Raw genomic sequence first — 72,089 nt, 5'->3', positions numbered from 1 at the left:
CTCAGACTGAAGACACATCTCTGACCAGTGAGACTGATCTTTTAATATCAATATATATCTAATATACAGTGGGTAAGGAAAGTATTCAGGCCCCCTTAAAATTTTCACTCATTGTTATATTGCAGCCATTTGATAAAATCATTTAAGTTCATTGTTTCCTCATTAATGTACACACAGCACTCCAGACTGACAGAAAAACACAGAATTGTTGACATTTTTGCAGATTTATTAAAAAAAGAAAAACTGAAATATCACATGGTCCTAAATATTCAGACCTTTTACTCAGTATTTAGTAGAAGCACCCTTTTGATCTAATACGGCCATGAGTCTCTTTGGGAAAGATGCAACAAGTTTTTCACACCTGCATTTGGGGATCCTCTGCTATTCCTCCTTGCAGATGCTCTCCAGTTCTGTCAGGTTGGATAATAAACATTGGGTGACAGCCATTTTTAAGTCTCTCCAGAGATGCTCAATTGGGAACATACATACATATTGTTCTTAGGGTCATTGTCTTGTTGGAAGTTAAACCTTCGGCCCAGTCTGATGTCCTGAGCACTTGGGAGAAGGTTTTCGTCCAGGATATCCCTGTACTTGGCCACATTCATCTTTTCCTCAATTGCAACCAGTCGTCCTGTCCCTGCAGCTGAAAAACACCCCCACAGCATGATGCTGCCACCACCATGCTTCACTGTTGGGACTGTATTGGGCAGGTGGTGAGCAGTGCCTGGTTTTCTCCACACATACGACTTAGAATTAAGGCCAAAAAGTCATCTTGGTCTCATCAGACCAGAGAATCTTATTTCTCACCATCTTGGAGTCCTTCAGGTGTTTTTTTTAGCAAACTCCATGAGGGCTTTCATGTGTCTTGCACTGAGGAGAGGCAAAGAGTGAAAAATTTAAGTGGGTCTGAATACTTTCCATACCCACTGTACACTACCTTATTATTTAATAGCGTTTCTTTATTTTCATGAAAATTGTAGATTCTTCTGAAGGCATCAAAACTATGAACACATATGGAATTATGTAGTAAACAAAAAAAGTGTGAAATAACTCAAAACATGTTTTATATTATAGATTCTTCAAAATAGCCACCTTTTCCTTTGATTACTACTTTGCGCACTCTTGGCATTCTCTCAATGAGCTTCATGAGGTCGTCACCTGAAATGTTTTTCCAGCAGTCTTGAAGGAGTTCCCAGAGATGCTCAGCACTTGTTGGCCTTTTTGTCTTCGCTCTGTGGTCCATCTCATCCCAAACCATCTCGACTGGGTTTCGGTCAGACGACTGTGCACTCCATCACTCTACTTCTTGGTCAAATAGGCCTCACACAGCCTGGAGATGTGTTTGGGGTCATTGTCCTGTTGAAAAATAAATGATGGTCCAACTAAATACCAACTGGATAGGATGGCATGCTCATTTAGTTTGCCTTCAATTTTGAATAAATCCCCAACAGTGTCACCAGGAGAGCACCCCCACACCATCACACCTCCTCCTCCATGATTCACAGTAGGAACTATACATGTAGAGACCATCCGTTCACCTTTTCTGCCTTGCACAAAGACGCAGCGGGTGCAAACAAAGATCTCAGATTTGGACTCATCAGACCAAAGCACAGATTTCCACTGGTCTAATGTCCACTCCTTGTGTTTCTTGGCCCAAACAAATCTCTTCTGATTGTTGCTTTTCCTTAGTGGTGGTTTTTTAGCAGCTATTTGACCATAAAGGCCTGATTCACACAGTCTCCTCTGAACAGTTGATGTAGAGATGTGTCTGCTACTGGAACTCTGTGTGGCATTTATCTGGGCTCTGATCAGAGGTGCTGTTAACTTGCGATTTCTGAGGGTGACTCGGATGAATTTATCCTCATCAGCAGAGGTGACTCTTGGTCTTCCTTTCCTGGGGCGGTCCTCATGTGAGCCAGTTTCGTCGTAGTGCTTGATGGTTTTTGTGACACATTCAAAGTTTTAGCAATATTCTGACTGACTGACCTTCAGTTATTAAAGCAATGATAGACTGTCTCTTTACTTAGCTCATTGGTTCTTGCCATAATATCAATTCTAACAGTTGTCAAATAGGCCTGTCAGCTGGGTACCAGCCTTCTGCAAAACACAACTGATGGTCCCAACGATAATTAAGAAGACAGGAAATTCCACAAATGAACCCTGACAAGTCACACCTGTGAGGTGAAAACCATTTCAGGTGACTACATCATGAAGCTCATTGAGAGAAGACCAAGGGTTTGTAACGCTGTCAACAAAGCAAAGGGAGGCTACTTTGAGGAATCTAAAATATAAGACATTATTTTTAGAGTTATTTATCATTTTTTCTTTGCTGCATAATTCCATATATCTTGCTTCATATATTTGATGTTTTCAGTAAGTATCTACAATGTAGAAAATAGTAAAAATAAAGAGAAAACATTAAACGAGAAGGTGTGTACAAACTTTTAGTAGTTTTTTGGTAGTGTATACTGTACATTATGTTTTGTATAAAGAGCAACTGCAGCAGTTAAATATAATGAAGTGGAATAAATAGTATAAGTATATTAGCATATGGTGAAAGTGAAGTATAGTATAGTGTACTAGAGACAGTAATTTGATACTTTCCTTTTTTTTTTTTTTTTTTTTTTTGCAATTAGACGGCATTTTAATGAACACATGTGGAGTCCGAACACTGTGCAGATTTCAGCGTCGAACTACCTTACAATAGTCAGAACAAAGACTTTATAGGGTTGGCAGTCTGCCTGTTGCCAGGCAGACTCAAACAAAGCATACGTCACTCCAAAACCACAAACGTTCAGTTAACTTTGAACACAGTTTTAAAAAAGAACATTGTCTTCGGCACGAACCCAGGTGCTTCCTGTCACCATCCTGCCCAGGCTTATCTTCTGGAACATCAGGTCCACGTTCTGCACAAACTGTCACTCATGCAGGCAGTTTTGCAGTCGCAAGCAAAACATAATTAAACTCTTTTTTTTTTTTTTTTTTAACCTGTCCCGTTTGGTTCTTTTGCCATCAGAATTAGTAATTTGATACTTTCCACTCTCCATGAATATGTGCTTCCATAGGTGTACTTCAGTGTGGACACAAGGGGCATGCTCAGTCTTTATGTGATAGTCATATTGCCTTTGACCTTTATTATGTATTATTTATTAATTTTAGTCCCCCTCAGTAACATATTTAAGATGAACATGATTCTTAAATCATCACAGTTTGATCACTGATGTGAGCAGGTGACATGAGCACATTTAATCAGGTAACTTCTGCAAACAAAGGAGGAGCCTGATGTCAGACACAACTGTTAACTCGCTACTCTGACTCACATCTGGATCCAGAAACCACCATACTTATATGTGCATCATATGACCTAGAGGGGATAACATTAAATGAGAAAATTTAGTAAAAACTCCAGAAAGCCTCAGAGGCTGACTGTACACAGTTCAGCAGAGATTAAAGGAATTGTCTGACTGTCAAAACAATTCATGTGTGCATCAGTGAATATTCTCTTTTAAATTACAAATGGTTGATTTTGCTAATATATTGTGTTCTGTTTCTTCTTCAATAATCACACAGATGGGCCTGAGCTAAAGGAGCCACCAAATCCAGATGTGATCACAATCACAGAAGGAGACACTCTACACCTGAACTGCTCCTCTGTGGGAAACCCCAGCCCCTCATACACCTGGACACTTCCAACAAATAGTCCTTCCTACAGTGGCAGCGTTCTCACTATTAAATCTGTCGGCTTTGAGCATGAAGGACAGTATATCTGCACTGTGAGCAACACAGTAGGGACTGTCACCAAGGAGTTTAACATTGATGTACAAGGTGAGTGTTGTCAGATACTTCCTGGAAAACGAGTCACTGAAGATCAATCATGACATTTCTTGTAGAAATGACACAGCAGTTGAGAATAATCCAATCTTTAATCCAAGAATTTAATTTATTGTGATTGTTTTGGTGTTTTTAATTTGCCTCGTGTATATTATTCTACTTTTCTTTTTTACAGTCAGCTCCGTCCCATACACATACATAATATGTGGAACCTTACTGGGAGCTCTGGTCCTTGTCGGTCTGTCACTGGGATGCTACTGTAAACGCAACCAAATCGGAAACTACAAACTCAGTAAAATTATTGTTACTGACAGCTGAAGAAATGACTGAATGGTTAACACCTGCTTTTGATACTGATTCTGATGAGCAGCTTGTAACTGTCTATCCTCTATGAACAAACTTCCTGTTTAGCACAAATGCAAGGCAAGCTTTCACATTTCTGATCATTTATGATCAACAGTTGATTTCTTTGTTTAAATGTTACAGATGTTTATACAGCTGTTGATGAGCAGTAGTCCCTCACCCTCTGTTTAGCCAAACTAAATTTATGGTTCTCTTCCATCCATCCATCCATTCGCTTCCGCTTATCCTTTCCAGGGTCGCGGGGGGCGCTGGAGCCTATCCCAGCTGTCATAGGGCGAGAGGCGGGGTACACCCTGGACAGGTCGCCAGTCTGTCGCAGTGGTTCTCTTCCAATTTTCTTAAACTCAATAGTAACAAATCAGAGCTTCTCCTGGTAGGCACTAAACCAACACTATCCAGAACTAATAGCTTTTCTATTACAATCAATAACTCGCCAGTCTCTGTTTCTCCATGTGTGAAAAGTTTGGGTGTCATCCTCGATAGTACTCTTTTAACTCACACATCAATAAAGTTACTCGGTCTGCATATTTCCATTTGTGTAACATTAATCGTCTCCGTCCTTTTCTCTCCCCATGCCGCTGCTGTTCTTGTTCATAGCCCGGTCACTTCCCGGATCGATCACTGCAACTCTCTTCTTTTTGGTCTTAGTCAAAAATCTCTCCATAAGTTTCAACGTGTCCAGAACTCTGCTGCTCGTATTATCACCAGGACCCCTTCTATGCACCACATCACCCCTGCTCTGCAGCAGCTTCATTGGCTTCCAGTCAAATACCGCATCAATTTCAAGATACTTTTGTATACATTTAAGGCTATTCATCATCTCTCCCCTTCATACCTCTCTGATCTGGTTCAGATCACCACTCCTTCTCGGTGTCTCAGATCCTCTTCCTCTCTTTCTCTCTCTGTCCCTTCCCCTCGGTTAGCCACCAGGGAGCGCAGGGCTTTCTCTGCTCCTCGACTTTGGGACTCCCTTCCTCCTGATATAAGAAATATCACTTCCTTCTCTCTTTTTAAGTCTAGACTCAAAACTCACCTGTTCACAATAGCCTATTCCACATAAGCTTTTCCATTCTGCTATTTTACATTTACTCTACATTTTATCTTTATAACTTTGTAAATTGTTATGCTTGTTGTTGTCATTGCTTGTCTCTATTCTGCTGTGTACAGTGTCCCTGAGTGTTTTGAAAGGCGCTTTTTAAAATAAAATGTGTTATTATTATTATTATTATCAATTTTATTATTAGTCTCAAAGCAGGGCCATAGGGTCTGCAAAATAATTTACTATCAGTTAAACAAATTTCTTTGTTATATCACAAAAACATCTGGGTGTCATTTTGTCTACAAAACAAACACATGGTGTCCTCTTCCCACCCTCGTACTATCAGTGGGACAAAGGTCCCTGTCAAAGATCACTGAGTGTGTGCAGGTGACCAGTATGTGTGGATATTTACTGGATATTTATTGCAATGTTATTATTCTTTGCATACTTCGGGCAACATCTTAATTGTCTTATTTTCCTTGATTGAAAGTCTTATATGATGTTAGCGATGTCTCATTGTTGCTTTTAGTTTGTTTTTGTTGTTCAGCTTAAGTACAGATTTCAGAGTTATGGTTGAATTATTATTTCATGTTAGATCCTTGTTTTCTTATGTTTAAGCAACAGCTGCCACTGTGTAATTATCTAACAACCTGCATTTATAATGACATTTATTTATTTGTTACAGAACCACAGACACAAAGATTAACGGAATATCATGTTAATAAGCTGTAACTGATGCCCCCTGGTGGTCACATCTTTTAAGAAACAAACGTCATTGTCCTTCAAATTTGCTGCAACAGGGTCTTCAGATCAGCGGCGCCTCCAGAATTTTTTCATTGGTGTGGCCATATTTCCATTTTTATTATGCTGTTGTCAAATATAGGTGAGTTAATATCACTGAAAACAGATACAAACATACAGACTTTTAACTTCATACAAAGTGCTGTCACTATTATGCTTGCAGTTTAATTAAATCACCCACAGTTTTTATTTCCTTTTTTAAATTTTTTTAGTTCAGTGAGAGAAGTGAATAATGTTTGGGTCTTGAACAAGTACGTTTACGGATCTGTGTTTGTATTTGTTAAAGTCTTTGTTTGTCCCATTTCATCCTCAGCTCATCCAAGTGCAGTTATGTGAACAAATCACTCAAATCCCTCCCTGTCATAGTCTCTGTCTGTCTGTCTGACTTCTGTAAGTGAACTTGCTGTAAAGCAAAGCACATCTGCAAGGGAAGGTTCATTGTTTATAATAATCATCAGTTTCATCTCTGATTTAATGTTACATTTGTGCTCTGCCAGCTGTTGATGAGCAGCGGATTTCAAAGTGGGGTTCAAGATCCTAAAACTTTATTTAATGTTTTTTTTAAACAAATAATTGCATCTAAGAGCACAAATGGTGTCAAGATTATAATAGATAAATATTCTCCCCTGTGAGGGGGTCGCTGGGCCCAAAAAGTTTGACTCTCTCGTGAGCTCCTCCTGAGGACCTTTAACAATGTAATACTTGTGTTTTACCACTAGAAGACGCTAGACATTAATCTTAGATACTGGAGGCAGTTGTAGAAACACGCTGAGCTGGTACTTTCCAATACTTCCAATGAATGAGAGGAGAATCGATTCATGTGAAAAATGAAAAATAAATAAAGACTGTAAGTGGGACTGCTTTTCCTGTTCATTCATCATACGTGAATGTGTCAAAGCTGAGTTTATTTACTGCTCATATTATCTTCATGTACAACAGTTAATATGAAAAAGCTGATGATCTGCATGAATCTGAACTTTTCAGTCAGGATCACAGTCAGAGCTACTATGGTAGTGACATAATTCTCCAGCCTATTTCCTGTTATTTAAAGGTTGAGCTATTCCCATGTCAGACAATCATAACATGTAATGAAATAACAATGACCTTTCTTTTCTCACATAATAACACCACACACACACATCAAACCTGGATTATTTATATGAATATTACCTGATTAGGACATTTTCACAAAGTTATGTAGTTTATACGTATCTCACTTTGACTCTGAATATAAATAACTGTGAATGGAGGGTTATTAGTGGGGAATCTATTGTTAATTGCCCCTTGGGGATAAATAAAGTCTGACTGACTCTGACTCTTCAGTGAGAAAATATGAACATGAGTTATTGCTGAAACAAACAGGAACTGAAACCATGCAGCATCAGTATGTTTTAATATTAGATGAGCCTAATGTGTTTGGACAGGCTGTAACCAGCACAAGCCTCACACACTTCTCACCTGACCAGCTGTCTTAAGAGGACAGTGTGCTACAGGCGAGGAGCGGGGAAAAGAAACAAAACAGAAAAATGGGAAACACTTAATATAATTAAATTCAGTAGATTAACTATAACAATAAAAACATATAAAAAAAAACTAGTATGAGTGTACACATAAAAACAAATAAGCTAATGAGGTCAAACAAAGGCGTAAAAGCATGAAAACCCTGACAGCAGAGTTTAATTTGATGACCAGGCCTACCAGTAAGTTAAACTTTAGAATAAATCAAACTAGAGTCGATCATGTCAAGCTGTCATTCCTGTTTTTTTTTTTGTTTGTAAAAGCTTTCAGTCTCTGTAAGAGGTATCAGTCATCACTCAGAGAGCTGTGACTTTTGCCTCCAGCGTGTGTGTTTTCTCCCCTCTGTGTGTTTGTGTGCATGTTTCATGTTTAAAAGTGTCAGGAGGACAGGTTAAGCGGAGGCAGACGGTTAAAACTGCAAAATGCAAATCTTTATGTCAGAGCTTGACTCAGATATGTGGAAGCAGTCAGATAATCAAAACAAACCAGAAGAGGAACAGGCAGAGGGCGAAGTCCAGAAATGACTTACCTCTGTCCCAAACTAGACAACTTTTAAGGTTCTTAAGCTACTTTAAAGCATTGTAACATTCTCATTTAATCTCCATAACTGAGGAATCTCTGTATGTATGTGTATGTGTGTGTATCATCTTTGTGGGGACCAAAAATTGGTAGTTTACTATACTTGTGGGGACCAACAGCCCTTATGGGGACAAAATCCTTATCTCTACGAGTTGAAGGCATTTTGATGGTTGGGGTTAGAGTAAGAGGTCAGAGAAAGTATTATGTCAATTAGATGTCCCCACAAAGATATGAAAACACAACTGTGTTTGTGTGTGTGTGTGTGTGTGTGTGTGTGTGTGTGTGTGTGTGTGTGTGTGTGTGTGTGTGTGTGTTTGTTTGTTTGTTTGTTTGTTTGTTTGTTTGTTTGTTTGTTGCATTTCTTGGGAACTGCCAGGTGTCTATTTTGAGGATATTTGTATAAGAGTGCTCTCATTTTGGGATGGTTTGTTTTCTGTTGGTATTTTGTAACTTCATGAATGAACATCAGAGATTAGCTCGAGTTATAAGGACAACCTTTCACTTAGCCTGAATAAAAATCAGTGGAAAAGCTAAAAATAAAAACTAGGCATTTTTCTTCTTCTTCTGTTCACTGGAGGCTGACAAACAAACTAGTGAAACTAAAGTAACTAAAGTATCACTCCCACCATTCCCACGGTTTTTGCCACCTTTACTTTCCATCCATCCATTCGCTTCCGCTTATCCTTTCCAGGGTCGTGGGGGGCGCTGGAGCCTATCCCAGCTGTCATAGGGCGAGAGGCGGGGTACACCCTGGACAGGTCGCCAGTCTGTCGCAGGGCCAACACACAGGGACAGACAACCATTCACGCTTACATTCACTCACACATTCACACCTAGTGACAATTTGGATTATCCAATTAACCTATCCCCTCAAACTGCATGTCTTTGGACGGTGGGAGGAAGCCGGAGTACCCGGAGGGAACCCACGCAAACACGGGGAGAACATGCAAACTCCACACAGAAAGACCCCGGCCTGACCCCAGGACCTTCGTGCTGTGCGGCAACAGTGCTAACCACCATGCCACCGTGCTGCCACCTTTACTTTCATTTCTTCTTTAACAATGGGAAACTCTGAAACAATGAATGCTACTCTGATTTGATTCATTATACTGTTCATGTGTTATGAATTTAAACAGAAACACGTATATGTTAAAAAAAAAAAAACAGCCACATCCATATGGCAAATCAAACTTTAAAACCAGTTATAAAAACTCACAAACACACACACACAAAATCAAGATGAAGCACAAACCTCCACTAATGCAGCTCAGTCTCTGAGCAGTGTTTACTTTTAGGGAATAGTATTGTCTTTTATACACATACACGATGTAGGAGCAGGTAATGGACAAGGTATTGATTTGTAAATAACTGGATGTGAATAACTTGAGCTTATTATATAATATTATACTACAGTATATTTCTAACTAACAAGTCATTGTCGTTCTCATTTTTAAAGATGTAACAAACTTTGGATTCAACTTGGAAGAAAGGCAGATGTAAAATATAAAATCAGGTCAGATATTAACTGTGAGATGATATTTGACTGTAAACTATAATGTCCTATTTAAGATCTCCAGTATCATTTTATAAATGTTGCTAATATAAAGAAAGGCTCTAAATTTTAACCACAGTTTTAAAGATAAAAGACATTTTATGAAAATTTAACCTTATTTGACCTCAAAGAAGCCGTCAGAGGTCCAAAGGAATCGTCAGGGCCTGGATCTGTGACCCAGTGTTTTAAGTTTATTTTGTATTTTTGTTTTTCTTATTGCATCAATGTTAAGTTCTTGTGTTATTTAGTTATGGTTTAGTTGAGTGATTTATTCTAGTTTATGTTTCATCCATGTCTCCGTATTTCTGAGCCTTTTCCTGTCTTCGATGTAAGTCGGTCTTAGTTATGCTTTCGTCTCCCTTATCTGTTCCCGTGTGTCTCTCCCTGTGTTCTCGAGCTTGTGTTGGCATGTCCACGTTTCATCATGTTTCACAAACACTGTGTAGCAGCAGGACCTCAGTGGACTCTAGACAAATTTCCATGACTCCACTCTACAAAATTTCATATTTTTTTTTTTTTTCGAAATGTCCTGTTTACCAACAGAATGACATCCAAACGCTACCAAAAACATAACTTCCTTGTATTTACTGAAAGAGCCCTGCTAGTAACATACAGACTTACAGTGACTCTACTTCAGACTATGGTTATCTGATAACCAATGTTTAATAGATCTGGAGAAAGGAGATGTTGAGCAGATGTTACACTCCTTAATTCTGTGGGTATAGTATTCTAGGAATGTGCTCAGTAAGATTCAAGATTCAAGAAGTTTGTCATATACACCACAAAACACAAGTTGTCATGCAAAGCAATGAAATTCTCACTTTGCGAGTTCCCTTCACTCAACTAAATAAACAACTAACTAAAATAAAGAATAAACTTAACTTTGAGCATAAGAGAAGTTAGAGAAATGTATTTTACAGCCCGTTTAATCATTTTTTCCCAGTTTAATTAGCCTTATTTCGCACAATAATGACGTGAATTTGAGTTTTTATCTCATGTTTTCAGATCCTGCTTATAGATTCTTTCTACTGATGTAGATGTGATCCAACTTGTCTGGTAGTTTATATGAGACAGAATCATGGCATGATGTACATTTTGGGGGCCTCAGTGGTTAAATCGTTCATTCAGCCATTATGAGACAGTTAATATTTCCTGTAGTTAGCTGAATCTTAACCTAGTGTGAGATCGATTGCTGATTCTGTTGTTGTAATTCTGATTCTAAAAATCTAATAATAATCCAGTGTCTCTGATATGTGGATTGTGAACTGCAACTATTTAGCTGTTGAATTTACATCTCTACATCCCTAAAATCTCTGACCACACTGAGCAGCACAGAGAAGCAGAGAGATAAGGTCAAACCGGAAAGCTCACACAGTCCAGTTTAACTTTATCTGGAGGTTTTGTCTGAAGCTCCAGTTAAACAGAATATAAACTCCTTCACCATTAGATGTTTAACAGTCCTCGTTCTCTCTTTCCTTCACTGCCCTGATTGGTCCCTTTAAGGCTTTCCAAGTCTTCATGCCCAGAAGCACCTCCCCTGTCACTTTAGTCCTGAAAAACCTTTTACTTCCTGACTCACTAACAAACTTGCATCATCGTGGTTGATTCTCCCGCTTACTTTCTTTCTCCTGCTAGAAACTGGAGTCCAGCCATCAAAATCCATGACATCACTGTAACTAACCTGAGACACCATCCTGGTCCAGTCAAACCATTAACCATCCATTTTGAATCACCATTGTCACTTGGATTTTTTTTTTTTTTTTTTTTTTTTTTTTTTGTAAGGGCGGCTGGAAAGCTGCACTCACAATCACAGGAAGTTCAGACTGGAATGTGCCAAGTGTCCTCAGACCATGAGGTGATGACAGCAGTGGTCTCTTTTAAGCATATACAGTGGCTTGCAAAAGTATTCGGCCCCCTTGAACTTTTCCACATTTTGTCACATTACAGCCACAAACATGAATCAATTTTATTCGAATTCCACGTGAAAGACCAATACAAAGTGGTGTACACGTGAGAAGTGGAACGAAAATCATACATGATTCCAAACATTTTTTACAAATAAATAACTGCAAAGTGGGGTGTGAGTAATTATTCAGCCCCCTGAGTCAATACTTTGTAGAACCACCTTTTGCTGCAATTACAGCTGCCAGTCTTTTAGGGTATGTCTCTACCAGCTTTGCACATCTACAGACTGAAATCCTTGCCCATTCTTCTTTGCAAAACAGCTCCACAACTGCCCTGTGACGGCCTCAGAGGTTGTCTCAGAGAATATTGAGAACACCATGAAGTCCAAAGAACACACCAGACAGGTCAGGGATAAAGTTATTGAGAAATTTAAACCAGGCTTAGGCTCCAAAAAGATTTCCCAAGCCTTGAGCATCCCACGGAGCACTGTTCAAGCGATCATTCAGAAATGGAAGGAGTATGGCACAACTGTAAACCTACCAAGACAAGGCCGTCCACCTAAACTCACAGGCCGAACAAGGAGAGCGCTGATCAGAAATGCAGCCAAGAGGCCCATGGTGACTCTGGACGAGCTGCAGAGATCTACAGCTCAGGTGGGGGAATCTGTCCATAGGACAACTATTAGTCATGCACTGCACAAAGTTGGCCTTTTTGGAAGAGTGGCAAGAAGAAAGCCATTGTTAACAGAAAACCATAAGAAGTCCCGTTTGCAGTTTGCCACAAGCCATGTGGGGGACACAGCAAACATGTGGAAGAAGGTGCTCTGGTCAGATGAGACCAAAATGGAACTTTTTGGCCAAAATGCAAAACGCTATGTGTGGCAGAAAACTAACACTGCACATCACTCTGAACACACCATCCCCACTGTCAAATATGGTGGTGGCAGCATCATGCTCTGGAGGTGCTTCTCTTCAGCAGGGACAGGGAAGCTGGTCAGAGTTGATGGGAAGATGGATGGAGCCAAATACAGGGCAATCTTGGAAGAAAACCTCTTGGAGTCTGCAAAAGACTTGAGACTGGGGCGGAGGTTCACCTTCCAGCAGGACAAGGACCCTAAACATAAAGCCAGGGCAACAATGCAATGGTTTAAAACAAAACATATCCATGTGTTAGAATGGCCCAGTCAAAGTCCAGATCTAAATCCAATCGAGAATCTGTGGCAAGATCTGAAAACTGCTGTTCACAAACGCTGTCCATCTAATCTGACTGAGCTGGAGCTGTTTTGCAAAGAAGAATGGGCAAGGATTTCAGTCTGTAGATGTGCAAAGCTGGTAGAGACAGACCCTAAAAGACTGGCAGCTGTAATTGCAGCAAAAGGTGGTTCTACAAAGTATTGACTCAGGGGGCTGAATAATTACGCACACCCCACTTTTCAGTTATTTATTTGTAAAAAATGTTTGGAATCATGTATGATTTTCGTTCCACTTCTCACGTGTACACCACTTTGTATTGGTCTTTCACATGGAATTCCAATAAAATTGATTCATATTTGTGGCTGTAATGTGACAAGTAAAGTAAGTAAGTAAAGTTTATTTATTAAGCGCTTTTCATAGACAGGTAGTCACAAAGCGCTGCACACAGAGATTAAAATAAACAGTACAATAAATAGCAAAATGCACAATATACACAATATATAATTTAAATGTAAATTAAAAAATATAAAAATGTAAAAAGCATTGGTCAACAGAAAGCTTGTTTAAACAGTAAAGTTTTTAACTGTTTTTTAAAGGATTCCACAGAGTCAACCAAACGTAGTTGTAGAGGTAGACTGTTCCACAGCCTTGGCGCCACAGCCTGAAAGGCTCTGTCCCCTTTTGTCTTCAGACGTGTTCTGGGAGCAACCAACAAACTCTGAGTCTGTGAGCGGAGACGGCGAGCAGTAGTGTATTTTGTGAGAAGCTTGGATAAATAATCTGGGGCTTGGCCATTTAGTGCTCTGTACGTTAAAACAATCATTTTAAAACGAATTCTAAAATCTATTGGGAGCCAATGTAAAGAACATAAAATAGGAGTGATGTGAGCTCGCTTGCTAGAGCGAGTTAGCAGTCTGGCTGCTGCGTTTTGTATAGCTTGGAGGCGAGAAAGAGATGATTTATCCAAGCTGGTAAACAGGGAATTACAATAATCTAAACGCGATGACACAAATGCATGGACAATTTTTTCCAGTTCAGCTAAGGAGACCATATGTCGCAGTTTGGAAATATTCCTTAAATGAAAGAAACAGGAACGAGACAGAGATTTTACGTGTGAGTCAAGGCCCAAAGAAGAGTCAAATATTACTCCAAGATTTCGAATATTTGGCTTAGCAGAAGAACAGAAAGGGGCAAGAACCTGACTGATTTTAGAATATAGATCAGGAGGAGCTATGATCATGGTCTCTGTCTTGTTCATGTTTAAAACAAGGTAATTGTTAGAAAGCCAATCAGAGATTTGAGTTAAAGCCTGGACTAGGGTGGACAGCCTATCCAGCTGATGAGGCTTAAAGGACATATACAGCTGAATGTCATCGGCATAGAAATGATAAGAAAGGTCACTAAAAGACTGAATAATGCCAGCTAAAGGAAGCATATAAAAAGAAAATAATAATGGACCCAAAACTGAACCCTGTGGAACCCTGCAGGTTAGGGCAGCAGTGTTGGAGGAGAACCTATCAGTCCTAACAGAAAAGGTCCTGTCTGATAAGTAGGAAGAAAACCAGTCTAAGGCGGTGCCAGATATACCAGCCAGAACCTTCAGCCTGTTGAGTAGGATTTTGTGGTCGATGGTATCGAAGGCTTGCGCTAAGATCTAGCAAAATGATCACGGAACAATTTCCTGCATCAGATGCCATTAGTAGATCATTATGGACCCTTAAGAGAGCGGTCTCTGTAGAGTGCTGCTTTTGAAAGCCAGACTGAAAAGGGTCAAAAATCTGCAATCGGCATAGTAAGGACCTGAACTGATTTTCTACAATTTTTTCTAGTAATTTACTTATAAATGGCAATCTTGAAATAGGACGATAACTACTAGGGGAGGTAGGATCTAGATTCTGTTTTTTTAACAGAGGGGTTACCTCAGCGTGTTTAAAATAGGACGGAACGCAGCCTTGCCTCAGTGAATTGTTGATGATGGATAGTAGTGTGGGACCAATGCTGGTGAGAGTCCCAGACAGAACAGAGGGAGGTAATATATCTAAGGAGCATGATGAGGATTTCATTTTACCTATTACTGCAATTAAGTCATTGAGTGTGATTGGAGAAAAAGAAGTAAATGACCCGGGACAACAAGGGGCATCTTCATAAGGGGAGGCACTTGAGGAGATTTTGGATCTCAAGTCCATCACCTTATTTACAAAGTAATTAAGGAAAGTGCTACAGTCTTCATCAGAAAGTAACACAGCATGCTGAGTTGGAGGAGAAACAATACTGTTGATGGTATCAAATAGAATTCTTGGGTTATTTTTATGACGATTTATGAGATTATTGAAGTAAGAGGCTCTGGCCTCTTTAACTGACTCATTAAATAAGTGAAGAAGTTCTTTAAAGTGTTCCCGATGGACAACCAGCCCAGTGGACTTCCAGAGACGCTCTGCTTTTCGACAGGAGCGTCGAAGACCACAGGTTTGATTATTTAACCATGGTGTGCAGGAACTAACAGTGCAATGACTAGTTTTGAAAGGAGCAACCTGATTAAGAATGGCAAGACAGTGTTCATTAAAAGAATTAATAAGGATGTCAACCTCATCAGAAGAAGGTTTAAAATTAAAAAGAGAAGAAAACTTTAAAATGACAGAGTCATCAATGAAGCGGCTGCGCTTAATAAAACTTTGGGGAAGAGACTCTGAATTGAACAATACATTAAAAAAGACTGACTTATGGTCACTAAAAGAAACATCATTTAAATTCATGTGGTCAAGGGAAACACCACAGGTGAAGACCAAGTCCAGAGTGTGCCCAGCCGTGTGAGTAGGACCTGATACATGTTGAACAAAATTGAAAGAGTCCATAATGCTCAGGAACTCCTTAGTGGTACTATTTGATGAGTCCTCTGCATGAATGTTGAAGTCACCAACAATGATGACCTTGCCCAGTTTAATCGTGGAAGTTAAAAATTCTTGTAGGTCTGACAGAAAAGATGCAGCAGATCCAGGTGGACGATAAATTAAAATGCCGTATATGGGCTGTTCTCGTCCAATTTTTATCATAATCATCTCAAAAGAGTCGTAACAGCTAGAGGAGATCATCTGGCATAAGAATGTCTTTTTGAAAATTACCGCTGTTCCACCTCCTCGTCGAGATATCCGAGGTGCACAGAGAAATGAACAGTCAGCGGGACAAAGCTCTAAAAGATGTGAGAAATCATTCTCACGCTGCCACGTCTCAGAGATAAACATAAAATCAAGCTTCTCCGTACAGAACAAGTCATTTAAGATATAAGACTTGTTGGCAATTGAGCGGGCATTAATTAACATCCATTTAACGCTGTGACTCACCGGGACAGGGGTAGGGTTTCCAGCAACAGAGTTCGTACTATGCGGTACGCTGCGCAGCAAAACAGGGTTCCTGCCGCGATGAGGCATTGCTTTCCATGCTTTTAGGTGCAGGCCTGGGTGGTAAACACAGTGGGTTGTGGGGATTAATCCAGCTCCGACAAGTCTCAGGCGGATCTTACCGCTAGCAGCCCAGGAATAAAGCCCACGAAGATCTGCCTCTTTCCGAAGACGACGGAGCAGGACAAGAAAGCCGGCTCTCTTCCCCCGCTTCCTCCGACGAGGCCTCTGAAGCAAAATTGAGCTGACCGGCAAGAGTGGAGGTAAACCGGGTGCTGCGTCGCGCTCAAGCGGTGGTGGGAAAACAACGTCGTATCGTTGACTCTGAAAGTTATCCATGGCAGATTTGATCGCCAGTAACGCATGGCGATCATAAATCCGAAGGGAGATGACACCGGACAAAACTGTAGCAAGAACACTTGCATAACATATAAAGTAAACAAACACACGGACGGAGGCAGCGGCACAGCCAAACACAGGCGCCATCTTGCTCGCCAAAATGTGGAAAGGTTCAAGGGGGCCGAATACTTTTGCAAGCCACTGTAGTTGATCTCATTTGACATTTAAATCCAGTATTTAGTTATGTTGGAAGTGATTAATGCAAAGTAAAAGTGGTTTAGTTTCTTTGTATTCAGATCATTTCTTAGTGTTTGCTTGTTTTTCCTTTTGACCTCTGTTTGTTAGGTCACTTTTTGCCACTTCAGTTTTGTCCAAACTTAATTTGTAGGTTTTGTGGAAGCTGTTGGTTTGTTGTGTTTTGTTGCTTTTTTGTTACTATGTGATTCAGCCTGAGTTTACTTCCATTAATGGCTCAAAACTATGATTTTCTCTTTCTAAAACTATTTTGATTCTTTTTTGATGATCAAATAAAACCCACGCGTTTCACAACCAACCAACCAGTGTTCAGTTCATTTCCATTCTATTTAAATAACGCATTTTACATTCAATAGCAAACATCATGAAGATAACTCTAAAATGAAGCTAAGCAACTGGAATCTGGGATGACAGCCTTACAACAGCAAACTCCATCATTAGCCACCATTTTTTTTTTGCATTGAGAGCTTCTGTGTTACTACTTTAAGTTCATTTGTCTACTTCTACTTAATGTTTTTTTTACTTGAGTAACATATTACATGCCTTAGTTTCTGTAGCACAAACCTTTTACAGATTCATATCAGTGCTTTTACTTAGATTAATAATAAAAACGATGTTTGGTGTGAATAACAAATTGTAGCTCATAGCATACCAACAGTATGACTTGAAAACATTTTATAAATGACTAACACGTTCAGAATTTCCTTATTTAATGTTGCCATGGTTTCAGTGGTTGGCTCACAACCAACATTTTTGTATCTGCCTCAAAAACTGAAAACCAAAGCATTAAAATGAGTCCTAAAAGCAAAGGGAGGCAAGATTTTAGTAAACACAGAAGCATTCTAAGCCTTCTAAGCAGTTCTAAGGGAATGTTTGGGCTCCTGTATGTCACATTTAACCCTTCTTGATGATACCCAACAAGTTTGAAGCAGAAATATTGCTTCAGTGACAAGTTATAGGCGGCAATCACTTTTTGACAGGCTGAAAATAGCATTTTATCAGTTTTATTGTTCAAGAGAACAATAAAAGAGAAGGTTATCTAGCAATTCTAAGGGATTGTTTGAGATATAATATGTCACATATATCCTTTCTGAATGACTTCCAGCAAGTTTGAAGCAGAAATATTGTTTCAGTGACAAGTTAGAGACCACAATCACTTTTTGGTAGGCTGAAAATGGCATATTATCGATGTTAATGTTCCTTTAAAAGTTATTCAGCATTTCTTAGAGACTGTGTGGGATATAATATATCACATTTAACACTTCTGAATGAAATCCTGCAAGTTTGAAATAGAAATATTGTTTCAGTGACAAGTTATAGTCCAATCACTTTTTGGCAGGTTGGAAATTGCATATTATCAGTTTTATTGTTCCCTTAAAGGTTATTCAGCAGTTGTAAGGGACTGTTTGAGATATACTATTTGACATATGACCCTTCTGAATGACATCCGCCAAGTTTGAAGCAGAAATAGTATTTCAGTGACAAGTTATAGACCACAATCACTTTTTGGCAGGTTGGAAATTGCATATTGTCAGTTTTATTGTTCCTGTACAAGTTATTCAGCAGTTCTTGGAGAGCTTTTGGGATATAATATATCACATGTAACCTTTCTGGAATATATCCAACAAGTTTGAAACCGAAATATTGTTTCAGTGACAAGTTATAGGCCACAATCACTTTTTGGTAGCGCTAAAATGCCATGTTCTCAGTGGTTATTCTGAACAAACAAGAAAGAGTCATGGTGATACCGGCACAATAGGTCTTTATTGTTTTAACTACTATTCGACAGTCTTATAACAAATATGAACAACGAGAGAAGAGATACTAAACCTGTAGGCATTAATTATTCCATCGTGATGCGTGTAGTCATTCGTGACTGCGCTACACACTGAAAGCAACCTTCTGATAAGCGTCATAATTCTGTTACAAGAAACGTTAAAGTTCCATAAATGCATACCTTTGCCTAATAACAAAGGCATAAATGTCTTTGGGTTTTTTTCCCCACGTTATATCAGTTGCACGGAAGTAGCTGGCAACGCAAGTAATCCGGGCGCTGCAGCTTTAAGCAGCTGCGCGCGCTCCCGCGGACGGCAATCACTTTCTGCCAGACAATCACTTTTGGTGTTGTGCCAAAAACTGATTGTCTGCCAAAAACTGATTGCTCGTATTTAAACTGCTATAAGTAACTTGTTGGGCTATAATATGTGAAACATATGTCAAATGCATCCCTTATGGATGACATAAAGTCATCTTGAGCCAAAAACAACATTCGTGTAACAAGGTAGAAGCCACAATCAGTTTTTGGCAGTGACTTTTATATAACCTTTATTTATGCAGTTAAAAAAAATCTCATTAACATTAAAAATGTTTTTTGTAAGAGTAAGCTGGCAAAGAACTATTGCCAGAAGAAATGGCAATAGTTCAGTAAAAATATTTTAAGTGGGGATAAAGGACCGGATTGGTTATAATGTAAGTACAATAACACAGAGTTGTAAAGATACTTGAAAAACAGATAATTTTTTAATTCTATATATAACCCCTTTGTAAACCCTGTTCACCGAAGTCTATTTACGAAGATACGTAAAGATATTACACATAAAAAATACACAGAAACATTGGAAATCAGTTTTTGGCAGGCAATCACTTTTGGGCACAACACGGGTAGTGACAAGCGGCAATAAAGAAAATGGTGGCTCACGAAGCAGATTAAGAATACGTTATTCATAAGCTTGAGAACAGAATATTACATTTTCGATTTCACTTTCCCAAAGAGAAGACCAGCCCGCTGATCCCCGCCCACAGCTTATAAAAGAGACTGGGCCTCCATGTTGCTATCTTTTCTGCTCTCAGTTCATTACAGACACCATCTGGCAAACAAACTTTGGGCTCGGAGATTTTTTATTAACAAACATTTTTTTCGTTTTCTCAACGAAACTATCCGGACACGATGCTTTCCTGTTACCTTTTCCTCATTATTTCTTTGATGATCTCCTTCCGAGACGTCCGTGTGTCCACCTTTGGTAAGTGTCCCGTTATCTGTTTGCTCACAGATTTTTCCCGTAGTTTTTTGGGGGGTGGGGGTTGCTTTGGGTAGAGTGTTGCTGCTTCAAAGTAATACAACAGTTTGACCCTTCGTGTTTTTATTATGAGACTTAGACATTTAATTATTTCATTATGTCTCATGTTATTAAATAAATGGGGGGGGGGGATTAAAGAAATCAACATAAAGTTTTACTAGCAAAGCTTAAGTGCTTCTCAGAATCGACCTCCAAAGACCCCTCTACCGATGGAAAAGCATTCTTCCTAAAGCTGTTCCTTCATTTGGTGTTTTGGTGGTGGCTGAGAAACCAGACAGTGTATAAACTAGAGCGATAAAAACGTATTACAAAGTGGCTCCATGGCGCAGTGATTTACGAGTTCTCCGCTTTGATCCATTTGGGACTGTGTCCGGATGGCATCGGACCTAAAAATCTGCCACATCAAACTTCATCAAGCTTCCCGCTGTGCTGATCTGTTGTTGGGAGCAGCCGAAAGTAGCTTTCCTATAAAGACTGTCAGACAGTTTCCATTTGTGATGAATGTATTTGCTTAGCAGGAGAGTTAGGAAAACTTCATTCAAATAAACTATAGTAGCCTGTAACCTCCACAGTTACAGTTACTCTTTTTCAAACATCTAGATCTGGTCACGCTAACCCACACTGACTTTTCATCTCCACTTCACGGTATCATACTGGCGTCACAGTTGCCAGCGTCACACCGTGACGCCGTGTTACGGTAGCTTACCGTTCTGCAGGATGATACCGTTTTTTGCTGTTGTGGTATAATACTCTTGGACAAATTATGGTAACGCACCGTAGCCTTTTTTACGGTATCCCATGGCGCCAGTGACGCCAGGGAGATATGTCGTTATGTCGTAAATTACGCCAACAAAGTAACATGATACTGTGATTAAGAAATTGGTATACTACCGTTTATTCACGGTATGTCACTGTAAGCCCGCTACAAGGTAACAAACTGCAATATATTTACCAGTAACTTACTGTTATCACGTACCAAAAATATTCATCTCTGCTAGAGGATACCGTGTTCCTACAGGCGGTCATTTACTATTTAACACGTCGTAATTACGACGTGTTACCGTAATTTCAGGAAACGGTAACATACTGTAAGAGACCTAAGGGTTCCAAAAAAAAAATAATAATAAAAATGTGTATACACACACACACACACACACACACACACACACACACACACACAATATAATTCATGTGCTTTACACCACTTTTTATTTCTGTTCTGATTTTCCTCTGCAGAAATACATATTTCCGAAATCAAAAACCGAAAAGAACTGAAAACATATTTTGTTTGAGGAAGCACTTGTTTTTACTAAACCATTTAACCCATGTATTTTCTCAGATAGTTGTACAAACAATAACGATAGTAGCTATGTCATATCCATATCATAACAGACAACATATGCTCAAGTGATGGCATCGTTGGCACCATAAAAATAAACTGAAGTGAAATGAATAGAACATCAAGCCCCACACTTCTGCCTCTATATACACCTTGTCCAAAATACTGGCTCACACTACCAAATCAATGCACAAAGCAGGGTCCACAAGGACATGGATGAGCATGTGTGGTGTGAAGGAACTTGACTGACCTGCACTGAACCCTGACCTTGCTTTGTGGACTGAGTTCATTGATTTGTAGGGTGAGCCAATACACGTGACAATAAAAGTGTAAGTACCTGAAATAAATTTTAACAAACTGGTAAAAGAAGGAAAAAAAAATCAAAACTGTTGCACTCAAAAAACCTATTGGACAGAGACAGCGTCTTGCAAGATGGCGAGAGAGCTTGTCTTCATTGTTGTTCGTCTTGTGTAAATGTCCAGAAAGCATGGGCCATGGATCATCTGTGGAGACACAGGTAACAACACATTGTTCACTTAAATTATACAAGAAATTCACTATAAATGGCAACAACAGTTACCTAATTTGAAGTTTTCCGCTCAAATTCAGTAAGCCACTGGAGGAAAGTTGTGACATGAGGGTTAATGTGAACAACCTTTCACTTCACAGTGGTCCCAGTCTTTCTGCTTGTCCCAACCTTGGAGGTACATTTTGTTCCCTCTTCAGGGTTTATCCTTACAAAAAAACCTTAAAGCATGCCACAATAAACAGTAACATACAGTAAAATTGAGTTGTTATGTTTTGAATTCAAAATCCTGCTCCTCACATACAAGGTCTTAAATAATCAGGCCCCATCTTATCTTAATGACCTCGTAGTGCCATATCACCCTATTAGAGCACTTCGCTCTCGCTCCGCAGGCCTACTTGTTGTTCCTAGAGTATTTAAAAGTAGAATGGGAGGGAGAGCCTTCAGTTTTCAGGCCCCTCTTCTGTGGAACCAGCTTCCAGTTTGGATTCGGGAGACAGACACTATCTCTACTTTCAAGATTAGGCTTAAAACTTTCCTTTTTGCTAAAGCATATAGTTAGGGCTGGACCAGGTGACCCTGAATCCTCCCTTAGTTATGCTGCAATAGACGTAGGCTGCCGGGGATTCCCATGATGCATTGAGTTTTTCCCTTCCAGTCACCTTTCTCACTCACTATGTGTTAACAGACCTCTCTGCATCGAATCATATCTGTTATTATTCTCTGTCTCTCTTCCACAGCATGTCTTTATCCTGTTTTCCTTCTTTCACCCCAACCGGTCGCAGCAGATGGCCCCGCCCCTCCCTGAGCCTGGTTCTGCTGGAGGTTTCTTCCTGTTAAAAGGGAGTTTTTCCTTCCCACTGTCGCCAAAGTGCTTGCTCATAGGGGGTCATATGATTGTTGGGTTTTTCTCTGTATTTATTATTGTGCTATCTACTGTACAATATAAAGCACCTTGAGGCGACTTTTGTTGTGATTTGGCGCTATATAAATAAAATTGAATTGAATTGAATTGAATTATGTGAAAAAAAACGACCTAGTTAGGGATAATTCATTCATCATCTATCACAATTAGCTGACTGTTCAAACATATCTCTGAATCAGTTCCAATGTTGCACACGCTGACTCCTGGTATTCCAGGTTCAATACACAGAATGAACCAAAGAAGACTGACATCGCATCAGCAAAGGTGTTCTCTTTGTCCAGCTCAACAATTACACGCCCCTCTGCACTCACCATCCAGCAGGTGGCGGTAATTAAACTTTGTCCTGTATAGGGGCAACATTGTCGTTATGCAACATAAAATAATTTCAATACTTCACTTCTTCACACTGTCTAGATAATCATGAAGCAAATAGCTACGTACAGTTAATTATTAATGGCCTTATGTATAATTGTACATAATTGGGAATTATTCTGCACATTAAACACGCTTAACAAAGAATCAGCCCAATTAAATTACCAGAGATGAATCAACTGTATGGTTATTTTGGAGTTTATAGTTTGTGCCGCTGTTAAACTTTACAGTATTGACTTCAGTATTTCTGCTGTTGGTGTAGCTAGACTACTATGTTGATCAGTAATATGTAATGTGAAATTTGATATTGTTACCTTGCTGGATTCACTGAGACACATGTCCAACAACCTTGGTTTATAAAGGAAATTACAGAAATGTGAGCTAAATAAACAAAGACTGGATACCTGTGTCCATGAAAAGCTCCTGTGCCAAACAGAAATTTTAATATGGTCTAATCAGCTCTATTTCATAAATGACTTCTTACCAAGTATAATCAGCCTTGGGGTGATTGGCAGGTTGCTCTCTGCTTCAAGGGACATCCTGGTAGATGTTTCCTGCCAGAAAAAGGACCAAGACATTTTATGTAACGAAAAGAAAAAAAAACAGGACAGCAAGCAACAGCATTAAACATAGAGCTGTATGAAAGAGGCTTACATCTGCCAAGACAAAGAGGGAGTCTTCGTTTTCCTTGTAATACTTCATCATGAGAAGTATGGCTGCTCTGCCAACCTTGTTATTGGTCAAAACTTCCTCACTTTCTATCTGCTGGAGAAGTGTCCTTATACCAAGGTTCCATTTGAGCTTCTTGGTGGAGAAATAGTTAATAATCCTTCTGCCTTTGGTTATGAGGGCCTGACTTAAGCGCTCACTGATATCAATACCTGTGGGTTTGTGAAAGTGGTTTGAAAGACCTTTCCGAGTAAACAAGAATGGCCACTGCTCCTGAATTTCAGCTACTGAAATTGAGGGACAACTGTTGATAAGCTGCCGCTGAGAAATATATGTGAGGCACATGAAGTCATCCACATCAGGTCTCTCCACAGCTCCAGGTCCTTGTGAACAGGATGTCTTTCTTTTCCTCTAAAGAAGCTGGCGTTTCCCCCTCAGGAAGTTCGACTGGCTGCCAATTAATACAACCATAGCTATCAACAAGGCATCTAACTTTTTTAGGTGGGGTTGCATTACTGTTGGGACTGCAGTCTTCCTCATTCCAGGTTCTCTTTGTTTGACAAAGTCTATGTGTTGTATTATCTCGATTAACATGTTCAACTCTAGATTTGATGCTTCTTAGTAGTGAATAATGTTCACAACCCAGTCTTTCTCCCTTTTCAGTAAAATCTGCAAATGTTTGAGGGTATCTGTTTACAATGATTTTAGCAACCTCTTCACAAGATGCACGTTTAGGGTTTCTGCAGTGAACTTGCATGGCCTCCACAACAATTCTAACCATACTTCTCCTGTCCTCTGGATGAGCTCTGTCTCCTCTTGTGATTGCATGCGACAGTCGGAGTCTGGAAATCTTTCCCAAGGAATCTGTAAGTGTGAGACCCAAGAGCTGGAGTAATGGTTGTACGTAGTGGTGAACGTGGAGGAGGAGGGGTGAGGTGGATGGCTTGATGTTTCAGCTGATGCAGCAGGGCAAAGCTCCAGAGTAATGGTGTCATTCAGGTTCTCTAGTCTGTGGCCATCTAAAACAAAAAAGAGAGATCATTGGAAAAGCTACTTTATATGGCTATTTCAACAAATATGTCCTCACTAAAAGATGAACCCTGCAATCAGAATTGAGTAGTAACAGAAAGGCAGTTTTGGGGACCTTGTCTGAAGATGAAAAGAATCAATCCCAGGACTGCAACTACAAACTCAAGGACTTGGATTGAAAAGTTGAAAAATACATTGAAAAATACACTATGTTTTACAGTTGTCACAATGTCCACACTTAGTACTACGACTACCAATGAAAGATTAATGGTGTTAGATTCAGTGTCTACTTTTGTTGATGTTTTCCATGTTAATTAACTACCAGACAATGTGAGCCCCAAAAGGCTCTTCAATATCATACTGTCTAAGTACATGTGTAGAATGGTATGGTGAAGAAAAAAAAAAGCTAAACGGTGACATATAAGTCTATGAGTGACCTTCAAATCATAGACTCAAGTCTATGAGTCTGTGAGTGGTACAGAACTTACACAAACCTCCTTTAAATGCAAGAAGTAGTTTGAATTGGTGTAAGAAAGGGTTTGAGATCAGTAGTAATATACCTATAGCTTTTTTTGCCCCCCCCCCCCCCCCCCCACACCCCACCCGCATCCCCCTCCGCGTCCATGTGCGCGCGAACGGACCTTGCGCGTGAACGGACTTTGCGCGTGAACGGACTTGCGAGTTCAGAGATCATATGTTTACATGTGTTTAATAGCGTTTTATTTAATGAAACCATTATGTGTTTTAATTAAACTCTTTTTTAAAGGATTGTATAGGTCTCGGAGTTCTGTTATTTAGACATAGATGATTTAATTTAACTAGTTTAGGGGTATTTTTCTTTAGGGCTCTGAAACACACAGGGGTGTAATAGTTTCAAACAGAAAGTTTTTTACACCTTCTAAAAACACATATTCACACACAGCATTTAATTTAACTAGTTTTAGGGGTATTTTTCTTTTTCTTTAGGGCTCTGAAACACACAGAGGGTAATAGTTTTTTTAACAGAAAGTTTTTTCCACCTTCTAAAAACACATATTCACACACAGAGGCTAATAGTTTCAAACAGAATACCACAAACAGTATGCATTCCTTTAGAAATGGGATTCTTAATTCTGCAACAGCTAGACAGAGGGGGGTTACAGTTAGACCCCCTACAGTCAGCAGAAGAGGTCATCCTTATCAAGAGCATCTCAATTGTACTGCCATAGTTTTCAATACAAACAGTCTCCTTTATCTTATGGCAGAGGTCCGGCTGTGCTAGGTCCATCGGAGCCACTATAGCTTTTATCATGCCATTACACCTTTATCTCTACATCTCAGAGGCCAGCTGAAACCAAGCCCCACACCTATATAAAAATGCCCTAAGCAGCCACACTAACCCTTTACATCGGTCATTGAGAGCATAACACTTTCGTTCATCAGCACGAGCATTTTACTTTTAATTTAACTAGTTTAGGAGCATTTTGCTTTTCTTTACCGCTCTGAAACACACAGAGGCTAATAGTTTTCAAACAGTGTCACAAATAACATGTATTCCTTTAGAAATAAACTATGATACTTCTAAAAACAAACAAACACATATTCTTTCCTCATGACTAGCCAATTCACCATTTTATTTAAATATCTGAATTTTCGGAATAATGATCCAAGCGGGACACAGAGGCTGCTAGTTTAACGCACCAGAATGCAAATATAAATAAATGCATGACTATCCTGAGAGCTAGCTGCAGCGACACCTTTCTTTCAGACGGATGCCTGGATGTGCGTTGGAGCCGACTGTGCTACCCGCACACAGCGTTTCTGACCTACGGGCGCTGCTTATACAACAGAGAAAAGCAACAATACAGCGTGTTTCTCTGCTCCAAGACATCGGGGGGCCTTTCACACGGTAAGCATGTCTGTTATACCCAGCGCATAAATGTCTGTATGTCAGTGCTGATTATACAAACCCTGTTTAAAATGTGACACATATGTTGTCCGAAAACAAATCCTCTAAATTTGCAAAGTTACTGATTTAAAAATATATTTTCGAATTTTTAGTTGCATGACAAACACACGATAGACTCTTGAGCGTATTTATTTATATAGCTACATTCACAATGGTACAACCATGCTAAATAAAAGATGCCCAAGCACCAAAGCACTCTAATGCAAGCCTCTAAACTACATGTTGATAAGTGCATGAAGTTAACCTCTACAGCTGAAAACAGTTTGTATCCGCACTCTGAGGGCCTACTGAATTGTTTTTAATATTGCGCTTTTTCACGAACTGCAGATGATGAATTCCTCTTTATTGGACATAATGTCCTTAAGCTATTGTTGCTCATACTTACAGAGTTCCCTAGCTACTTCTTTACTATGTCAGTAAACTTTTCGAAAAGGAAGGTGTTGTAGATTTAAAGAAACATCCTAATTGAAGCAAAGGCAAAAAATTGGAATGAATTTTATGTGACTGTTCATATTAAAGCCAACAACAAGTGAAAATCCAAAACCGACTCCAATCCTTTGTATTAATGATCTCCCCCTCTCTCTCTTCTCTCTCTCTCTCTCTGGGTGTGTGTGTGTGAGTGTGAGTGTGTGTGCCCTCACAGAAGGAAGGTCACAGCAGGAGCTTTTTCAAACGCGTTTCCAATCATTTTTACAAGAAGTGTAGCTCATACAATGGTATTATTGTATTATTTGCGATACTTTATAAATATGAAACTCTAAAGATTTTGAGCTCATGCAAATTGTGAAACAAGAATCTAAATATTTTGTGTCACAGTGATTTCTATAAAAGCATGTTGTTTATGGGGATAATGTAACAAATCTATTGTGGCCCTATTAATGATCAATGGTGATTGAAGAGGAAGCTTGAACCCAGGCTCCGGACATCTTCATGACAAGCGACAGCGCAGACATCTACTAATGAGAGAACACTGTGATATGAAGCATCGTTAAAGTGTCACTTCAGTAATGTTTTTAATAGATGTCTTTAAAACACTAAACTCTAATTTCTGGGGCTTTATTTTAAGTTTACAGAATATAACATGTGGTAAGACGACGAGTTTTACTTCTCACAGGTCGTGTTATGTGTATCTATTTATCATGTATGCTACTTTGCTCTGTGGACTGTAAAATGTTTCATTGTGTTCATAAAATAAACCAGACTTTCACCGTCTGAATCTTTTACTGTTTTTTCTGCTTTTGTTCACTCCAAGTTTGACAAACCTACAGACATCCAGAGTTAACTCACTAACAATGTGGAGCAGTCTCAGTGTATTTAGCTGCTTTTTCCCTAAACACAACCAACTGAGAGAAACGCTTGTAGTCCTCACTTTGGTCATTTTGAACGTTGAAGGAGATTTGTTCCATAGACACCTCATACTAGTGTTCTATTTAAATTCAGATTACTTTTATAGTTTGCAGTTTCTTTACTAACACATTTGTAGATAAGTTTATTGCTGAACCACACAGCTAGCAGTCTCACTCACTCTCTAGGTTTTGAAGTTTTGTGTGTGTGTAATGGTTTAGTCTATCAAACCTTACCTTTTTCTCCCCAGTATCACAACAGTATGACTCCCAAAGTACGGATCAGTAAACAATCAATGATTCTAAAGCCAGAACAGAAAGATACAGTTGGAAGATGCATGATTGCATTTTTATGACGCATAGTAAAACTACCCCCCCTTCTTCTCTGTGTTGTTGTTGTTCTCGTGTGTGTGTGTGTGTGTGTGTGTGTGTGTGTGCCTTAGAAGTCAAATTATACATTAGCCACACTTAAAAAAACAAAAAACATCTGAATTTCATTTAGAACTGAGATTCTAAGTTGTAAGCAGAAATCTTATGCTCAGCCACAAACATGTTTCCCCACTTTCACAATGCTGAGGTGTCAAATCCACAACCCCCAACAGATGCTTTGTTACACGCGGGTGTGAAGGGCAAGCTTTACTCACACAGCCTCACACACAGTAGATTTTTAAAGTTTTTGGGGACAGTGGTTTAGCCACAGATGTAACTTCTACTTTTGATAAAGATCACTCCACCTGTTTATTTCCTAAGAAATTAAGCATCTTTATTAAGCTCTCATTTATACATGTCTACACAATAATAGACACCGTGTGCTCTGTGACATTATAGTCTTCTACTTCAGCGTTCATTGGTTTGCATTTTAAACTCCCAGCCTTTCAGGTTGTTATGAACGACTTATATTTCTAACATTTTGTGATATAAAAGTGAACCATGTGGGTTTTTTTAAATTTTCTGTGTGACGGAATGACTTAAGACACGAGTTATTTAAACAATTCTAAATGAAAGTGTGATGGTCATAGTACTTTATGTGGGCCAAATATGTTAAGGATAATGTTTATCAATGTAAAATTGCAAAGAACCTTTGAATAGATTATAACATTTTGTAAACAGTTACCTCAGAAGCTGTACTGTCAGCCCTATGTATGTAAGGTGAAACTTTCCACAGTACTTACACTTAAGTAACTAAACACATAAAGTCACCCTTTACCAATAATCCACTGCTCCTTGAAAAAAGTAGCACAAACAGACAACTGACTCAGCAATGATGAGTAGAGCTACCCCGAGGCCGAGACTCAAGCAGAAGAAAATTAAAAGTTTTGGTTTTTGCGGCTCGAAAAATTAAAGAAAGTATGTTTAATAATTCAACAAGACCAGCACCTTCAACACGCGTACATTCAAATTTTGGATCAGACTAACATCGATGTTGTTCAATAGTTTTTATCCGTTCAAAAAAGCCATTTTACGGCTTTAATGTTTCCAGCTGATAAGGAGAATGAGTGCATTTCATCAAATGCGCGTCCAAAGGCTTTAAACATCCGCTTTGTCTGTAAAGACAGTATCAAACTACAGAGCATTGTTTTTACTAAAATTCAACATTTTCAGATGAAAATTTGGCTGCTTTTTTCACTGTAACACCCCCCTCAATGCCATTTTTAGGATATTCTCGGTGATCCCATTTTTATCATATTTATGCTTTTGGGACTGAGGGTATCTAATACGTACGTCGTCACAGTGTATTGTACTACCAACTGTGAGGGCTCTGCTTTTGCTTTGAGCAGACTGTTTTTTATTTTGTCTCCTGAGTGTGTGTTTTTCAAACGGGATCCTCCTCCTCAGTTTGATTTTGTTACCACAAACTTTGTGTAAAGTTCACAACAGAGGTAAAGAGATTTAAACATCCCAGTTTAAGGAGGCAGGGGTTGGACCAGCTGCGCAGGGCAGGTGAAGTAGAGAGTGTCAGGGGAGATGTGCAACAGAAGCAGAGGGAACATTTTACAAGATGATAAATGGCACATTTAGGAGATTAAGGATTTGTTGACAAGATTAAAAGACACGGCCGTCAGAGTTCAACAACATTACAGTTTGATTAAATAAAAAGTTTTAAACTACACAAGGTTCATTTTCTCCTCTGATAGTAATCATATTAAACATGTCAAGAAAGAAAGAGTACAAAGAAAAATAGTAAATGTGTGTCTAATTCAACTCTTCCTGTGAACCTTATATGGTGAACCTTATATGGTGATGGCCAGAGGGGGCCGATGGCGCGATATGGCAGCCTAGCCTCTGTCAGCCTGCCCCAGGGCAGCTGTGGCTACAACAGTAGCTTGCCGCCACCTGTGTGTGAATGTGAGAGTGAATGAATAGTGGCATTGTAAATCAATTTGGGTGCCTTGAAAAGCGCTATATGAAATCCATTATTATTATTATTATCATTATTATATCATCCCTTAATATGTTCGGTTTTACTGTTGTAGCCACAGCTGCCCTGGGGCAGGCTGACAGAGGCTAGGCTGCCATATCGCGCCATCGGCCCCCTCTGGCCATCACCATATAAGGTTCACCATATAAGGTTCACAGGAAGAGTTGAATTAGACACACATTTACTATTTTTCTTTGTACTCTTTCTTTCTTGACATGTTTAATATGATTACTATCAGAGGAGAAAATGAACCTTGTGTAGTTTAAAACTTTTTATTTAATCAAACTGTAATGTTGTTGAACTCTGACGGCCGTGTCTTTTAATCTTGTCAACAAATCCTTAATCACCTAAATGTGCCATTTATCATCTTGTAAAATGTTCCCTCTGCTTCTGTTGCACATCTCCCCTGACACTCTCTGTTTCACCTGCCCTGTGCAGCTGGTCCAACCCCTGCCTCCTTAAACTGGGATGTTTAAATCTCTTTACCTCTGTTGTGAACTTTACACAAAGTTTGTGGTAACAAAATCAAACTGAGGAGGAGGATCTCGTTTGAAAAACACACACTCAGGAGACAAAATAAAAAACAGTCTGCTCAAAGCAAAAGCAGAGCCCTCACAGTTGGTAGTACAATACACTGTGACGACGTACGTATTAGATACCCTCAGTCCCAAAAGCATAAATATGATAAAAATGGGATCACCGAGAATATCCTAAAAATGGCATTGAGGGGGGTGTTACAGTGAAAAAAGCAGCCAAATTTTCATCTGAAAATGTTGAATTTTAGTAAAAACAATGCTCTGTAGTTTGATACTGTCTTTACAGACAAAGCGGATGTTTAAAGCCTTTGGACGCCCATTTGATGAAATGCACTCATTCTCCTTATCAGCTGGAAAACATTAAAAAGCCGTAAAAAATGGCTTGTTTTTTGAACGGATAAAAACTATTGAACAACATCGATGTTAGTCTGATCCAAAATTTGAATGTACGTGTGTTGAAAGTGTAGGTCTTGTTGAATTATTAAACATACTTTCTTTAATTTTTCGAGCCGCAAAAACCAAAACTTTTAATTTTCTTCTGCTTGAGTCTCGGCCTCAGGGTAGCTCTACTCATCATTGCTGAGTCAGTTGTCTGTTTGTGCTACTTTTTTCAAGGAGCAGTGGATTATTGGTAAAGGGTGACTTTATGTGTTTAGTTACTTAAGTGTAAGTACTGTGGAAAGTTTCACCTTACATACATACATAGGGCTGACAGTACAGGTTCTGAGGTAACTGTTTACAAAAATGTTATAATCTATTCAAAGGTTCTTTGCAATTTTACATTGATAAACATTATCCTTAACATATTTGGCCCAGCATAAAGTACTATGACCATCACACTTTCATTTAGAATTGTTTAAATAACTCGTGTCTTAAGTCATTCCGTCACACAGAAAATTAAAAACACCCACATGGTTCACTTTTATATCACAAAATGTTAGAAATATAAGTCGTTCATAACAACCTGAAAGGCTGGGAGTTTAAAATGCAAACCAATGAACGCTGAAGTAGAAGACTATAATGTCACAGAGCACACGGTGTCTATTATTGTGTAGACATGTATAAATGAGAGCTTAATTTCTTAAGAAATAAACAGGTGGAGTGGTCTTTATCAAAAGTAGAAGTTACATCTGTGGCTAAACCATTGTCCCCAAAAACTTTAAAAATCTACTGTGTGTGAGGCTGTGTAAGTAAAGCTTGCCCTTCACACCCGCGTGTAACAAAGCATCTGTTGGGGGTTGTGGATTTGACACCTCAGCATTGTGAAAGTGGGGAAACATGTTTGTGGCTGAGCATAAGATTTCTGCTTACAGCTTAGAATCTCAGTTCTAAATGAAATTCAGATGTTTTTTGTTTTTTTTAAGTGTGGCTAATGTATAATTTGACTTCTAAGGCATACACACACACACACACACACACACACACACACGAGAACAACAACAACACAGAGAAGAAGAGGGGGTAGTTTTACTATGCGTCATAAAAATGCAATCATGCATCTTCCAACTGTATCTTTCTGTTCTGGCTTTAGAATCATTGATTGTTTACTGATCCGTACTTTGGGAGTCATACTGTTGTGATACTGGGGAGAAAAAGGTAAGGTTTGATAGACTAAACCATTACACACACACAAAACTTCAAAACCTAGAGAGTGAGTGAGACTGCTAGCTGTGTGGTTCAGCAATAAACTTATCTACAAATGTGTTAGTAAAGAAACTGCAAACTATAAAAGGAATCTGAATTTAAATAGAACACTAGTATGAGGTGTCTATGGAGCAAATCTCCTTCAACGTTCAAAATGACCAAAGTGAGGACTACAAGCGTTTCTCTCAGTTGGTTGTGTTTAGGGAAAAAGCAGCTAAATACACTGAGACTGCTCCACATTGTTAGTGAGTTAACTCTGGATGTCTGTAGGTTTGTCTAACTTGGAGTGAACAAAAGCAGAAAAAACAGTAAAAGATTCAGACGGTGAAAGTCTGGTTTATTTCATGAACACAATGAAACATTTTACAGTCCACAGAGCAAAGTAGCATACATGATAAATAGATACACATAACACGACCTGTGAGAAGTAAAACTCGTCGTCTTACCACATGTTATATTCTGTAAACTTAAAATAAAGCCCCAGAAATTAGAGTTTAGTGTTTTAAAGACATCTATTAAAAACATTACTGAAGTGACACTTTAACGATGCTTCATATCACAGTGTTCTCTCATTAGTAGATGTCTGCGCTGTCGCTTGTCATGAAGATGTCTGGAGCCTGGGTTCAAGCTTCCTCTTCAATCACCATTGATCATTAATAGGGCCCACAATAGATTTGTTACATTATCCCCATAAACAACATGCTTTTATAGAAATCATTGTGACACAAAATATTTAGATTCTTGTTTCACAATTTGCATGAGCTCAAAATCTTTAGAGTTTCATATTTATAAAGTATCGCAAATAATACATTTATACCATCGTATGAGCTACACTTCTTGTAAAAAATGATTGGAAACGCGTTTGAAAAAGCTCCTGCTGTGTCCTTCCTTCTGTGAGGGCACACACACACACACAGAGAGAGAGAGAGAGAGAGAGAGAGAGAGAGAGAGATCATTAATACAAAGCATTGGAGTCGGTTTTGGATTTTCACTTGTTGTTGGCTTTAATATGAACAGTCACATAAAATTCATTCCAATTTTTTGCCTTTGCTTCAATTAGGATGTTTCTTTAAATCTACAACACCTTCCTTTTCGAAAAGTTTACTGACATAGTAAAGAAGTAGCTAGGGAACTCTGTAAGTATGAGCAACAATAGCTTAAGGACATTATGTCCAATAAAGAGGAATTCATCATCTGCAGTTCGTGAAAAAGCGCAATATTAAAAACAATTCAGCAGACCCTCAGAGTGCGGATACAAACTGTTTTCAGCTGTAGAGGTTAACTTCATGCACTTATCAACATGTAGTTTAGAGGCTTGCATTAGAGTGCTTTGGTGCTTGGGCATCTTTTATTTAGCATGGTTGTACCGTTGTGAATGTAGCTATATAAATAAATACGCTCAAGAGTCTATCGTGTGTTTGACATGCAACTAAAAATTCGAAAATATATTTTTAAATCAGTAACTTTGCAAATTTAGAGGAAATGTTTTCGGACAACATATGTGTCACATTTTAAACAGGGTTTGTATAATCAGCACTGACATACAGACATTTATGCGCTGGGTATAACAGACATGCTTACCGTGTGAAAGGCCCGCCGATGTCTTGGAGCAGAGAAACACGCTGTATTGTTGCTTTTCTCTGTGGTATAAGCAGCGCCCGTAGGTCAGAAACGCTGTGTGCGGGTAGCACAGTCGGCTCCAACGCACATCCAGGCATCCGTCTGAAAGAAAGGTGTCGCTGCAGCTAGCTCTCAGGATAGTCATGCATTTATTTATATTTGCATTCTGGTGCGTTAAACTAGCAGCCTCTGTGTCCCGCTTGGATCATTATTCCGAAAATTCAGATATTTAAATAAAATGGTGAATTGGCTAGTCATGAGGAAAGAATATGTGTTTGTTTGTTTTTAGAAGTATCATAGTTTATTTCTAAAGGAATACATGTTATTTGTGACACTGTTTGAAAACTATTAGCCTCTGTGTGTTTCAGAGCGGTAAAGAAAAGCAAAATGCTCCTAAACTAGTTAAATTAAAAGTAAAATGCTCGTGCTGATGAACGAAAGTGTTATGCTCTCAATGACCGATGTAAAGGGTTAGTGTGGCTGCTTAGGGCATTTTTATATAGGTGTGGGGCTTGGTTTCAGCTGGCCTCTGAGATGTAGAGATAAAGGTGTAAACAAAGGTGATGCCTGTTTGGAGGATGGTCAGTACAAAGTGTAATGGCATGATAAAAGCTATAGTGGCTCCGATGGACCTAGCACAGCCGGACCTCTGCCATAAGATAAAGGAGACTGTTTGTATTGAAAACTATGGCAGTACAATTGAGATGCTCTTGATAAGGATGACCTCTTCTGCTGACTGTAGGGGGTCTAACTGTAACCCCCCTCTGTCTAGCTGTTGCAGAATTAAGAATCCCATTTCTAAAGGAATGCATACTGTTTGTGGTATTCTGTTTGAAACTATTAGCCTCTGTGTGTGAATATGTGTTTTTAGAAGGTGGAAAAAACTTTCTGTTAAAAAAACTATTACCCTCTGTGTGTTTCAGAGCCCTAAAGAAAAAGAAAAATACCCCTAAAACTAGTTAAATTAAATGCTGTGTGTGAATATGTGTTTTTAGAAGGTGTAAAAAACTTTCTGTTTGAAACTATTACACCCCTGTGTGTTTCAGAGCCCTAAAGAAAAATACCCCTAAACTAGTTAAATTAAATCATCTATGTCTAAATAACAGAACTCCGAGACCTATACAATCCTTTAAAAAAGAGTTTAATTAAAACACATAATGGTTTCATTAAATAAAACGCTATTAAACACATGTAAACATATGATCTCTGAACTCGCAAGTCCGTTCACGCGCAAAGTCCGTTCACGCGCAAGGTCCGTTCGCGCGCACATGGACGCGGAGGGGGATGCGGGTGGGGGTGTGGGGTGGGGGGGGGCAAAAAAAGCTATAGGTATATTACTACTGAGATCTTCCCCCTCCACAAACAAAAGGTCACTTTTTTGTTGTACACCAATAACGTCCGTCAGATGTTCTACAATGCAGATTATTTTCTCTCTGTCCAGTGCCAGCAGGAGGCTTGTGAGTTCCTCTTCAATTTCCATCCCTGAAAAAGAATTAAGAGGAAACTGAATGGTGTAGGGAGACAACAAAAAGGCCTGCCATGTTATAAAGTGGTGGTGGGTAATAATCCATCAGACTGTCAGCATTTACACACACACTTCTTTCTGTAGGGCAACGCAAGCAGTGAAGTCCAAGGTCAATGAGGAGTACTGAGTGATGCAACTCGAGCACAAAGTACAATTCAGAATCGTTAACAAGTATCACAGCTATCTTCCCAAAAACCAAGCCATCATCAGAGTCATCTACAATGGAAACATAGCCTTTGACATACTTGGTACCTTTTGTAGACAATTGCTGACACATCCAAAGTGCTCTGACTAGTGCAGCCTGCTTTTGCCACAGCTTCTTGAATGACAGCATTGTAAAGATCATGATTATAATCACTTGTTTCCCCAATGATTTGAACTATAGGTGGAAACATTTGGCCCACTGAGTGGGCAGTAACTGATGTCGTTCAGTCAGAGTCTTGCATAAGTTGACAAAGTTATGCACTGTTCTTGTACATGCTTTGAAATACGACTGCTTGCTCTCAAACCTAAGGGTCCACAAATGAATGAATGGTCCACAGTGAAGGATAAGCTCTGCATAATTTAACAAATAGTGATGTTTTGCTTTTAAAGCTTTGTCTGGAAACCTACTGTGTCTTAGATATATATAGTCCTCTATGAAAAAAGTTCTTGATTGATTTTGTCCACTTCTGCTTGTGGAATATTAAATGGAGACAGTTTGTCAGCTGCGAAGATCCTGAAATTCCTCTATGATGCTCTGTATAGTGCTGGTTGGTAAGAGCATTTTAGCCTGCATTTTTAAATGACACAAAGCCAACTCTCTTCTAATAGATTAACTGTGTCCTGTCCTTGTATTATGGCAAATTCCCCAATTTCTTGTTGCCTTGACTGCTGAACTGTCTACTTATGTTTTCGAGAAATATGGCTGCAAAATGATGTTCGGACACTGAAGTATTTAGAGCAATCTTCAAAGGGACATAATACTTTTTTCCCGTCTTTGATGTGAATCTGAGATGGACACAAAGAGTTGTAAAGTTTTGTACAGCATACCCACATCCAGGAACTTGACAGCTGAGGTAACCAGTGAACTTATAGAACTTCTCCTCAGTGGTCTCCCTTCTTGTTCTGTGATTCTTAGGCATATGTGAATGAAAGGCAGAAAATGTTCTGAAAGTGGCAGGACAGTTCTCAGTTCCACATTAAAACCTACACTGTAAAAAAAAAAATCCTAATATAAACGTATTTTACTGTGTATTTTACAGTTTTGTTCTGTTCTTCTAGAATATCATTAAATTTACATAAATAGACTGTGATTTCACATTTCAAATGTAAATTAATGTAAAATCACTGTAATGTAATAAAACATAATTTTCTTGTTTGTTAAATGTATCTGTCTGTACATATGCATATTTTGATTGTTAAAATACATTCACAAATGTATCATGATTTCACAGATATGTGTCCATTATATGAAAGATTGAACTGTTGAATTCAAATGTAATGCTATGGAAAAATATATAAAATGATTCTTATAAACTTTTTATGCATCAAATAGTTATTATTATTATTGCTGCTGTTTAGGGCGCTCGTGGCTCACGAGTTGGCAGTTCGCCCTGTAGTCAGAAGGTTGCCGGTTCGAGCCCCGGCTCGGACCCTCTCGGTCGTTGTGTCCTTGGTCAAGACACTTCAACTACCGCCTACTGGTGATGGCCAGAGGGGCCGATGGTGCGATATGTCAGCCTTGCCTCTGTCAGTCTGTCCCAGAGCATGCAATCCATTATTATTTAAACCAACTGTTAACTGTATATTTCTGTACATTTAAGTATTATTATTCATATCGCCGCATTCATTGACCTTGTTTATAGGTAATTTCATTGTTTAATCACATTAAAATGTTCCTAATTTACTGTTTACAAGCACTTGAAAAAGGCAGAATCCCATGTAAAATTAGGGCAACAAACTGTGTTGTCATTACTGAAAATAACCGTATTTTTATGAGAAAGTTATTTTCTGGTATTTTCTGGTATTATTTTGGTGCCCCAGCTGCCGGAATATTACTGTTTTTCTAGGATTTTTTTTTTAACAGTGTATAGTTAGCTACATGTTTGTGGCTTTTAAAATGCAAACTGAACAATATAAATTTGTGTGCACGGAAGCCACAAAATTTACAAATACACATAGTTGCAAAAAGTTCAATGACCAATTACCTTTCCTAAATGACATATGCAATGCAAAAAAATAAAAAATAAGAGTATTGTCAATAGGGACCAATTCCCAGTTTTTACATGATCAAAATTATTCACAAAAGGCTTCAATAAACAGAAAATGTGTGCCGACAAAAAGCACAATAAAGACAAGTACCGTAAGCAGTGCACAAAAATGAAAAGATATTTGAGCTCGATGCTGAAATGGGTTTAGCCGTACAGGTAGTACAAGCACACCTGAAAACACTGACCAGCTAACAGCTTTAAGCATTTGGGCGCAACCTCGGTAGTTCACTGATTCACCTGTTGCAAACGTCCAAGTTTCTGTCAAGTCTCATAAATCCGTCAGCAACTATTAACTAACTAGTCTTTTGAGTCTCCACATTCATAGCTATTGACATTTTGTCTTAGCATTTGATTGATAATAACCTGGCAGGGTAGCTGAAAAATCAAACCAAACAGTAATAAGAATGCATTTCTGACTTCTCTTGAATAAGTGAAAAAACACTTACCTTCAGACTGATTAGCTGGTGTCAATCCAACTTTAATGTTTCTCATGTCAGTCCGTTTTAGGGAAAAAGTGTTAAGTTTAGATGTTTCATTTACTTTTGAGATACTCCCACATGTACGAGAAATTTGGAGTCTAGCAGAGTTGTCACGAATAGTATACGATCTTCAGATATAATCCAATCAACTGTGCATTTAACCTGACTGAACTCCATCCAGTTACCTCTGACTACTTCTAAGTTCCACATGTTAACGGTCGGTAAATTGTCTCTGTTGTTCTTCCACCATCTCATCATCACTCTGTGCTGCAGCGAGCTGGATCTGTGGCACAGAATAGTTGATGGTCATGTTGGTCTCCTGCTTTGCAGCTTTGTTTGAGTCTGAATTGCGTCTTAAACGTACAAAACTAAGAAAAGCAGATCAAGATGTTGTTATTTAATGGTGCTTGGCAACCAGCGAAAGGAGCATTAACCGCCTCGATCAATACTTTCTATCCCCAAAAAAGTGAATACATGACGTGTGCATCATACGTCACGTTGTACGTCAGGTGAAGGTGTGGTGTCGGCTATCGCTCTCCCATTGAGATGTGTAACAAGTGCTACACACACCTGTAGCATAAAAACAATTTAAAAATGTAACAATCGCTATAAAAACACAACCCAACGCGCTAAGCATGAACAAACATAAACACCTGTGTTACATTATCATGTATTTCCAGGACATCTCTTCTGAACCAAGACGAAGTGGTGCTACAAAGGAATTATTTCTTTAGGAGAGTGCATTTAATAGCAGTCTGGCCTGCCACAAAATGCACTGCTAAAAATACAGTTTCTGCTTGTCCCAGAATTTATAAATTTTTTAGAGTGAAGTTGTAGGACTGGTGCTGGTTAGTGGTGTAGGTTTCATGGATGTGACACCTGAACTTGTGTAAAATGACCACCAGAGCATATTCCGAAACTTTTGGTTAGTTCACTGTAGTTAGGCAGAGGTGTCTTAAAAAGTAAGAAGATAAAAAAAGCAACACCCTGCTAAATGAAGTCATTTTTAAACATTACTCTAAATGTAACAATTAGTCTTTGTTGCTAGCCATACAAAAAATAAATACTTTAAGTTCATATCATGAAGTATACTTCAAGTATATTTCCCAAGTATACTTTACCTAGTACATATACTAATAATGCGTCTTGGGACTATATTGGTCCCCGTTTTAGTACATAAAAGTATACTTGAAATTAATTTTTAGATGTACCTTTTGTTCACCATAAATGTACTAGCATAATGTCCTTTCCAGTCTATAAGAGAATACTTAAAATATACTCTACTCTAACACAATACTAACCTTACAAGTATACTATTAATTTACTTTTTAGTTTATATTTGAGTTACTTCTGATTGAAACAGTAATTAAAATGCAGTTGAAACTTATTTTTCACATGTAACAAATCCCTTGATTCCCCGGACAGTCAGATAACAGTTCCAACTATCAGAAGGCTTTCTTTGCAGAGAATTACACTCATAACTCAAATACCAGAATTATATTGTGAACAGATGAGAAAATGATTTGAGAGTTGAAGTTTATTAACTATTGAGCCTTTTCACTCACGGTTTGAACAATTTCATTTTTTTAAATTAATGATTTACCCCACTTACTCTGTTCAAAAGGTAAAAGACATAACACAAGAATTTTTGACAGATTCTTGTGTTAAAACATCAATCATTTGTTTCATAGTTGATTTAATTTCACAGTTAAAGCACTGCAATGCATGCTGGGTATTTCTTTGTACTTCTTTGTACTATACCTGAAGTATACTTCAGTATACCTGAAGTATACTTCAGGTATACTTTAAATAAACTACATACTACATAGTATACTACTAGCACTACTATACTACAAGTATAGACTAAATGTACTTATACTTTTCTGTATACTTCTAACTGTACTTACACTATGCTTAAATGTAATTTGGTCTAAAAAATCAAGAACATACATACAAAGTAAACTAAAGGTATACTTGCTTGTTTTCTAGTTTTTAAAGTATACTTATAATATACTTGAATATTCTTTTTTGTAAGAGTGAGACTGGTTGTTTGATACAAAGTGGACTGTAATTATGTTTCACATTGTTTGAATAAACAAATACATTTATTAATATATGTGTCACGGCTCGGGGCAGCGGCCGTGTGAGGTGTGGAAGGGAGGACTCAAATGCAGTACTTATTCAGATGTGAGGGAGATTTATTATGAATACCAAACAAAAAGTGGAGATGGTAAAACAGAACTAAAGATGAACTAAACTGGGAGAACCTAAACCAAAGAGCAGCAAACCTGAGCATGGAGGGAGGACAGCAGGGAGAGCACGCAGGGTGACACAGAGGAGGAACACAGAGCAATGCAGAGTAGGCAGGGTGACACTGAGTGATGAACACAGACGACGCAACGAGTAACAAAGGCAAACACACACAATAAATACACAGAGGGACACTGGGAAATCACACACAGGTGGGAGACACAGCTGGACCTGGTTAACCTGACGAGACAGGGGAAACACTCACACCAGGGACCAACAGAGGGAGCACAACCCCAGAAACCCAGTATCAAAATCCCAAAACACAAACCATCCCAAACAGCCCACAAATAATAACAATAAATACACCAAACCCAAAACCGCTGAGTCATGGACTCAGGATCATGACAATATGAGGTTCAATATAAGAAATTCCATTTTGGTGTAGCTGCAACTTACTCCTTAAGTTAAAAATGATGCTGTATATTTTAGTTTATATGTTATACTACTCTCGCAATGAATTGCATTTTATGGTAATCCACTCTGAATGAGGATTTAAGTAATTACTCTTAGAGCTACAGCAGAAAACAACAGAAATCCAGATTTTGCAGTACTAAGCTATGGAAATTACTGCAAAGGCTAACAGTGCACACTGGTTAAACTGATTTGAGATGTAGTGACTGTGAGGTCTGTAGCATATAATTTACATGATTTTTTATAGTCATTAAACCAATCAGAGACCCTGACTCGTCTATATGAAAATGCTGACATCCTAGAAGAGACCAATTAGGATAGAACAGGATCCAAGTGATCACTCAGAATAACTTTATGATTGATTTGTTCTGACTGTGCCTCAAGGAAAATACCCCAAAGGTGCACATAAGGGCCAAAACTTCCCCTTATTGCAGGGTTCAACTGTTGAGATTTTTCCTTTAATTTGTCACCAGAGTGTGTAACTATGCAAACAACATCTCTCTTCTTTCTTAATGCTAAATTATTATTATTATATATATATAAACCTTGTACAAAATGATCTGATACCAATTGAAAAGTTGAATCTACTTGTATAATCTTGCTGATTAATTTTGTGTTTGATTTTAAATAAACATATACACACACACAGAGCAGCAGAACCATATAATGTACCAAGATTTTATACAAAAAATACAGTAATGTCTGACTAAAGTAGTGCACACTGTGTATGAAGTGTATCTGCTAATCTACCAAATGACAACACTGGATGTGTTTCTTACAGATCTTAGCTGCACAAGTCCTGTGTTCACTCCGTCTGCACTGGTAGTGAAGTACGGTGACCCAGCCAATGTTACATGTGTTGTATGTCAGAAGGACTGCAGTGGAGATTCTTTTGGTTTGGAGCACGCTGTGGGAAAAGTTACACAAAATGGAACCACGATGATCTGGACGGTTGACAGACTGACTGAATGGGACACATTTGTCGTGTGCTATTATAACAATGATGCTGGTGCTCAGTGTTTTAGCATTCTGGATATAACCATCTATCGTAAGTATACTTACTTTAGAACATCAGACTTTTACTGAATTTTGCATCATTTACAATCAGAATTTGATCTCTTTGTGTAAATACACAGTTAGATGGATTCATACTCTCAGCAGTTACTGACTAACATCTATCTGTGTTACTCTTTCTTTCCCTGTCTTCTCAGAGCCTCCAGAAAGTGTCTCCATCAGCTTTGTAAACCACACTGGGATGATGTTTGAGAATCAGCAGTACACCCTGCAGTGTAGCGTACAGAACGTAGCTCCTGTTCAAAACCTCACTGTGACCTTCTACAGAGGAAACACAGCACTGGGTCACCTACAGTCCAACAGTGAAGAGAAGAAACCAGTGAATGAGACCTTTAGTCTGAACATCACTCCCAGTAGAGAAGATAATGGAGCCCAGTACTGGTGTGAAACCAAGCTGGAGCTGGGACCATCTGGACCACAGCGCCCTCCAGTGGTGATATCAGAAAAACTCCCTGCTATAGTTCACTGTGAGTCTGAGAGAAAAAAAAAACATAAAACTTACATTTACAAGTTACTTGTATCTGTGCTTCAAATCATTTTCAAATAATTTTTTTAATTTTCCATTGGGTTATGACGAGAATACGATTTCTATCCTTATCTCTGACCAGTGAGACTGATCTTTTAATATAACTCCTTGTAATATACTGTATACTGTACATTATGTTTTGTGTAAAGAGCATTACCCTGCATCGTAACTGCAGCAGTTAAATATAATGAAGTGGAATAAGTGGTAAAATATTACCCACTGAAAAATAAATATCATGTATACTACAGGGTGGTTTACAGATCCTAGCTGCACAGAGTTTCCTGTGTTCACTCCATCTGCACTGATAGTGAAGTACGGTGACCCAGCCAATGTTACATGTGTTGTATGTCAGAAGGACTGCAGTGGAGATTCTTTTGGTTTGGAGCACGCTGTGGGAAAAGTTACACAAAATGGAACCACGATGATCTGGACGGTTGACAGACTGACTGAATGGGACCCATTTGTCATGTGCTATTATAACAATGATGCTGGTGATCCATGTACTCACATTCTGGATATAACCATCTATCGTAAGTATACTTACTTTAGAACATCAGACTTTCTACTGAATTTTGCATCATTTATAATCAGAATTTGATCTCTTTGTGTAAATACACAGTTAGATGGATTCGTACTCTCAGCAGTTACTGACTAACATCTATCTGTGTTACTCTTTCTTTCCCTGTCTCCTCAGAGCCTCCAGAAAGTGTCTCCATCAGCTTTGTAAACCACACTGGGATGATGTTTGAGAATCAGCAGTACACCCTGCAGTGTAGCGTACAGAACGTAGCTCCTGTTCAAAGCCTCACTGTGACCTTCTACAGAGGAAACACAGCACTGGGTCACCTACAGTCCAGGAGTGAAAAGAAGAAACCAGTGAATGAGACCTTTACTCTGAACATCACTCCCAGTAGAGAAGGTGATGGAGCCCAGTACTGGTGTGAAGCCAAGCTGGAGCTGGGACCAGCTGGATCACAGCGCCCTCCAGTGGTGACATCAGAAAAACTCCCTGCTATAGTTCACTGTGAGTCTGAGAGAAATAAAGACGTTCTTTGATCTGTTTCTCAGAGTTTGACATTTTGAGCATGTTTTGATTCTTCCTCATAGCGCTCATCACTGTTAATGAACAGGCCCTAAAAAGCATCATCAACAAACTGCTGACTGACACAAGCTGATGAACATAGTGGAGGATTTAGCTGTTTACCAGTAAAATGTTTCCCTCAGAAGTTTGTGGAAAGCCAGAATAGAAGTAAACTTTGTTTGTGAACATTAAAAAACAATAATAGTAATTGTGTTTAAATCCTAAATGATAAAAGGTCGGCTTTACTATTTGTTTAAATGTGGAATCAATACAGAGTATTAAGATAATTAACCTGTAAAGTAAGTAGAGCAGTTAAACATCATGAAGTGGACAAACTGACAACAGAGTATAGCAGCACAGAGTGAAAATAAAGTACATCGGGCTGAACTGTCAACAGTACCTTCTGTTGTATATTACACCAGAAATGAGTTTTAATTTATAAGTTGTTTCTCCATCCATCCATCCATCCATCCATCTTCATCCGCTTTATCCGAGGCCGGGTCGCGGGGGCAGCAGCCCAAGCAGAGAAGCCCAGACCTCCCTCTCCCCAGCCACCTCCTCCAGCTCATCCGGGGGAACACCAAGGCGTTTCCAGGCCAGCCGAGAGATATAATCTCTCCAGCGTGTCCTGGATCTGCCCCGGGGCCTCCTCCCGGTGGGACATGCCCGGAACACCTCACCCAGGAGGCACCCAGGAGGCATCCTTGTCAGATGCCCGAACCACCTCAACTGGCTCCTTTCGATGTGGAGGAGCAGCGGCTCTACTCTGAGCCCCTCCCGGATGGCCGAACTTCTCACCCTATCTCTAAGGGAGAGGCCAGCCACCCTTCGGAGGAAGCTCATTTTTGCCGCTTGTATCCGCGATCTCGTTCTTTCGGTCACTACCCACAGCTCGTGGCCATAGGTGAGGGTAGGGATGTAGATCGACCGGTAAATTGAGAGCTTCGCTTTTACACTCAGCTCCCTCTTCACCACGACGGACCGGTGCAGCGTCCGCATCACTGCAGCCGCAGCACCAATCCGTCTGTCGATCTCCGGCTCCCTTCTCCTATCACTCGCGAACAAGACCCCGAGATACTTGAACTCCTCCACTTGGGGCAGGAACTCATCCCCGACCCTGAGTGGGCACTCCACCCTTTTCCGGCTGAGAACCATGGCCTCAGATTTGGAGGTGCTGATCCTCATTCCCGCTGCTTCACACTCGGCTGCGAACCGTTCCAGTGCGAGCTGGAGGCCCTCACCTGATGAAGCCAACAGAACCACATCGTCCGTAAAAAGCAGAGATGAGATTCTGAGGCCACCGAAGCGAAAGCCCTCCGCCACTTGGCTGCGCCTAGAAATCCTGTCCATAAAAATTATGAACAGAACCGGTGACAAAGGGCAGCCCTGGCGGAGCCCATCACCCACCGGGAACGAGTCCGACTTATTGCCGGCAATGCGAACCAAACTCTTGCAACGGTTGTATAGGGATCGAATGGCCCGTAGCAATGGGCCAGACACCCCATACTCCCGCAACACCTCCCACAGGACACCCCGAGGGACACGGTCGAATGCCTTCTCCAAGTCCACAAAACACATGTAGACTGGTTGGGCAAACTCCCATGCACCCTCAAGTATCCTTGAGAGGATAAAGAGCTGGTCCAGTGTTCCGCGACCAGGACGAAAACCGCATTGTTCCTCCTGTATCCAAGGTTTGACTAACGGACGAACTCTCCTTTCCAGCACCCTGGCATAGACTTCCCCAGGGAGGCTGAGGAGTGTGATCCCCCTGTAGTTGGAACACACCCTCCGGTCTCCCTTCTTAAAGATGGGGACCACCACCCCGGTCTGCCAGTCCAGGGGTACTGCCCCTGATCTCCACGCAACATTGTAGAGGCGTGTCAACCAGGACAGCCCTACAACGTCCAGAGCCTTCAGGAACTCGGGGCGGACCTCATCAACACCAGGGGCTCTGCCACCAAGGAGTTGTTTAACTGCCTCAGTGACCTCGTCCCCGGAAATTGGCGGGTCATTCCCCTCATCCCCAGACTCTGCTTCCTCCTCGGAAGACGTGTCAGTGGGATTAAGGAGGTCCTCGAAGTATTCCTTCCACCGCCTGACAATTTTCTCAGTCGACGTCAGCAGCGCTCCGCCAGCACTATACACAGTGCAGGTAGAGCACCGCTTTCCCCTCCTGAGACGCCTGACGGTTTGCCAGAATCTCTTCGAGGCAGTCCGAAAGTCTTTTTCCATGGCCTCTCTGAACTCCTCCCACATCCGAGTTTTTGCTTCAGCCACTGCCCGAGCCGCATTCCGCTTGGCCTGTCGATACCTGTCGGCTGCCTCCGGAGTCCCACAGGCTAACCAAGCCCTCTATTTTGCTGAAATTTCTCTTTGTATTTTTAATCTCTATCAATAATCACACAGATGGGCCTGAGCTAAAGGAGCCACCAAATCCAGATGTGATCACAATCACAGAAGGAGACACTCTACACCTGAACTGCTCCTCTGTGGGAAACCCCAGCCCCTCATACACCTGGACACTTCCAACAAATAGTCCTTCCTACAGTGGCAGCGTTCTCACTATTAAATCTGTCGGCTTTGAGCATGAAGGACAGTATATCTGCACTGTGAGCAACCCTATAGGGACTGTCACCAAGGAGTTTAACATTGATGTACAAGGTGAGTGTTGTCAGATACTTCCTGGAAAACGAGTCACTGAAGATCAATCACAATATTACTTCACAAATTAAGTTCATTGTGAGTGTTTTGGTGTTTTTAATTTGCCTGGTATAAATGATTCTCCTTTCCTTTCTTTACCCAACCCCCGACCCCACCTCAACCCAATTCTACAGTCAACTCCATCCCATATATAATAGCTGGGATGATACTGGGAGCTCTGGTCCTTGTCGGACTGTCAGTGGGATGCTACTGCAAACACAACTGAATGGGACACAGCAAACTCAGTAAAATTATTGTTACTGACAGCTGAAGAAATGACTGAATGGTTAAAATATATTTTTGATTCTGATTCTGATGAGCAGCTTGTAACTTTCTAGCTTCTAAGTAAACTTGTTGTTTGGAAAAAGCACATTTCCAAGGGAAGGTCTCCCCATTTTTCCATCTCTTTGTTTAAATGTTACAGGTGTCGTGGAACTTTGTAAATAAAGTCTGCAAAACAGAAAAAAGCTGTGGTCAAGCTATTTATTACTGCGCCCAGTAGAGCTAACACACACATCAAACATTACAGGTCACAGTCATGCCAGCTCTGCTCTTGGGACGTCTCAGCTCCTCTTTTATAGCCCCACACACAACTCTGTGTATCTTTTAGTTACAACAGGTTTCTGTCCCACGGGCTGTGGCTGGACAGAGAACAACTCCCACTATCTTTTTCCAGGAAGCTCCTGGACTTGCGCTGAGTTTCATTCTTCTGAGCAAAACTGTGAAACATCGTTACACCTAGCTAAGCAGTTTTGACGAAGTCTTACTGACACATGCACACTTTATCTAAGCATACAAAGGTTATACCAAATCCTACAGTGAGATTCTAAACACATAAAGAAAATGTGAGGATGAACAAGAATTTTTCCATAACACAGGCATTCATGTTCTATTAGCAGTTGATGGGCAGTGGTGTTCAAACTGGGCCCACGGGGTCTTTGAGGGTCTCTGCTAGATAAATGTCCCCTCTGTTCTTCACTTGTTGGCTGATTCTGTCTTTAATCATTCTCTGCTTGATAATGCAGGCTATTTTCACTCAGACATAAAATATTTAATACATCTCATAATCTCATACATGACAGTTCACAATGTCTGCACATTTTTCTCTGGATTATTCGATAATGCCATCTTTCCTCTTGAGTTGAATTAGATAAGGGTTCTTCTTGGAATAAAATTTGTCCTCACTGCTCAGTATCTTGAATTTTATGTCCTTTTCTATTCAAGATGCAACATAAAAGGGACTTTTAGTCATTATAGCTCACAAAGTTTGCTTTGTTTGTGCTGTTCCATTGTCAAATTTCAAAAGCTCTTAAATGAATAACACTGGTGCTTTGCTTTGTTTCCACTTCATCTCATCCACAAATGTAATGCTGATAAACAGCAGATTATGTATCCGATTCAATTCCATCATACTCCTGTATCCATGTGTATCCACCCTCAAGCCTTGTCCTCTGTTCTGTTTTGCTTCTGGACACTTGCTTCAGTTCCCTCGTCTCACCGTCATTCAGTTCAGTTGGTGTTATGCATATATTCTGTGTCTCTGGAAATTTTGCTGTTAATCATTTATGTGTTTTATATTCTATACAGTCAGACTTCATTGAAACGGTAAGATTGATCTTATTCACTTTTTGGGGATCCTGTTCAAACTCCTGTCACTGCTAGGATCTCCTTCCTCTATGATGGGTCATCAGATACCTTTTCTTACTGTAGACCCATTGTAATGTTTTATAGTAGATAGTAAATAAAGAGAACTTTTCTGTCATTTAGTTGTTTATCTTTTACTTAATTACTTTGCTAAAGCATGAACAGCCATAAGAGAAGGACATGTGTAACACACCCAAAAAGATTCTAGGTCTGACCAACCGTCTGAGCCGTGGGCAAAAAGATGACAGTCAATAAAATTCTAAAAGATAATTTATTGACACAATACTCAAAAGATAAAAGATTAAACAGTCCAGTGTCCCATTTGCGAATCAAGTAAAAACACACAGTCCCAAGGCCAGAGCCAGCGACGCCACAATGCCAGTTGCACTCCACGTCTCGACTTCAACAGGGTTAGCAGTTGTCCTCTGAGACCCGCCACCCTGCAAGTAGATAGCCAGTGGTCACTCCAGCCTCTGCAACTCCGCTGCCCTTAGACTGTGGCATATAATAGGCCCTGGCCTGCACAGAGAGACAAAATGACACAGCAGTGTTTGTAGTGCTGGCTATAAGTAGATCAGTGTATCAGTGCAATCAATAACACCTGCCTCTAATTAGTCCAACCCCATTACAGCCATTGGCTCACCAAAAATGTGACACACACACAACCACTCCCAACCCAGAGAAACTTTACACAATAATATGGAGCTGAATTAATACAGGCACATTAGTCTACCATGTTACACATGCTCTAACATTTAAGAAACAGTTAAAAGTCCAAAATGTTTCTCTCCTGGCATTCAACAGCTGTCAAACCTTTTTGTAAACCTCAAAGTCTTTTTCATCTTTATTCACACTTCTGCTCTTATTCACAAACACTTTGTTATTTGACCTCCATCAGCTTCCAGTCTCTGTAATAGATCTGTCCTTCTGATGGCCTTGTGAGGATTATCACCACTTCTGGTTTAACTCTCCTTGCCTCTGATGGCCCTCAGGCTTTTATTCAAGGCTTTGTCTTGCCTCTCCTGACATCTTCAAGTCTTCCTCAAGCCTTTTTTCAATCAGTTTCTTTTTTAAATTTATTTAAGTGTTTATTGAAGTTATGCATAAAATAAAATGTACAGTATTTGATGGCTTCCTTTGTTCTAAGACTCATATATGTACAGTAGTCTGGATGACCGCCATCACTTCAAGTACTTTTCCTTCACGCAGGCATGAAAAAAGAGAAAGAAAAGGAAAAAAAAAACAGAACAAAACACACAAACAAAGAAACATATGTACAGGTAGATACAGTTTGTAACTATTTACATCCAGAGAGAGGGCAACTGAAAAGCCAACACACTCAGTAGCAGATGGTGACATAGCATTAGTACATGTGATTATAAAAAACAAACAAAATAAACAAACAAAAACTTAAACAACCATTCCTTCAATGACGAATATCAGCGATATCTGGCCTTATAGAACTCACATAGCGGAGCCATTTTCCCCAGTGTTTTACAAATTTCTCATACTCAAAATTCACTAAAAAAGTAATCTTTTCCATCTTATAAATCTCAAAAGTTACATCAATGCAGCTGTTTATTGTTGGTGGATCCTGTGTTAGCCACCTTTTGGTCAGTGTCTTTTTACTTGCAGCTAGCAGCACACCAAGTAAGTATTTATCTATACCCTTTATGTCTGAGGGTATGTATCCTAAAATATGGATTTGAAATCAAAGGGTAAATATGTACTAAATATGTTTTGCATCACTTTATGGACTTCACTCCAGTAGTTCTGAATATTCTTACAATCCCAAAATATATTGGTGTGCTGTTTCATAGCCACAGTTCCTCCAACATTCACAACTTCCATCATCATAATGCGCCTTTAAAGCTCCTTCCATATATGTGATTTTGTACTTTTCCACTGAAAAGAACAAATGTTTTGCCATTCCTCTTCTGTAATCACCAGACCTCCCTCTTTCTCTCATCTTTCTCTTATATACTTTGTTGAATAATTGCTGAGATCATGAAGACTTTTGTATATTTGTGAGATTACACCTTTCTTAATTTCTGACTTACAAGCATTTACAAAGAGTTGGATAAATGGCCTCGCTGTAGTGGGTATTTGGTTTTTAATGTTTCGAGTATAAAAGTTTCTTAACTGTAAGTATCTATAGTGGTCTTGGTTTTCTAGATGAAACGTTTGCTTTAAAGTTTGGAAACTCATAATTTCATCTTCCTTTACAATACCACATATCGAGGTAATTCCTTTATCTATCCAGTTTTTAAAACTAGGGTCTATTTGATTTGGTGTAAATTCCGAATCATATGCACACCATTTTAATATTTTTATATCCTTCTCCAGCTTATTTTCTTTTACCACCATTTTCCAAACCCCTAGTGTGGCCTTTACCCAAGGATTTCTTATTTTGGAAATGTAGTCCTGTAGATTTTTATCTGCTACAACTGCCTGTATATGCATATTGGTTATTGTTTTGCATTCAATTTCCTTCCATGCTGCTACATATGAGGGATCACACCAGTGCAACACTGCCCTGATCATTGCTGAAGTATAGTATTTTTTTAAACATGGTATGCCCCAGCCGCCGTTCTCTTTGGGCAGTTGTAATGTTTTGTATCGTATTCTGGGTCGTTTCCCCTACCATATAAATCTAGAGATCGTTTTATCCCGTTCAATCAAATCTTTTTGATTAATCTGGAGTGGGAGGGTCTGAAACAAATATAAAAATCTTGGTAAAACATTAATTTTGATGGTTTCTGTTCTAGAGCTTATGCTCAGACATGGGATATGATTCCATTTTGTAAGGTCCTCTTTGACTCTTTGATATAAATGGTTGTAATTTTTATCAAATAGTCTTTTTGTATCTTTAGTAAGTGTTACCCCCAGGTATTTAATTGAGTCTGTGTTCCATTTCAGTGGATGTGCTTGTTTGAGCTTTTCAGATGGACTATAATTGTAGGGAAGGGCTTCAGTTTGACTTAGATTCAGTTTATATCAGGGGCGATTCTAGGACCAGAGCTTTGGGGGTGCTGAGCACCCAGAGAGCTGCCCATCCAGGCAAGGAGGCAAGGTAAACTTTACTTGTCATAATGAGACTTCTTCCCTGTCTCTGTCAGTCCCTGCATCCTTAAATGTTTCCAGTTGTCCCGAGTTCCCTCTGACTGTCTCCTTGGTGCATTTAAACCCCTGTTCCTCCCTGTCCTCATCGTCTGTTGTCTTCATCTCCATTATCAGTCATCATAATTTTACCCTCTCTGTGCAAGTCTGCAAATTTCTTTATTAAATCACAAGATTCTTAAATTCATCAAGTCTCTCTGTGCCTGGGTCCTCGTCACAAAACATGACATCACTGTTTTGTACATTTTAACACAATGTAATCCCCACATTTGTGAAAGAAAAGCAAAACACTTTTTTGAAAAGTCTGCAACAAAACATCTAATCTGATAAAGGTTATTTAAATGCTGCAAAAGAAGAATGGATTGGAATAATAAAAAAAAAAAAACATACCCTAACCTTACTGCGGGAGAATAATGAATGATGCTCACAGTGAGTAAAAAGTAAACGGAGTGCATTTTTTGGACAGAGATTCACTTTTAATGTGTATGTATAATGTAATACAGATACATAAAAATACACTCCAAAAATAAAAGAGTCCTTGAAATGTACAAAATATTATTAAAAAATTAGAAAAATGGAGACACCTTGGCCTATGGTACAATGTATACAGTGTATGAAAAGATCTTTAGATCCTACTATGGCTCTGCAGAGTTTTTCTTTTCTTTTAACCTATGTCGCCTCACCTTGAGGTTGGTAAATCTGTCTATCACATTTTGGTGGTCAAGTCTCTGAAGCATCTCTTTCTCAACTGACATCACAGCCAGGTGCTGGAGTCTGCTTTGACCCATGGTCCTTCTCAGCCAGGTATGGAGCTGACTCAAGACACTAAAAGACCTTTCACAGCTACAGCTGCTAACTGGGTTTGTTAGGGCAACCTGAATAACAGTTTTCAGTGTGGGGAAGATCTGATTATCCAGAAGATTGTACAATGTTAACATATCTGGAATGGCACCAGCCTCACTCTGGAGCTTCAAAAAGTTTTTGGCAACCGTGACTTCCTGTGACTGAAGTCAATATGGTAATGCAGTGCCAGGGCTGACAACCCAGTTTGTTTTGCAGATTCTGTATAGCAGCTTTAATATAGGGAGAACACAACTTACTAATTTTATGAGTAAAATTAGTTGTTGTTTTTTTTCTTTGCCAGTTTAACAGTTTCTGTTGTGCCTGTCACTGTTCCCTGTCTGTTTTCTTACCTGGTTCTTCCTGACCTTGTACTTTCTCCTCACGTTCCCCTCTTTCCTCTCTCCCTCTTTGGACCGACAATCATACACAAATAGATTGTATTCAATTAGATTAAAAAAAAAAATACTATTAGAAGCACTAATAAAAAAGTCCTCTCTCAGTGTACTTTCAACCAAAAGGCAAATAACCAAACCACATTGTTATATCTTCACGGCGTGTTACTAGTATAACAATGATTCTCGACCACGACGTAACTTCAAGTATTTATTGATTGCGGCATAACTTCCAGCACATAGCTAGTCCGAACAACAACAACAAAAGCATTTCCCATAATGCACCTGGTGCATGACCGCTACGGGTCCTGTTATAACCCAAAATACACAACATCTCCTCCCCTCTTACAAAGGATGTACTCCGGAATAAACAGGTGATCTACTCAAAAACTTCTGTCTTTACTGGAACATGACAGTAATAGCATCACAAACACTTCACCTTTTCCCTTCCCTTTATTAACTGTAAGGTTATAACAACAACTCTTTTTAATTACTAACTTGGGAGTGAGGGTAGACTACCCCAGCCTCCCCCATGACCCATGGGGATTATTCTGCCCCGTTCACTTGGGTCAGGTACTATCTAATAACTCAGACGAACAGGAGGCCGCCGCTCTCTGTTGGGGTATCGGCGGTCTGTGGTAACGTCAGTCTGTGTGCTCTCTTGTGGAGCCCTTGTTTCTGGCACTGAAGATGTCTCAGTCTTTTTTGCAGTCTCATTTACAGTGGGAACCACTTTTCCTGATGTGGTGGAGTTCTCTACTTGCATGTGTGGATGGACTGATGAGTCGGTGAGTGCATTTTTAAGATCTTCGAAAGACCTTTCTGCAGACACTGGTGCGGTCTGTAGTAGCTGATCCACGTGCCTTCTCCACACTCCATCGGCAACCTGTACTGTATATGAAACTGGTCCAGTTTGTGCGATGACAGTTGCAGGAACCCACTTGTGTTCTCCTCGGTAGTTCCTGGCCAGCACTGACTCACCGGGGCTGAAGACTCTGTCCTTGACCTGTTGGCCCCTGTACATAATTTGTTTCTCTTGTTGTTTTTGCACAGTGCCCTTCACAGTTGAGGGTTTCAAAAGATCAAAGGTAGTGCGCAGATCTCTCTTGAACATTGCGTTGGCAGGAGATGTCCTTGTGGTTGCATGTGGACTGTTCCGGTAGTTAAGCAGAAACTTGTGCAGTCTCTGATGCAGTGTTCCTTGGCCTTGCGATGTTTTCAGTGCATGTTTCATTGTCTGAACGAACCTTTCTGCAAGACCATTCGTTGCAGGATGGTATGGAGCTGATGTAATGTGCTGCACTCCATTAGCCTGCAGGAAAGCCTCCATTTCCTGTGAAACCAGTTGAGGTCCATTGTCAGAGACTATCTGTGTAGGAGATCCAAACCTACTGAACATTTCTCCTAGTGCTTCTATGGTCTTCTCAGTGGTGGTTGATTTCATGATGGTCACTTCAGGCCATTTACTGTGTGCATCAACAGCTACAAGAAACATTTTGTCCTCGTATGGACCTGCAAAGTCAATGTGCACACGATGCCATGGCTCCTGTGGGAACTCCCAGGGATGGAGAGGAGCAAGTGGTGGGTTGTTCCGGACCTTATGACACGATGAACAGTTTTTAGCAATCTCCTCAATCTGTTTGTCCATATTTGGCCACCAAAAATAGCTTCTCGCTATTTCCTTCATTCTCACTATTCCACTGTGTCCTGCATGAAGTTGCTTCAACAGTTTTGTTTGAAGTGACAGGGGAATAATGACTCTCCTCCCCCACAGCAAACATCCCGCCTGAACAGAAAGCTCCGCCCGCTTTCCCAGGAAGGCCTTCAAGTCTACCCCCTCACCTGCAGGAAGACCCTTAATGATCCAGTCCATCACTGCTGACAACACAGGGTCATTTCTGGACGCCTTTTTCACCTGCACAGCCGAAACAGGTGCTGTCTCTACCTCCCTGAAGTAGAGGATCTCAACAGTGTCAGAGACGGGTTTTCTAACAGGGAGAGGTAACCTGGACAGCCCATCTGCATTGCAATGAGACTCCGATTTGCGATACTTGATGTCATAAGAATGTCCTGACAAAATCAACGCCCACCTCTGGAGACGAGAAGCAGCAAGAGATGGAATTCCCGTGTAGGGTCCCAGGATGGTTGTGAGAGGTCTATGGTCAGTTAACAGTGTAAACTTCCTACCGTACAAGTACTGGTGAAATTACCGAACACCAAATACAATGCTCAGAGCCTCTCGTTCCAGCTGAGCATAGTTTGTCTCTGCCGTGTTTAATGTCCTTGATGCGAATGCAATTGGCCTTTCTTCGCCGTTTGGGAGAATGTGGGAAATCACTGCCCCTACCCCATAGGGAGAAGCATCACAGGCAAGCTGAATTGGGAACTTAGGATTGAAGTGGGTTAGCACCTCAGATGCAGTCAGTGAATCCTTTGCCTTTTGAAAGGCCTCTTGACAGCTTGCTGTCCACTTCCATGCTTCCTCCTTGCGTAGCAGGTTATGCAGTGGTTTCAGGAGTGATGCCAAGTTGGGTATGAACCGTCCATAGTAGTTCAACAGTCCTAAGAAAGACTTTAACTGGCTGACATTTTGTGGTGGGGGTGCATCCATAATTGCTGTGATCTTCGAAGGTGCAGTGTGTAGCCCATTTGCATCAATCACGTGCCCTAGATATTCCACAGATGACTGGAAAAAGTCACATTTCTCCTTACGGACTCTCAATCCGTATTCCTTCAGTCTCTGAAGGGTCGCATCCAGGTTGCGCAGATGTTCTTCATCATCTGCTCCTGTACACAGGATATCATCCAAGTAACACTGCACACCAGGTAATCCGCTCAGGATTTGATCAATCGCTCGCTGAAACAATGCTGGAGCTGATGTGATGCCAAAAGGCAACCTGCAGTATCTGAAAAGTCCCTTATGTGTGTTGATAGTCAACATTTCACGTGACTGCTCTTCAACGTGCATTTGCAGGTAAGCCTGGTTGAGATCTATTTTGCTGAACTTTTGTCCCCCACTCAGACCAGCAAATAAGTCATCAATCAGAGGGAGGGGATACTGCTCTGCAGTTAATACAGGATTCACGGATACCTTGAAGTCTCCGCAGATCCGGATTCCTCCGTCCTTTTTAGGAACTGGGACGATAGGCGTGGCCCACTCGCTGGTTGTAACCGGCTCCAGAACACCATCCTTAACCAATGCGTCTAAGTTAGACTCCACCTTGGGCCGAATGGCGTACGGCACAGGTCTAGCCTTCATAAAGACTGGTTTGCTGTCAGGTTTGAGATGCAGCTTCACTGTAATTTTTTTCATGCTGCCCAGTTCCTCACGAAAAACCTCTTTGTGCTTTCCCAGTATGGCCTGCAGCTGAGAGGAACCATGCGACAGCTTTCTCACTTCTTGCCAGTTGAGTCTGATTGCTTTGAGCCACACACGTCCCATTATAGCAGGGCAGTTCCTCTGCGTAACATACACAGGCAGCTTAGCAGTTTGGTCATTGCATTGAACAGTCACCTCTGTCATTCCTTTCATAGGCACTCGATGTCCAGTATATCCTTTAAATACTGTGTCGGAGGGTTTGAGTGGAAGGTGCTTCAGACACTTCCTGTAGACATTATATGACACTAATGATGCTTTTGAACCTGTGTCAATCTGCATTTTTACAACATGTCCTTCCAGTTTGGGCTTGACCCAAAAGCCGTCTGAGGTTTCATCCACATTCAGTATTCGCACAGTATTTATTGCAGACAACACTTCTTCATCTGAGGAATCACTTGCTCTGTCCTCATGAAGCTTAACTGTGCGAACATGTCTTTCCTTTTTGAATTTTGCAGTGCCTCTTTTATTTCCAGCCTTTGAGCCCTTATCCTTGCTCTTTTTGTTCCTGCATGCCCGTGCTACATGGCCTTTTTTTCCACAGTTGTTGCAATCCATTTCCTTGCACCAGCAATCACTAGCAAGGTGTCCTAACTTGCCACAGCGGAAACATGGTCCTTGTGCATTTGCTTTACCACTGTCAAGTTTGTGCACTCTGTCTGTAGCATGCAGAGCATGGACTTCTTTCGACGCCATTTCCATGGTCACACTGATATTAATTGCCTTCTCAAGAGTCAAGTCACTTTCCGTGAGTAATTTCTTCTGTGCAGCTTCATTTCTTAAACCACACACGAGTCTGTCTCTTAATGTGTCATTTAAAACATCTTTAAACTCACAGTGTTCAGCTAATTTGCGTAACGATGCAACGAACATTGTGACAGACTCACCCTCTTCTTGGTTTCGCTTGTGAAACCTGAACCGTTCAGCAATCACGAGGGGCTTGGGCGAAAAATGTTTGGTCAGTGTGTCCACAATCTCTGTGAAACTTTTATCGCCTAGCTTTGCTGGCTGCAGCAGGCTCCTTAGCAGGTTAAAAGTCTTTGGGCCTATCACACTCAAAAAAATGGGCACCAATTTATCATCCTGTATGTCATTAGCCGCAACGAAATATCCAAAACGCTCCGTATATGAGCTCCATTGCTCCGTGCTTTCGTCGAAGGGACCGATAGAGCCAATAACTCCAGCCATTACTCAGCTCCTGGTTGAATGGCACTCTTCCCCTCACAACTGTTCCTTTTCGTAACGTCTTTTTTTCTGCGTCACTCACGGAGTTTTCCTTCGTCGTCCTTTCCGCTGTTCACTCCTCCCCGTATCGCTGAAAAAATCGGCGTCCACCGCCGCACACCGGGTGTCTCATCCTCACACCTGCGCCGTCTAACACCGGGTCAGCTCGAGGCATCGGCAGGAAAAAAAAAACAGTGCAAAACTCCGTATTGTCGCGGACTGCAGCGCCGGTCCAGTCGTCCTCGTCGCCACTTTTTGTTATATCTTCACGGCGTGTTACTAGTATAACAATGATTCTCGACCACGACGTAACTTCAAGTATTTATTGATTGCGGCATAACTTCCAGCGCATAGTCCGATCAACAACAACAAAAGCATTTCCCATAATGCACCTGGTGCATGACCGCTACGGGTCCTGTTATAACCCAAAATACACAACACACATGAACATCTAATAAAAGATATAAATATTGAAACACTGATCCAACATTATCCTTTATTGATCTTACACTTTTACCTGGATGTGGCTCCTGTTTTTGAAAAAACTTCCTCATATCCATTATGAGCCTGGCTGCCTCTCTGTACACACACACACACACACACACAACAGGAGTTATAAGGTTAATGGGCATCCAGTCAGTTAGCTAGTTATTACCTTGGGTTCAATATCAGCACATGCACATATGACAAAATAACCAGTTTCTCTCATTACATTTCAAACAGGACAGTGGTAACAACAGCAGGCTACGGATAATGTTAAGTTTTAGATTTTAAATAGGCTGTATACATTTCAATGGGAGCAACAGGACGGTCAAATGTCGCTGATTTTACTACAGAGCAGGACGGATTGTAGGGTAGCAAACATAGTCGGGAAACACGTTTTCAACACAGCAGGTTACCTGGTGTAATGTTTTTCAGCTAAAAAGAAACGTGGCCTGCCTCCTACCGAACTATATAAAGAGTAACTGAAGGTTAAATGGAGCTAATATGTCCTGTTTTAAGCCAGGCACTTACACCTCCGCTCCACTGCGTCTCAGCCACCATCGCTCTGGCAGCAAGAGCGCTAGAGCCAGAGTAGGGGAGAGGCGAGCTGGAACAAACCATTTTGGGAGGGGGGAGGGGTTATCTATACTTTTGTTTGTAAAATGTTCCATCTCAATTAAGTACTGTATGCTTTTTATATTTTTAGTAGTGTGTCACACAAACAACAAATATTGTCAAAAAAAGTAAGAAATCTTTGGGGGTGCTTTGATTCATTTTGGGGGGTGCTGAAGCAGCCCCCCAAAATGGGCTAAAATCGCCCCTGGTTTATATCCTGTCATTGGGCCAATGTTTTTAAGACAGTTCATTACCTCCGGCAGAGACTCCTCAGGTGTTTTTAGGAATAAGAGTACGTCATCGGCATAGCATGCTATTTTATGTTCCACATCATTTATTGTAATACCTGTGATTTTTCTGTTTTGCCTTATATATTGGGCTAGTGGCTCCAGAAATATAGCAAAGAGAAGAGGAGACCAGGCACAGCCTTGTCTCACTCCCCTCTCCAATGTTAGGGGTTGAGTTAGGTGACCAATAATCCTAAGCCTTGCAGTCGGGTTATCATATAATGCCTTTACATTATTTATTACCGGCTCATTAAAACCAAATTTATGCAGGACTATATATAGGTATTGCCAACAAACAGAGTCAAATGCCTTTTCAGCATCAAGACTGAGGACCACAGCCTGCTCCGTATGTTGTTGTATATAGTTCATTATGTGGAAAGTGCGTCTTGTGTTATCCTGGGTTTGACGTTTATGTATAAAGCCAGCTTGATCATTATGTATGAGGTTAGGGAGAATTCTCTCCATTCGTTTTGCCATTATGGATGTATAGATACGGTAATCTACATTAAGTACGAAAATCGGCCTGTACGACCCACATTCTTTCTTATCCTTGGCCTCCTTCAGTATGAGAGATATAATTGGTTCTTTCCAGGTGGGTGGGATTTGTGCCTTTTCAAGTGCCCAATTGCATGTTTTTCTCAATATACGAATAAGATCCTCTTTGAATGCTTTATAAAATTCAGAAGTGAACCCATCACTTCCTGGCGATTTATTAGCTTTCAGGTTTGTTATGGCATTTTCTAATTCCTTTACTGTTATTTCAGAGGCTAGTTGTTTATTCTGGTCTTCACTCATGACAGGTAAATTGAGCCTTTCAAGAAATGTGTCCATTTGATCAATTCTGACATCCATCATTTTAAAAAAGAGTTGTTTATAAAAAGTTTCAAAGACAGACCGGATCTTGTCCTGCTTACTTTCTATTGTGTTTTTCTGGGGAGCTCTTATTTTGTGTATTGTATTGTCTGCTTGATGTTTCTTAAGTTTCCATGCCAACAGTTTTGTGAATTTAGGGCCATTTTCATAATATCTTTGTCTAAAAAATAGCATCTTTTTTTTCAGTTTCCTGAGTGTACATTAAGTTAATTTCATTTCTTAGTTTTTTAATTTGTTCTAGTGTAGTCGGGTTTTGGTTTTGTGCATGGCTGCTTTCTAGCTGGCTCAGCTGTTTTTGGGAGTCCTGTAGTTTTTCCTGGTAGAGTCTCTTTTTCCTTGTGGCAGCTGCAATGATTTTTCCTCTTAATACTGCCTTTGCTGCATCCCACAGTATCGGTGGGGACACCTCTCCATTATCATTTTCTTTCATGTACATTTGGATTCCATTGCTCATTTCTTTCCTTCAATTAGCATCATTAAGTAGGCCGGGGTTAAATCTCCATATTGTATCTCTTTTGTTTCCCTCTAGGTCAACTACAATATGCATTGGGGCATGGTGGCTAAGATCTATTGTTCCAGTGTCTGAGTCGATAATTCTTGATCTGTCCCTGCTACATACAACGAAATAGTCTATTCTAGTATATGATGAGTGATGTGAGGAATAGTGGGTATATCTTCTTACATTAGGCAACATTTCCCTCCATACATCAATCAAACCCATGTCCTTCATTAACTCTTTCACTTTTTTACCAATTGTTTCTTTGGAGCCTGTTTGTTTTGATATATCAAGTTTTGGGTATAAATGTATATTCAGATCACCTCCACAGACCAGGAATCCTTTAGATCGGTTAATCATCAACTCTATTATCTTCTTGTAAAAAGAAAAAGTACTACCAGGTGGAATATACGCTAATCAAAGTGACAACAGATCCTGGATTAAGTTACTCCTACTACAAACTATCACTGCTGCGATCCTGTTGTGATTTGATGGGTCATTGGCATTTAATCATTAAATTGTGTATCTGTGTATCTTTGCCTCAATAAATGTCTTGCTGATGCCTTTGGTTTATTTTGTTCAGCTTAAGTACAAAGTACAAATTTCAAATTTCTAGTTTAGTTATTTCATTTCAGATTCTCATGTTTGCTTGTGATGGGCACCATGTTCAAACAATGTCAACCTTTATTTATCGTCCATTATAACCAATCTCCACTGGTGGCTACATCATTTTAAACAAACCAGCAAAACTGCACAGTCCTTTAAATCTATGCAACAAGGTTTCTAGAGAGCATCTAAAGCAGAGTTGGGCAATTAATTTAACATGACAAACTGGATCGCATCATTAAGCTGAACTCAGTTCTGTTCAATATTAATTTGATCTTTTTTCAAAGTGTTGGTGAGAGTAGAGGTCACAGTTAGGCAATTAAAGATAAAACAGACAGTGTTAAACGATATTCACCAAAATAACTGTGAGCAACATTTGCCCATGAAACACACTATATTATGATATATTATGAAAGAACAGGTAACTATAGCTGTCATAAAAATGTGGTCAGGCAAAATTGCAGCAGCTTCCCTGATCATTTTACTAAGATAAGGAAAGAGAAAATGATCTAAATATCTTAGCCCAGCACAAATTTAGCTCTTTATTTAATTACTGTTAATCTCCATAGATAATTCAAGTCAGTTTCCACACCTATGTGCCAGGTAATTATGTTTACAGGTGATATTTTTATTCATTGATACAGCACACAATCATTACACTAGGATATTTAGATCATTTACTCTTTACTTTTTTTATGTTCTTTGCTTGTTCTGAAGCTGCCTCTGGTTCTCCGTCAGTTCTAAAAGCCGTCGGCTCGGCCTCGGCTATCGCCTTCACTGTGACGGTCTACCATCGCTCGCTGCGCTCCTTCCTGCCTGCCAAAGAAAACCAAAACATAACCTCATCAGTCATCTACTTCATCTGGAACCTGGTACTCATCTCTTCTCGTCTCACTGCCCTCGCTCTTTTCGCCTCCGTGCTGCCCTGCTTCATCTGACTGATATTTGCATCCTCTGTGCTGTGTGGTGCTGGAAGATGAGCACACATCCTCCTGATTTTGTAAAAGAGCCCATGTAAGCTTTAATTATAGCTGCCTGTGTTGTTGCAGTTTACGTCCTATGTCTAATACTTAAATTTATTTATTATTCAATTCAATTCAATTTTATTTATATAGCGCCAAATCACAACAACAGTCGCCTCAAGGTGCTTTATATTGTACAGTAGATCGTACAATAATAGATACAGAGAAAAATCCAACAATCATATGACCCCCTATGAGCAAGCACTTTGGCGACAGTGGGAAGGAAAAACTCCCTTTTAACAGGAAGAAACCTCCAGCAGAACCAGGCTCAGGAGGGCGGCCACCTGCTGCGACCGGTTGGGGTGAGAGAAGGAAAGTTATAAATTGTAAAGTCTTTCATCCAAACCCTGACAAAGATGAGCTGAAAGTGGCCAACACAGAGCAAACCTGAAGATGATGTTGGATTTTGCATGTCTGCCACTGCAGCAAAGATTGCAGACCACCCTCCATCCTCCCCATCAGCACACTGCAATAAAAGAATGAGGAAGCTGGCTGAGAACTTCTACTCCTGACGTGCACTTGACATCCACAGGACGACTAGAAAGAGACCGTTTTAATCTAGAGAAAGTTTTAATCTACATCACGTGGCTGTGTTTTGTAGCACTCTGTCCTTTGTCTGATTGAGCCACAGATATAATGTCTCAAGGCATTACTCATCTTAATGTGGAGATGAATTTGAATATGCACTTTCTGCTGTGCATTAAATCATTTCACTGTGTGTCAAACCATTTCAACATATCAGTCATTAAATTAAAGGGGAAATGAGAGGCTTTAATTGTCAAATCTGGATTAAATAGTTGTTGTTTACGTGTGAAGAGATCCTTTTTCAAAGGCTATTTCACTGGATCATCTTTTCTAAACAATCTAACAGGTTAAATTAGGATAAAATTATTGTCAGCAGTGACTGAGTCTGCCATCCCACCTACCAGACAAGAAGGTTTATATGAATGTCCATGAAATCAGTCTCACTGTGATTAGCACTGGATTAAGTTACTGCTACTAAACACTGAGCATGCGTGCCAACAAAATTTGTATACTGTTAAGATATTGAAGAGGTAATCCTTCATTGTTTTGTAAGCTTTAGAAGCATTATTTTACAGTTTTGTGCACATATACGTGGCAGCTTTGAGCCTCGGTTTTGTACTGTGTAATGGCCAGTAAGATAACGGCAGGAGCTAAAAACGCCGCTATTGTCAGCGATTTTGTCAGGAAAGCTGCTCCAGTATATGTATAGTAAGCACTTTAGTATTTCGGTTTATTATTTGGTGTTTTCTTCCACCATATGACATTAAGCAGTACAGAATGTGAAATGTTTCTGTTCATTTTGACTGCAATAAACTACTGCATGAGAGACGCAAGTAATAATCACTCTCGTGATTCTTTTCCCCCTGTTTTCAGGGGTGTAACACAATGTACACTTTCCATTGTGAGATTATTATATCATCTTATGCCACGTTATACCCCTAATTAAAGATTGTGAAATCATTATGTAGTTTTAGGTTGCATTATTCTCCTGACTTAGAAGAAGGGGATAACTATTAAATTTATTAGACGGATTTGTACTACATTAGACTGCTGACTTATTGTGAATGAATGATATTGTTTTATGATGCATGATACTGCTGCGTTATAAGAAATACTGTTTTCAGAGAATCATGGCCTTATTTGTCTGATTTGAAAAGAACAGAACAGACTGCACAGGAAGCTAAGGTCAGAACTTAGGCTCACTGAGAGAGAGAAAGAATGTGGATGTTTAGGTTTTATGACTTTGGAGGGGGGCTGAAGCTATAAGAATGCGAGAAATGCTCAGACACATGGAGATCAGGCGGACACCCTCCTGCGCTCATCTCCCCTCCGGATGGTTAATGCTCAAAAGTGTTTGTATGGAATAATAAGAAGTGTATGAATTAAAGTGATTGTTGATTGAGCATTTATACGTCCTTTATATGTCCTTCCTTCAGCCCAAAGGTGAAAGAATTGGGAGAATTTCAACACCATTAATCTCACAGTGGAAAATTCCTGGACATCGAAGCCAAATATTTATCACATGAAGAATCAGACTCCTTTTAAACATTGTATTTGTACTAAATGTGTATGTAAATATGGTGTCTGTATATTTATGGCCTATATTTGTGACTGTGTTTTGTTTGTAGTTTATTCCTGTATGAATATTAAAAAGTATTAAAAGTATTAAAAATGTATTTACATTGCTTTACAGAAAAAGGGAAAAATCGTAGGACTGTGGGGGAAAGAGTGATTACCTCAGTTAAACAACTCGTGTTAATTATATTTGGTTCGGCTTTAAGGAACTCTGCATGTCTCCAAATAGCTTTGAATGTCTTTCAAATGAAAATAATACAAATAGAAAAAGAAAAAAGTGGACAAATACAGACAGAGTAAAGAGTAAATATTCAGTAAGCTATAAAGATTCAAAGGTCTCAGTTTTTCTCAAATGTGTGTGAGGACTGCTTGTTTGTATGCTTGGCTGCACTTAGTAAATCCAACAGCTCAGCTATTTGTTGTTTGTTGTGTTTAAAAGTTGCAGGAAGAACGAACTTCTTAAACAGTAAATGAAACAAAGCACAGATTCAAAGTTTTTTTTTTTTTTTTATTTTATTATTTTTTTTATTTGTGGTTGGTGCTGTTTTTTTAAATTCAAAATGTCCTGTTGTAATTGGACATTTTGAGTTAAGAAACAGCACCAAATCCCAACAACACTTCCCTCATGGTGCTTTATATTGTAAGGTTGTTCTACAATAATGCACAAAGACTCCAACCCCCTAGAGCAAGCACTTGGCGACAGTGGGAAGGAAAAACTCACTTTTAAAAGAGAGAAACCTCCGGCAGACCCAGGCTCTGGGATGGGGTGGCCATCTGCCTCGGCCAGTTGGTGATGAGGGAAGGAAGTTGGGAGAAGAAGAGTAGTTATTTTTAACCACTCTGGTTTTAAAATTAAATTTAGAAAGCCCAATTGAAATGAATATTTGAAGCCAATTTAAGAGTTTTCTTGCATAATCACATGCACGTGTCAGTTAGATTTTAGCGTGCACATGAGAAAGCCCTAACGATGACATTTTGGCTCCTCAGTTTTGCATGTTTTTTGAAGCTGCTGACGATTGCTTCATCCATCTCTGGGTTTCTTGACCACATTAAGAGTATTGGAGAGTCCCACCTGTCATGGAGTTCATTGTATACTGTCAGGGCGAGTAGTTCAATGTTCTCCAAGGACATTTTGTACTTTTTTGACAAAATTTTGTTCCAGATCTTCTGGAAAAGCCTCTCTACAATAAACTCTGATGCTACTGGATTCATTGTCATCGTCTCATTTCCTTCGCTCATGGCGTGCATTACCAGATCTTTGGTCACATTCTTTACAACTTCCTTGTACTCTTGCCTGTCTTTAGAGACACTCAGTACTCTTGCTGGTAATGCCAACAGGTGTTTGATGAAGATTGAGACGGTAATATTGTCAAGCTGTTCCCTCAGATTAAAAATCAAAAGGTTTTCTTTGCACTTGTGTGTTTCGCAAAGATCCTTGAGGATGGCCTTGCCCACATTAAAAATGCTGTCGTGGGATAAATTCAAGTGTTTCTCCTCAACTTCAGGCCAGATTTTCTCAATCAGACGATGGCTGATGCAGTCAGGAGTGAGGCGCTCTGTGAAGATCTTGTATTTGGAGGAGACTTTTTCTTTGGCCAGTAAAACCACCAACTGAATAACCCAGCTGACGCGCACCTTTTTCTGCAGCTTCAGTGTCTTTTCCAGTGCTGATATTTCAGCCTGGTTGGTCTCATCTTTGAATACAAACTGCACTTCTTCTAACATTTCTTTGTCCTGTTCAGTTTGTTTCTTTGCGTCCTCTACCATGGTCTTCTCAACTTTGTCGACACACAACTTTGAGGAGGAATCTGGGGTTGCCGTGTCTTTTGTCTCTGTCTTAGCCTCGGCTAATTCTTCTGTCTGCTCGTCCACTTTTTCCTGCATTTCTTTTGTGTCCTTCATCACTTTCTGCTCTTCCAGGACTTTATTTTCTTCCTCCTCGACCTGCAGGTCGCCCAGTGTACTCTTTGGCAGAGTGCACACTAATTCTGGTTTTGGTTTGTGATCGCTCAGTTTTGACAGTTAAGCTACGGTGTTACAATGAATCAGACATTCAGATATGACTGAGGGTAGCAGAACAAAATCTCTTCCAGTGAATCGCTCGTGACTATAAGTAAGAAACGTGCTGGTCCAGTGCGGGGTTCACCTGCTATTTATGGACTTGAGTTGACTGTGACGTCACGGCCTGGTTCTCTTGCCTTTCATTGTTGAAACCGGCCCCGCCCACAACAACGTTCCCTATTGGCTGACTGAAAATACGTAACGCCCACAAAGAACGGGCTTCCAGAGTTTCTGACGTCATGGCCCGATTCTCCCCTTTAATGTTTGAAATAGGCCCGAAAACCATTTTCACCGCTTACGCAAAAGCTCTTCTCTGTGGTAGAAAACCTTTATTTTCCACGCTCTCTTCACTTCCATCCGCCTCTGTCACGTCTTTTTGCCCACTCCGAGATTATTGCCTGTGGTCCTGTGGCTTACTCATAATATTTTAAACAAGCGGGCGAACTGATCTATTAATGTTTCCGACACACAGTTTACTTCTAACTGCGCTGATTTTCTACAATGAAAAAATGACGTCTTCGTTTTTTGTGTGTTATATATATAATGAAAAAAGCCGAACTCTCCTCTGTTTAGAAACGAATGGAATTTTTTACATCAACCGTAAAACCAACCACACCGATAAAAGCGATTTGCTGTTTTAATAACGTTTAATTGCCACTGCATGAGCTCATCTTGTGTTACATCCTTAAGAGAGAGACCTGCGGCTGCCTCCTTCCTTTGGCTCCTTGGGTGTCTTTATCTGAGCATCACTTTTGCCTCCACTATGATGCCCCTGGTAGCTACATTTAACTTTCAAGGCTGTTTACAATCAGACAAAATTTGACCTCTTTGTGTAAATACACAGACGGATTCGTGAGCTCAGAGGTTACTGACTAACATCTACCTGTGTTACTCTTTCTTTCCCTGTCTCCTCAGAGCCTCCAGAAAGTGTCTCCATCAGCTTTGTAAACCACACTGGGATGATGTTTGAGAATCAGCAGTACACCCTGCAGTGTAGCTTACAGAACGTAGCTCCTGTTCAGAGCCTCACTGTGACCTTCTACAGAGGAAACACAGCACTGGGTCACCTACAGTCCAACAGTGAACAGAAGAAACCAGTGAATGAGACCTTTACTCTGAACATCACTCCCAGTAGAGAAGATGATGGAGCCCAGTACTGGTGTGAAACCAAGCTGGAGCTGGGACCAGCTGGACCACAGCGCCCTCCAGTGGTGACATCAGAAAAACTCCCTGCTATAGTTCACTGTGAGTCTGAGAGAAATAAAGACGTTCTTTGATCTGTTTCTCAGAGTTTGACATTTTGAGCATGATTCATGTCACTGGTTTGGTTTTGTGTCCTTGTGAGCGCTTTGAGGAAGAATCGAAACAGTAAAGAAATAGTGTTTTGATTCTTCCTCATAGCGCTCATCACTGTTAATGAACAGGCTCTAAATAGCATCATCAACAAACTGCTGACTGACACAAGCTGATGAACATAGTGGAGGATTTAGCTGTTTACCAGTAAAATGTTTCCCTCAGAAGTTTGTGGAAAGCCAGAATAGAAGTAAACTTTGTTTGTGAATATTAAAAAATAATAATAGTAATTGTGTTTAAATCCTAAATGATAAAAGGTCGACATTACTGTTTGTTCGTTCTCACTATTAAATCTGTCGGCTTTGAGCATGAAGGACAGTATATCTGCACTGTGAGCAACACAGTAGGGACTGTCACCAAGGAGTTTAACATTGATGTACAAGGTGAGTGTTGTCAGATACTTCCTGGAAAACGAGTCACTGAAGTTCAATCACAATATTACTTCACAAATTAAGTTCATTGTGAGTGTTTTGGTGTTTTTAATTTGCCTGGTATAAATGATTCTCCTTTCCTTTCTTTACCCAACCCCCGACCCCACCTCAACCCAGTTCTACAGTCAACTCCATCCCATATATAATAGCTGGGACAATACTGGGAGCTCTGGTCCTTGTCGGACTGTCAGTGGGATGCTACTGCAAACGCAACTGAATGGGACACAGCAAACTCAGTAAAATTATTGTTACTGACAGCTGAAGAAATGACTGAATGGTTAAAATATATTTTTGATTCAGATTCTGATGAGCAGCTTGTAACTTTCTAGCTTCTAAGTAAACTTGTTGTTTGGAAAAAGCACATTTCCAAGGGAAGGTCTCCCCATTTTTCTATCTTTTTGTTTAAATGTGGTGTTCAAACTGGGCCCACGGGGTCTTTGAGGGTCTCTGCTAAATAAATGTCCCCTCTGTTCTTCACCTGTTTGCTGATTCTCTTCTTAATCATTCTCTGCTTGATAATGCAGGCTATTTTCACTCAAACGTAAAATCCTTAATACAGCTCATAGGTATTCTCTCGATCTCATACATTACTTCACAATGTCTGCACATTTTCTTGGGATTATTCAATAATGCCACTTTTCCTCTTGAGTTGAATTGTATAAGAGTTGTTTTTGGAATAAAATGTGTCCTCATTGCTCAGCATCTTGAATTTTATGTCCTTTTCTATTCAAAATGCAACATAAAAGGGACTTTTAGTCATTATAGCTCACAAAGTTTGCTTTGTTTGTTTGTAATGCTGATAAACAGCAGATTATGTATCCGATTCAATTCCATCATACTCCTGTATCCATGTGTATCCACCCTCAAGCCTTGTCCTCTGTTCTGTTTTGCTTCTGGACACTTGCTTCAGTTCCCTCGTCTCACCGTCATTCAGTTCAGTTGGTGTTATGCATATATTCTGTGTCTCTGGAAATATTGCTGTTAATCATTCATGTGTTTTATATTCTATACAGTCAGACTTCATTGAAACGGTAAGATTGATCTTATTCACTTTTTGGGGATCTTGTTCAAACTCCTGTCACTGCTAGGATCTCCTTCCTCTATGATGGGTCATCAGATACTTTTTCTTACTGTAGGCTCATTGTAATGTTTTATAGTAGATAGTAAATAAAGAGAACTTCTCTGTCATTTAGTTGTTTATCTTTTACTTAATTACTTTGCTAAAGCATGAACAGCTATAAGAGAAGTTCATCCTGTAACACTTTAAGAAACAGTTAAAAGTCCAAAATGTTTCTCTCCTGGCATTCAACAGCTGTCAAACCTTTTTGTAAACCTCAAAGTCATTTTCGTCTTGATTCACACTTCTGCTCTTATTCACAAACACTTTGTTATTTGACCTCCATCAGTTTCCAGTCTCTGTAATAGATCTGTCCTTCTGATGGCCTTGTGAGGATTATCACCACTTCTGGTTTAACTCTCCTTGCCTCTGATGGCCCTCAGGCTTTTATTCGAGGCTTTGTCTTGTCTCTCCTGACATCTTCAAGTCTTCCTCAAGCCTTTTTGCAATCAGTTTCAATCTGTATCCTTCTCAGTAACTTTTCCTCACCACATTATGTCAGTCTGTCTTTAACGTTGAGCTGCAGCTAATGTCATATGACTTATTTTTCTCAGAGGTGTTTCTCCCTGCCACGGTATGACTGGTCTTATTTTTTGGCGGGGGCGACTCCACTTTGCTCTGTAGCTTCATCAGAGTTCAATCAGCAGCTACTTCCTTACTTACATCTTTTCCTTTCTTTTCAACTCTTGTCAGTCACTCAGTGTTTAAATTCTTAGTGTTTTTTAAAAACTGCTTCTCAGGTGGGGTATTAGCCCCTAAATTATGCTGAGGTCACACTTTTGGAATAGGTGCTGCTATTTCTGCAACCAGATTTCCTCATCCAATATTTAATAACTGAGCTGCTGGTCATCATCAAGCTATTTGGCGTACATCAGTTTTGACTCTGATGTCATCTTTTTACCTCAAAACAGTCCAGGTAAGCCATGACATCGAGCTGGTGGTGGTAACAAACCATTTTTATTCTCATTTCTGTTCGTCTTTACAAAAACTTTGTTCTCTAAACTTTGTATAATAGCCTCTCCCGGCCTCCAATTACCTCTTAGCCTTATTATAGGCTCTCTTCTTATCTCTCTTTATGGACTGATAGCTCTCAAGCCTTTCTTTCCTTGCTGACTTCATTACTATATTCCAGTCATTTTCTTGCCCACCTTGTGTGAGCCAATCAGCTCCCATTCCATATACTTTAAATCTCATTGCTCTTCTGTCATCCTGCCTGTCAGACTCTCATTTGTGTAACCTTTGTCTCACCGCTTTCCCTCGGAGCTCCATCCAAGCCTCCATCTTCATCTCTGGGGGAGTCCCATCCTAACTCCTATCACTGCTGCGATCCTGTTGTGATTTGATGGGTCATTGGCATTTAATCATCAAACTGCGTATCTATGTATCTTTGCCTCAATAAATGTTTTGCTGATGCCTTTGGTTTATTTTGTTCAGCTTAAGTACAAATTTCAAATTTCTAGTTTAGTTATTTCATTTCAGATTCTGGTGTTTACTTGTGATGGGCACTATGTTCAAACAATGTCAACCTTTGGTTATAATGGACGATACATATTTTCCACTGGTGGCTACATCATTTTAAACAAACCAGCCAAACTGCACAGTCCTTTAAATCTATGCAACAAGGTTTCTAGAGACCATCTAAAGCAGAGTTGGGCAATTAATTTAACATGACAAACTGGATCGCATCACTAAGCTGAACTCACTTCTGTTCAATATTAATTTGATCTTTTTTCAAAGTGTTGGTGAGAGTAGAGGCCACAGTTAGGCAATTAAAGATAAAACAGACAGTGTTAAGCAATATTCACCAAAATAACTGTGAACAACATTTGCCTATTGTTATTACATTTCAAAGACTTAACTTTTTACACAGTGTTGTGGCCATTTTTATATAGAGCCTTATCAACCCTAACTGAGCCAGCAAGGGTTCAGCTGATGTTTTCCACCCATTTGACTAGAGCTCAAAGCCTTTCCACTACCAGGCCAGCTCACCTGAGTGTCATCAACCCTATGAGCTGCAGTATAAATGGACCAGCTCTGCTATATTATCTGCCTCTCAAGAGTGGTAACCAGACTCAGTTGTACATGTACAATAACAGTAATGGGCTATTCTATTGTATTCTAAAGATTGAAAGATTGCCACCCTTAGGAGGAAGCTCATTTCCACCACTTGTATCCACGATCTCGTTCTTTTGGTCACAACCTACAGCCCGTGACCATAGGTGAGGGTAGGGATGTAGCTCAACCAATATATTGATACGATCTGGTGCAGAGTCTGCATCACTGCACCAATCCATTTGTCGATCTCCCGCTCCCTTCTCCCGTCACTCGTGAACACACCATGATATACAAAAACACTTCTCCAATTGGGGCAGGAACTCGTCCCTGACCTGGAGTGGGCACTCCACCTTTTTCCAGTTGCAGACCGTGGCCTCAGATTAGGAGGTGCCGATTCTCATTCCCAGTGCTTTGCCCTCGGCTGCACTCCAGTGTGAGCTGGAGGCCGTCACCTGATGAAGCCAATAGAACAACATCATCTTTGAAAAGCAGAGATGAAATTCTGAGACCACCCAAGTGGAAGCTTTCCTGGCCTAGAGTGTTCTGGTGCCCCGTGCACTTACGGACACCCTTATGTTACAACATAGTGTTTGCACAGAAGTCCAGTAACAGAACACCGCTCGGGTTCAGGTCTGGGAGGCCGTTCCTCTCATTCACGCCCCTCCAGTCTCACTCATGTTTCCCACATGAGCGTTGAAGTCTCTAAGTAGGACGACAGAGTCCTCAAGTGGAGCACCCTCAAGAACCCTGTCCAGGGATTCCAGGAAGGCCAGCTACTCAGGCACAAACAACAGTCAGGAGCTGTTTCTCAAGGCGCAGGAAACACACCCACTCAAAACCCCAACGTACAGGGAGATACTCAGATACCCACCCCAGCCCACCGCCTTTCATTACTGCAATAAGATCATGATGGTGTAGGCATTTGATTACTAAAGGGAGGTGTTGAGACATCAGGTCATATACCAACATGAAATTCTTTCCTTTTTGTTACTATATTTTATCTTTTCAAGTGTGTAAAGTATAAAACAAAGTTTTTAATGAAATTGTGACCATGTGCATCTTGTTTCTCTACCTGATTAGTTCTTTTATAATGTGAGAAAAACAAAATACAGTACACAGGCAACAGATTTATTCAATAAAACAGACGGAACGTGATCCAGCACTAAATGCTATGTAATGCAATATGTAAACTGCTTTTTCCACAAACATTTGCTTCAGTTGCATGCTGTGTGAAAAGCTCTGCTGGTTTTAAATGTGATCACTGGACAGAGAGAGAGGTGGTGTTTATGGTGTCCAAGATAACAGGATCTATAGCTTCTCGTGCCAGTGAAGGCTGCTCAGTCTGAGCAATTCAGGTGAACCTTGGAAATGACCAGAAATCTTCATTTTTCTGATCTTTGGTGTCAGCAGACCCGG

General features: G+C 40.0%; 2 protein-coding genes and 1 long non-coding RNA gene across 5 annotated transcripts in view; 2 read left to right on the top strand and 1 right to left on the bottom strand.

The window, feature by feature from the left end:
• The window catches only part of LOC109200205 (carcinoembryonic antigen-related cell adhesion molecule 20), a 7,415-nt gene extending 3,034 nt beyond the window's left edge, over nt 1-4,381 (top strand). The window contains exons 4-5 of the mRNA XM_019355703.2: nt 3,571-3,825; nt 4,007-4,381. Coding sequence (XP_019211248.2) covers nt 3,571-3,825; nt 4,007-4,149 — 398 coding nt within the window. The 3' untranslated portion in view covers nt 4,150-4,381. The remainder of the gene's footprint in view (nt 1-3,570; nt 3,826-4,006) is intronic.
• Nucleotides 4,382-19,557: 15,176 nt separating this feature from the next.
• LOC109200203 (hemicentin-2-like) lies at nt 19,558-67,743 on the top strand. Of its 3 annotated transcripts, XM_019355696.2 has the most exons (8): nt 19,558-19,790; nt 41,976-42,242; nt 42,406-42,735; nt 43,043-43,324; nt 43,489-43,818; nt 46,282-46,444; nt 67,362-67,453; nt 67,627-67,743. In XM_019355696.2, the coding sequence occupies exons 1-8, from the start codon at nt 19,718-19,720 to the stop codon at nt 67,716-67,718; spliced, it is 1,629 nt and encodes a 542-aa protein (XP_019211241.1). In that variant the 5' UTR covers nt 19,558-19,717; the 3' UTR covers nt 67,719-67,743. The 3 variants fall into 3 exon arrangements, with proteins under 3 accessions (XP_019211241.1, XP_019211243.1, XP_019211244.1); XM_019355698.2 differs by lacking the exons at nt 67,362-67,453; nt 67,627-67,743 and adding an exon at nt 46,710-47,002 and having other exon boundaries at nt 46,282-46,536; XM_019355699.2 differs by lacking the exons at nt 67,362-67,453; nt 67,627-67,743 and adding an exon at nt 46,734-47,001 and having other exon boundaries at nt 46,282-46,536.
• Nucleotides 21,038-21,826, bottom strand: LOC112845063 (uncharacterized). The gene is made up of 2 exons (XR_003217867.1): nt 21,767-21,826; nt 21,038-21,689 (listed from the first exon to the last, which is right to left on the bottom strand). It is a non-coding gene; the product is annotated as an uncharacterized LOC112845063 (long non-coding RNA).
• Nucleotides 67,744-72,089: the final 4,346 nt, after the last annotated feature.

Source organism: Oreochromis niloticus, unplaced genomic scaffold (genome assembly GCF_001858045.2).
Source record: "Oreochromis niloticus isolate F11D_XX unplaced genomic scaffold, O_niloticus_UMD_NMBU tig00002736_pilon, whole genome shotgun sequence".
In the NCBI taxonomy this organism is placed as follows: Eukaryota; Metazoa; Chordata; class Actinopteri; order Cichliformes; family Cichlidae; genus Oreochromis; species Oreochromis niloticus.
This window is presented reverse-complemented; position numbering and strand designations above follow the sequence as displayed.

Bases quoted from the DNA above. Each gene is read 5' to 3' on its own strand.
- LOC109200203 (XM_019355696.2), top strand. From the start codon at position 19,718: ATGCTTTCCTGTTACCTTTTCCTCATTATTTCTTTGATGATCTCCTTC. The intron at 42,243-42,405 runs GTAAGTATACTT...CTGTCTTCTCAG, and splicing joins TCTGGATATAACCATCTATC to AGCCTCCAGAAAGTGTCTCC. The intron at 43,819-46,281 runs GTGAGTCTGAGA...ATAATCACACAG, and splicing joins ACTCCCTGCTATAGTTCACT to ATGGGCCTGAGCTAAAGGAG.